The 72,089-nt window shown below is 46.9% G+C and overlaps 1 protein-coding gene and 1 pseudogene across 1 annotated transcript; one reads left to right on the top strand and one right to left on the bottom strand.

Moving 5' to 3' along the window:
- The first annotated feature begins 4,939 nt into the window (after positions 1-4,939).
- LOC146012746 (U2 spliceosomal RNA) lies at positions 4,940-5,075 on the top strand (annotated as a pseudogene).
- Positions 5,076-27,782: 22,707 nt separating this feature from the next.
- Positions 27,783-47,907, bottom strand: STK35 (serine/threonine kinase 35). Its single transcript, XM_083146670.1, has 3 exons — positions 47,251-47,907; positions 41,781-42,517; positions 27,783-29,716 (listed from the first exon to the last, which is right to left on the bottom strand). The coding sequence occupies exons 1-2, from the start codon at positions 47,726-47,728 to the stop codon at positions 41,793-41,795; spliced, it is 1,203 nt and encodes a 400-aa protein (XP_083002796.1). The 5' UTR covers positions 47,729-47,907; the 3' UTR covers positions 27,783-29,716; positions 41,781-41,792.
- Between the last annotated feature and the right edge of the window lie 24,182 nt (positions 47,908-72,089).

The following is a 72,089-nucleotide window of genomic DNA, read 5'->3' as shown; positions in this document are numbered from 1 at the left end:
TTTTATACCAAGCTGAGGTAATCAGTGGATGCAGCTGAGAGCAACATGAAGCACACTCCTAGCTGCTTGCTATTAGCAGACGGCCAGACAGACAGGACAGAGTGTATGGCTGGTTTCACACACTCCGGCTCCTGCCGGACGGTGAAATCCCGCACGGCCAGGGAGCCGTGCCACACACATTAGTTGTGAATGGACACTATTGTGTCCATTCACACGGGACGGCCCGGCCGCACGGCTGCAGCCGGATCCCGCCACTGGAAGGGACGGCTGCCGGGCTGTGGCCATCCCCTCCATGATAAACTACTGTGTGCGGCACGGGTCCCTGGCCGTGCGGGATTTCACCGTCCGGCAGGAGCCGGAGTGTGTGAAACCGGCCTAAGGCCGGTTTCACACACTCCGGCTCCTGCCGGACAGTGAAATCCCGCACGGCCAGGGAGCCGTGCAGCACACATTAGTTGTGAATGGACACAATTGTGTCCATTCACACGGGACAGCCACGGCCCGGCCGCACGGCTGCAGCCGGATCCCGCCATTGGAAGGGACGGCTGCCGAGCTGTGGCCATCCCCTCCATGATAAAGTACTGTGTGCGGCACGGCTCACTGGCCGTGCGGGATTTCACCGTCCGGCAGGAGCCGGAGTGTGTGAAACCGGCCTAACACTGCATAGAGGTCTCTAGCTGTTGTCCGAGTGCTCAGGGTCTATGTGGATAGGAGAAAGTAGCACTGTACAACAATATGTAATTAATATGACATGTTATTTGATATAACATCATCGCTGGCACCACCCCCCCAAAGCCAGCTACAGTGTGCATGCGCGAGTTCCCACTCACTATTATGCTAAGATCTTCTGTGTAGCCTGGAGCTCGTCAACTGCTGTAGCCAGGGGCAAAAGAGTCATACATGGGGAGAAGCATTATCAGCGCTCCCCCATAATGGATGATGCCCTGATAGTGGAGTTGCACTATACATGGGCATCTCAGAGCTTGCCCAGTCTGCACCCACTATTACACATGGGACAGGCTGTAACTAGCAGAGGGCTGGGCAATTGCGGCCCTCCAGATGTTGAGGAACTACACATCCCAGGATGCTTTGCATTAGTTTTGCTATGTGGCCATGCTGAAACTGATGCAAGGCATGCTGGGATGTGTAGTTCCTCAACATCTGGAGGGCCGCAATTGCCCAGCCCTGAACTAGCATCTTCATATCAGTGCAACTGTGACCACAAAATGTTGCATCTGCGCATGCATTGGTGTTCATCTAACAGACCCTCAGACTGAGAAGAACATACAAAATTAGATGACTTTCCTAGTCACCACTAGATGGTGCTCTACTATAAGAAGAAATAGCCATGCAAAGCTATGTAGGATGTATTGGTCTATTGCACAACCAGGGAACTAATGGGCCATATAGACCAGGCGATTTCAGGGCTTTTTCTAAGTGATCTGACTAGATCGCTTAGAAAATTACCCTACAATGCTCTGTGTGTAGGGGCCATAGCGATAGGTACCATATATATATATTTTTATATAGAATGAAGTCTGTAATAAGCTTCCGCAAAGATCGGGTGCCGTGCATCATTGTTTTTGTGAATAACTATGTCAGTGGCTCCCAAACATTCTTGAATCATGGCACCCTTGAGCAGATGTTCTCAAACAGTTTTGCTCTGGGTCCCAGAGCAATACTGTTTGAGAACATCTGCACCCAGAGCAAAACTGTTTGAAAACATCTGCTCAAGGGTGCCATGATTCAAGAATGTTTGGGAGCCACTGAGACAAAACTGTCTGACAATAAAATGATTACAAGACCACAGGATTTAGCACAGAATGGCTGCCAAACATGCATGGTCAGTAGAGGCACAGTGACTGTTCAATTCATTTCTTACACATCACAGGGGCAAGCTCCTTTTGGAGTCCCTGTCCCTGCATGTGTTTTTCTAATATAGTAATGTGAATGTTACATTTTAGTCCAGGGATCAGGGAACTTTTTTACCTTTTACCATACCTCCCAACTTCGGCAGTTCAGCAGTCGGGACGCTGCTGCTGCGCGCCGGAGGCGCGTTGAAATTTTCGGGGACGTGGCCTAATTTGGGGGCGTGGCCTATACTCGCCTCTCCCCCGCGAGGCTACGCCCCCATTTTGCCGCTATGGGGGCATGACCCAGAGGCTCTGTGAGCCTCTAGCCATGCCCCCAGCCCCCTGGCTGCGGGGATAGACGCTGTGCGCATGCGCACAGCGTTTATTCCCCGCTGCTTAGCAGCTGACAGGGGGGACTCCCAACAGCCCCCCCACACCGCGGGACACTGCCACCCGCGGGTGGGACAGCGGGACAGGCCCTGACAATCGGGACTGTCCCGATAAAGCTGCCCTTAGAGGCAGTGAAACGCGTTGGAAGCTGCTTGCTCATATAGGCCCCTCACTGCCATTGCCACACTGCGTCATCTGGATCCAACCAGCCGTCTACCATCCTATATTCTTTGGAGAAAAACCATCTTTTTGAGACCCTCCACCTGGCTTCATATATGCCACTATCAAGCGGAGAAGATTTCATCCACAACCCCATACGGAGATCACAGCTTCTTCAGCAGTCCTAAATGGACACAAGACTCCCAATGGACAAACAGTGGTAATTATAACCATCTTCTAAATTCGCTGACTTTAATCAAGTGGAAATTTATATACCATCTCAGTTCAAAAAGAACTTTATTGGGTCTTTATCGAGACTCCCACTCCACGACATACATAGGACGGATCCTATTAACATTCTATAAAAAGTGGCATCCACTGAGGGCCTGAGCTTTTATTCATATATATTTTATTGTGTATTCCTTTATTATATAGTACGATACACAGCCTGGGAGCAATTGATGATGATGATGATTACCATGTATGGCTGTGTGGGGTACAAAATTTGTATAGATTCATATGCATGCCTGGCTGTGTCTCGGCAGCGCGACCGTCCATTACCCCCAGAAATTAAATTTTTACCCATTTGGGGTCATTTACTCCTGTTCCCTGACCACTGAATTAGACCTTCTTTGCAGACTTTGAGGGTACCAGGTAGAGGTGTATGATTGGGTAGACAGTGGTTGACTGTAAGGCAGTGAGTGTCTGGGGAGGCAGATGGTGACATGTGGAGGCAAAGGGTGATAGGGAGGGTGGCTGGGGTAGCAGACTTTGCCCGGGGAAACAGAGGGTGTCAGGTGAGGCAGTGGCTGACAGGTAGATGCAGGGGAAGGTGGGGGTTAGGGAGAGGTAGTGGGATACTTGGGAGAAAGAAGGTGGCATGGAGAAGCAGTGAGTTGCAAAGGGTGATAGGAGAAGACAAACAATAGCAGAGGGAGGCAGAGGGTGTCAGACTGGAGGTAGAGGATAGCGGGGGAGGGTGGCTCTGGGAAAGTGGAGAAAGACTGGGGTGGCAGTGTGTGACAGGAGGAGGCATAAGGTGACTAAGGAGAGGCAGTGGGAAAATAGTGAGAGGCAGTGGGGTACTGGGGAGGCAATGAGTGACGTGGAGTCAGAGGGTGGCAGGGGTATTCAGGGGGTGACTAGGAAGAGGCAGTGTGAAAACTCCCCCCTCCAGCGATCCCCACTAGAGGGAACATCGCATCAGCCTAGTGTGATGCTGATGCATTGTGTCTCTCCACCTGCCCGGCTCACTGGGTATGTGCATGCCCATGCAGCCTGGAGCATGGCAGCACATAGCGTCCCTGTTATTTCAAACACATTTCTCACATTGATACCTGGATGAGAAAAGATATCAGCGCACATAATTTGAACTGATACCACTTCTCCCCCAGACCAACTCCTTATACAGATACCCATCTGCAGGGCCAGACTGGCCATTCTGGCAAATGCCAGACGGGCCAATGGCCAGGTGGACCAATTTTTTCTAGTAAGTGCAGGCTCCGCCTCCCGATCGGTGCACAAAGAGAGCCACTGGAATCGTGGCGGGTCCGGCTGCTCTCTTTGCGCCACTAAGGTTTGGCATCATACGCCACTCTTCCCCTCTCTCCTGCAAGCCGAGAGAGGCAACACACACATGTGCAAAGGTTGCGTGTGTGCACAAATGCCAGGCCCAGTCCATTGCTGCCCATCAGAGAGTCCTGCTCGCTGGCAGTGAGCTCCACTGAGTCTGACTGTGGTCTGCTGCTGGTGCTAGCTGCCTGTTTGTCAATTTCAGGTTTTGGTGCTGAGCATGACTGAAGAAGTTGAGCACTGGGGTGGGGGCCGGGTTGCCTAATTGACCCCAAAGATCTTTCAGCCAGTGATTTTGATCATTTAGCCCTAGCCCTTGCATATGGAGCTGCAAATCCTGAGTATAATTCTAGTATCCTGCCTGCTTCACTGGCCACTCTTCCTTGGATGTGGGGTACTGCCCAAAAAATCTTGTGAACCCACAACCTGCGGGAGAATATACAAGTACAGTTCAACTTATTTCAGAATCCTGGCTCAGAGATCTGAGTAGTCATCAGCCTGACCACATGAGAGTTGCATACCTCCCAACACTCACAATTTCAGCGGGACAGTCCCGATTACCGGGTCCTGTCCCGCTATCCCACCCGCGGCCGGAGGTGTCCCGCTGCGGGGGGGCAGTTGGGAGCCCCCCGTTTTAACAGAATAGATGCTGTGCGCATGCGCACAGCGTCTATTCCTGCCCGAAAACGGGGACGCGGCTCATTTGCATAAGCCGCACCCCCTCATTTACATAAGCCACGCCCCTGCCGCTACAAAGTTGGGAGGTATGCAGTTGTGACCATTATCTAAGAGTTGCAACCCAAAGCTTGAGAACCTTTGCCCTAGAGCACCAATTTTATGGCCCTAGAACATAAGGTTCAGTTATGTAGTGGTAGTGGTAAACATGGCGGTGCTACTTTTGGTACACATATTTATGATTGGCAGCCACCAGCACTGGCTTTGCCTATCACATTGACCATATGTAAATTGCTTCTCGGCCTTTTGGCTAAGATCAAGTGTAGTATCTGTTCTTATCAGTGGGTATGGACTGGCCTCTGGCAGAGAATAGAGAAAGGTTGGACTGAGTAGCTGCTCTGATGGGCGGAGGGTGTGGGACCCCTCTGTTTTTTCCCGGGAGCAGTGAAAAGTCTCACTGAGTATCTTCACCTCTGCCTTTGGTAGGAGGTGTTGTTTCCGTAAATCCACTGGTAAGAGGGGGGGAGAAACACTGGGCCTAGTAGATTGACTCTCCTGACGGGGTTCGTAGCCCCCGAAGGATGAGTCAGCGAAAGGCTCAGTCTAGTATCCATTCCCAGGGAGCGGAGAAAAGCTGAGACCGAGTAGATTGGTCCAGGTTGGCTAACCACCAGCCTGGGCACAGCGAAAAGCTCAGCCTAGTATCCTAACCCTGGGAGCGGAGAAACACTGGGACTGAGTAGATTGCTCTTCCGAGGGGGGTGCAGTCCCTAAGGGAGTCTTTCGAAAAGCCCAGTGGAGTACCCATTCCCATGCCGGGGGCTGGAAAATGCCTGCTGGTGAGACAGAGAAAAGCTTGGTCGGACGCTGAAGGGTCGGCTGCCTGGAGCCCGAGGCTGCACTGTGCCCCCGGGGAAACTCGGGGGTGCCTGATTTGCACTGGTGATGTCCAGCACCATGCACTGAATGGCACACACACTGCGCACTTCCCTCTAGGTTAGGCTACACGTCCTTACCTCGTCCTTTTGGATGGGGTAGGACAATTTTTTACACCCCCACCCCGGCCTTCTGGCTAGGGCTTCTTTTATTTATTTCTTTGATTTGCACTTTTGAGCACTTCACGTTTTTCGTTAGTTTGTCACGTTTTTTTGATTTGGGTAGTGCGGCTGTCCCTAACGGGCCTTCCGTTCCCCAAACGTGGCTGGGACTCTTCACCTTTTGGGGAGAGTCCCGGTCCCCTCGAGGGCAACCCCGAGCCGCAAGGCGGAGGGAAGCCTAAGCGGGTCTCTCCAAACCTTCGGGTGCGGAGGACCCACCGTCCAAAACCCTTCCGGGGGTGGAGGAAAAGCGGGTCTCTCTGAGCTTCGGCGAAGAGGACCCACCGATCCCTTTTTCCCTTCCTCGGCCTTATGGTTGAGGGGGGTTAGGGGAACCATGGGGCCTTTCTCCTTTGGGAGAGGGTCCAAACGTTCGTACGGCTGCCCCCTTTGCACGTGTTTAGGCACAGCACTGGTGGTGGTGGGAGCACACCTCGGGTTCCCTGAGTTTCTTCAAACTCATCTGTTCTTATCAGTGGGTATGGACTGGCCTCTGGCAGAGAATAGAGAAAGGCTGGACTGAGTAGCTGCTCTGATGGGCGGAGGGTGTGGGACCCCTCTTTTTTGCCTGGGAGTAGTGAAAAGTCTGGCTGAGTACCTTCACCTCTGCCAGTGGTAGGAGGTGTTGTTTTCGTAAACACACTGGTGAGAGGGGGGGAGAAACACTGGGCCTAGTAGTTTGGCTCTCTTGACGGGGTTCGTAGCCCCCGAAGGATGAGACAGCGAAAGGCTCAGTCTAGTATCCATTCCCAGGGAGCGGAGAAAAGCTGAGACCGAGTAGATTGGTCCAGGTTGGGCAAGCCACCAGCCTGGGCACAGCGAAAAGCTCAGCCTAGTATCTTAACCCTGGGAGCGGAGAAACACTGGGACTGAGTAGATTGCTCTTCCGAGGGTGTTGCAGCCCCTAAGGGAGTCTTTCGAAAAGCCCAGTGGAGTACCCATTCCCATGCCGGGGGCTGGAAAGTGCCTGCTGGTGAGACGGAGAAACACTTGGTCGGACGCCGACTGGCTGGCTGGCTGCCTGGAATCCGAGGCTGCACTGTGCCCCAGGGGAAACTCGGGGGTGCCGAACATGCACGGGTGATCCTCAAAATCACCATGCACTAGTATGGCACTTGCACTGCGCACTTCCCTTTAGGTTAGCGCTTCACGTCCTTACCCCGTCCTTTTGGATGGGGTAGGACAATTTTTGCACGCCCCACCCCGGCCTTCTGGTTGGGGTCCTTTATTTATTTATTTCTTTTCCCTCTCACGTTTGTCACTTTTCACGTTCTTTGTTTTTTGTAGTTTGTCACGTTTTTTTTGGGCTGATGCGGTCGACCCTAACGGGCCTTCCATTCCCCAAATGTGCTGAGGCTCTCGTCCTTTTGGGGAGAGCCTCGGTCCCCTCGAGGGCGACCCCGAGCCGCAAGGCGGAGGGAAGCTCAAATGCGGGTCTCTCCAAACCCTCAGGTGCGGAGGACCCACCGTCCAAAACCCTTCCGAGGGTGGAGGAAATGAGGGTCCCTCTAAGCTTCGGCAAAGAGGACCCACCGATCCCTATTTTCCCCTCCTCGGCCTTATGGTTGAGAGGGGTTAGGGGAACCCCGGGGCCCTTCTCCTTTGGGAGAGGGTCCAAACGTTCGTACGCACGCCCCCTATGCACGTGTTAGTCACTGCACTGGTGGTGGTGGGAGCACACCTCGGGCTCCCTGAGTTTCTTCAAACTCATTGACCATATGTAAATTGAGTTGTTCATGGACCAGTGACCTGCGGCACTCAGTTTGATAACCACAAATCTGTAAGTTAAGAGAGTAGGCGAGCATCTTGTTCACTACGAGGACATGCTAGTACACCAAGATCATAAACATTGTCCTGTGCCTAGGGCCGGCAACAGAAATCTTGGGGCCCTGTACACAGATATTTCTGGGGCCCCCCGCGTCCCCCCCCCATGTAATCCCAAGCTGACGTCAGTGCGCACCAACCCGTTGTTACCAGTTACCACAGCGACCACTTACTACATACTAAAAAAACACACAAATAAAAAGACAGTATATACTAGACAATATCTCACTTTAGAAATACAATATAATATGAATCAACATTTCCAATAAACATTATTCAAGCGGCACTCATTTGGATTTAAATCCAAAAGCTTACAGACACATTTACAGGGAAATTACAGAAAGTAATGAAGGCCCGGCGCTTCATTGAGTCCACCTGGAGCAAGTGTGCCCAATCGCCGGATCCACATTGCTTCACATCTAAGCTATTTAGCAGATCTCTCACCACCACGCAACGCCGCTAGCACATGATCAATTATAACGCACTTCATCACAGCTATACTGTGCTTAGCCTGTAAAAAAAGGTGAGTGACCGGTTGGTCGCTGCCACAATTATCAAATGCTGCTTTAATAGAAGATCGGTGGTCCGCTAGACATTCCCGTAGCATTCTTTCTGTTTTCCCCACATAATGTAGGGAACACGGACAGGATAACATATAAACAATGAACTCCCACAGACCTCCCCCCCTGAGCTCACCCTCTGCTGCTCGCCATCGGGGATCCTGGCAGCGGGGTCCCAGAAGCGGATATGCCATCAGCAGCATGGTCCCTGGGGAAGATGGGAACTAGCAGCGATATTAATACCGCTAATAGTTCCCATCCACCGCAGGGACCCCCGCTGCTGGCGGCATATCCGCTGCTTTGACCCCGCTGCCAGGATCCCCGATGGCGAGCAGCAGCGGGTGAGTTCGGGGGGGGGGGGGGGGCAGCGGGTGAGCTCCGGCCGTGGGTGCTCCTCACTATCCATGGGCGTTCGGGCCCCGGAGCACCCACGGTTTCGGCGCCTATGCTATCGGCCATAAACTTTTACTTGCAGAATGTAAAGTTCATCTTCTTCTTCTTAAAAGTCTCTTGTTTAAGCAGTTCAGGCCTCTCCTAATGAACACTAATGCCTGGACCTCTCTGAGATGACTGATGAGCTACAGGCAGCTCGCAGTCCTTCCCTCCTTAGTCCTTACCTATACCATTGAGGATCGGGGGGGGGGGGGCCTTTCACACTTCAGGCTTCCCATACTGTGTAGTTGAGTGGATTCTCCGCAGGACTGATGACCTCAGGCACAGCAGGCAGCAGCAGACTCCAAAACAACATCTACAATGCGGAACGCAGATTAGGTGTGCACATGCGCAGTAAAGCTGCGTACCCACGGTAAGATATAGTGCACAATCTAGCACACTATCTAGCCAGTTTCGAATAGCATGCTAGATAGTGCATTATATCTTACCGTGTGTATGCACTATCCGACGTACGATGCGCGCTCCCGCAGGTCGTATGGGAGGGAGCTGATCGGGTGAACATGCAACCCAATTCTGTCTAGAAAGCATAAGATAGTATAGTGTAGTAAATCGTACCGTGGGTACGCACCTTGAGATCCTTATTGTCTGTGCGCAGTGCAGCCAGGAGACAGCCGACTCAGCCTCTGAGCGCTGAGCGGCTGTCTGTGACGTCACGTGACCTGGACTGCGGAGGACACTGAGTGTCAACCACCACCGGCGCTGCTGCGGCAGCTGAGCCCGGAGCCGACAGCAGGAGACAGACTCGACTGACCCAGGGACGGAGGGCGCAGAGGAGGCAGCGGCGCACAGACACTATGTGAGTGTCAATCACTTCACCACTGCGCAGCCAGGCAGCCGCCGACAGAGAGAGAGACCCGGCGCAGCGGCGCGCACAGTGAGCTCAGCAAGGCCAGTACAGACACCAACGGGGGTAACACAGACGGGCCCCGGCCGGGTTCTGGGGCCCTTCAGATCGCCGGGGCCTGTCACACATGTCCCCCTTGACCCCCCCTGTCGCCGGCCCTGCCTGTGCCCATCCAGTGCCATTCATAAATCAGTCCCACTTTATTCAACAACATAAACAATGTATGTTTTATTTAATGTGAATTAATTTCAGCACAGGTAAAATTAGATAAATATATATTCATTGTATCAATGTTGAGTGGAACAAAGTATAATCTTAGCAGATGATGATGAGACTATACTTAGTATTAGGAAGACAGCACAGCATCATCCTCTGAGACTATAATGTGTGCCACTCAATATTGATACAATCAATATATATTTTCATATTTACAAGCGCTTTTTTACATTTGATCAATATTGTTTTTATTGAGCACATAGAGTGAGCTGATTGGCTGGTGCTTTATCTCTGTCCATTTGATCTATCTACAAAGCTTAGTAAGTAAACTCCTTGGCCCCTATGACAGGAGAGGAAACAATCAGTATTGCCAAACCACCACCAATAGATGAGCCTTATTGTCTATATGAATGCATCACAGAAATGTTTGTTATACCATACATTTCCACTTGCTGAATTATTGTATAGATTACAGAATATGTTTTTGTATCTGCTAACCCCTTGGTTTGTTATACACTGTGTTCCTATGCCTACATTTCTCTGTGCCCTTTATATTTTGTAAAAACTTGATATGGTACTTATGTATTATCTGGGCTGCCGATTTTTTGATTGTATGCCTTAACTTAAGGCATACAATCAGATGCGATGCGATATCTCATCGCATCGCATCGCATACGACCATATCGCATGCGATGCGATGACCCTATTTTTCCATAGGATTCAATGTTAAAATGGACTGAGTCCATTTTAACATGGAATTCAATGGGAAAAAGTGGTCCTTTTCATACCCCTACTATCCAAGTGGGCATGGAGTTGGATATAAACCTGTGGCGAGCGTAGCGAGCCACCGAGCCCGAAGCGTGGCGAGCGAACGGTATTCTGTGTCCCCTCGCGGGGCTCGCCACGCTTCGGGCTCGGTGGCTCGCTACGCTCGCCACAGGTTTATATCCAACTCCATGCCCACTTGGAAAGTAGGGGTATGAAAAGGACCCCTTTTCCCATTGAATTCCATGTTAAAATGGACTCAGTCCATTTTAACATTGAATCCTATGGAAAAATCGGGTCCATCGCATTGCATCGCATGCGATATGGTCGGATGGGATGCGATGGACCCGATTTCAAAATCGGCAGCCCAGTTAGTACATAAGTACCCTTGATATGATTTTATTCAGTAATAGATTCAGTTTCAGTGTAATGGAGGCCACACACGCACCGATGCAGGCGGTGCGATGCTGTACGATGGGGTGCGCGCTCCCGCGGCACCTCATCGTACAGTACAAAAAGTATGTGCTGCACATACTTTTTGTACTAGCCTTTTCTAGCACAGCATCGCTTCGCATGCACATAGTATGCACAAGGCATACGATGCAATGCTATGTGTGCTAGTTAAGCCCACAACGCACGCCAGGATCGGTGCGTGTGTGGGCTGCATAAGATACTGCTGCTGTCTGCAAGGGACATATAATATAGAATATAAAAGAAGCTATACCGTACACACACTGGGTAACAGATCAGGTGTATTATTCTTACATATTAGTTTTATTATTGTTAGAATAGACCAGTAATGGCTAACCTCATACTTGCCTACCCTCCCGGAATGGCCGGGAGTCTCCCGAAAATCTGGTCCCCCTCCCAGCCCCCCAGGAAGGTGGGCAAGTCCCCGCAAGCGCCGCTCCCCTCCCCCCCCCCCCCCCGGAGCTGGGGAAAGAAGTGGGGGAGGGGAGCGGGACTAAAATTATGCGAATCGGGTCATTTTGTGTCATTTTAGCCCCACCCCACCCCCTACTCGCGGACCCACGAATTGCGGCGCTTGCGTGGATTGGGGGCAGGACTTTGATACTTCAGCCTTGTCCCCGCCCCCCGAACTGCACATTTGGTTGTCCTCTCCGGGCTTCTCCCGGAGAGTGACATTAAAAAGTCGGCAAGTATGGCTAACCTTGACACTCCAGCTGTTGTAGAACTACACGTCCCAGCATGCCCTGCTACATTTTTGCTATTTGGCCATACTAAAACTGTTGCAGGGCATGCTGGGATGTGTAGTTCAACAACAGCTGGAGCGTTAGCCATCACTGGAATAGTCAGTAGAGCAAACCAAAAGCTTCCTTCACCTGTGATGATAATTCTTGACACACTTTACCATCTGACCAGCAGAGGTCAGTATTGTAACAACAGCGCTCACTCTAAGTGGGTCAGCATGCCAGCTCAGAGGCTAAAGCTGTAGTGACATCAGAACACAGTTTAAATTTAGGAATGTATGTGGGTCAGTGTGCTATGTGAGGCCAAGGCCGGCTGTTTACACAGCTCTTTCATGGTGGCTGCACATTTGGGTTTATCTCTTCCACAGGCTGTACAGGAGACAAAGTACCTGACTCCACGCCAGGATGTTCTACGTCCAATTAGGAATAATGAGAACATCCCTCTTTCACCGTCCCCACTGTCACTTAACACTAATGGCTAATTCAGCGGTGGACGCAGCTGCGTTGGCTCTTGCTTATGTTGCCAGAGTTACGGCTTCTGCAATAATATGCGAATACTGCTCCTCCCCTGGTGTAGTTACTGTGTATGAATGTGCAAACACTGAGATGCCCACCTACAGCATTTCTGCACCCTGCAGCACTGCCAGTGTTTCCTGACATGCCGCCATTGGTGCAATATCAGCACTCGCACAAGCAATATTGCAGGTGTGGCTTCTCTATTTGCAGGACTGGCCTGAGGATAATTTTTGGTAAGCCAATCTATACTTTGGAGCCCCCCTGACAAAATTAAAGGGTTGTGGTCTTATCGGGAAAGTCTAGTTGTAGTGCACCTTATACATTATATACCCACAATTAGGTAATCATTACCTAATATGCCCCCATGTGTGGAGACTTGCAGAGCGGTAGTGCCAGTGGTGTTGAGGGTGGCACCGCAGCACATTACAGTACTGTGAAGAAATGCAAAATAAACTACCACTCCCAGCAGACAGCAAGGCTCAGATTATACTTCTTATTTTTTTAGCACCTTCAAGAAGATACAGTAGTAGATTTAATCTGTTTGGTTGCTACGGGCAACATCCCATCTTCAATAGAACTCCCATCCTAGTAAATTTACCTCATAGAAGCTTGTTGGCGGCATTGACGTACGGATGGACAAACAGAGCACCATATGGGGGCAAACATCTACAGGAGGGGCATAAACAGTCAGATGAACAGAAGAGAGGGTTTATAGACAGACAATTGGATGAGAGGGGCATAGACAGGCATTGATTGTGCTTGAACAATGTGTCAGCCATGTATCACCATTGCCCCTACTAGATCCAGAGTCTGCACTAGAAGCGGCAATGACTCTCACCTCTGTCAACTCTGCCAGTAAGTAAAATGACAGACACCCAACAAGGCCTGCAGGTTAGGGTACGACGGAGTTAGGGTATGGGAGCTTTAGATTCCACAGGCATAGATTCTATCCTATTGTGGAAAAATTGTGTGTTGGGAGCTGTCGAAGACGGGGCTCTAACGCGGGCGGAGGTGACTTATGTTATAAATGTGTGTACTCCAGCAAAAGTTATCATTGTTCATTCCTGGATGGCCTCCACTGGTCAGGAATTTTCTGCCTGGCAGGCACTGGCCAATTTAACTAATGCAGGTATGTCCAACCTGCGGCCCTCCAGCTATTGTGAAACTACACACCCCAGCATGCCTTGCCATAGTTTTAGCATGCCCTAATATCAAAACTGTGGCAAGGCATTCTGGGATGTGTAGTTTCACAACAGCTGGAGGGCCGCAGGTTGGACATGCCTGAACTAATGTTTTGTAGCACTATAGATATCTGCACATCCACACATTCAGCCAGTTTTCGCATTACAGTTTAAAGGGGTTTGGTTGGGTGGGGGATTGTGTTAAGGTTTAGTAATAAGAGGGTGGGTTAAGATTGAAAAATTGTTGGAAATTTATGTGTATCTGCGTGCGGTCATTGTCGCACTACTGTTATCACATTGAGCTCAACACCCACTTAGGGCTGGAACACACTTCTAAACCATATGTAATAATGGGTTCTACTATCTGTATGATCACAGTGTTGCTATTATATTTGCTCTTGTTATATTTAACTCTATACCATGCTTGTCATATTAGATTGTATGATGTGTGATATGTATGTGAAATGACGACCATGCTGTATGACCTTTTTTTCTCTGTTAATAAAAATCAACTTTATTCAAAAAATAAATAAATACAGAGGGTGCAGTGGGATTGCCTGGGGATGCCTGCGGTCAGAATACTGATACAGACATGCCGACAAGGGTTAGGTAAGTATACTTACCTTCTCCCTGCCCTCCCTACGCACAGCCTATACATAACCCTCACCCCTTGCAGGGGTTGAGGGTTATGCCAGCATGTTCAGATATGAAGCAATCATCAAAATTAGATGTCCGGCAGTGCTATCATCTCAGAACTGGCAGAAGCCAGTGGATCCCAGGTATACCCATCTACTGTTTGGAAGAAATCTGGCCAGAAGTGGTCTTCATTGAAGAATTGCGAAAGCCATACCTTTGACGTGGAAACAAGGCCAAGTGACTCAACTATGCACAAAAACATAGGTATTGGGATGTAGAAAAATGACAGCAGGTGCTCTGGACTAATGAGTCAAAACTGTTTTGGCTGTAACAGAAGGAAGTTTGCACCAAAGGGCTGGAGAATAGTACAATAATAAGTGTATGCAGGCAACAGTGAAGCATTTTGGAGGTTACTTGCAAGTTTGTGGCTGCATTTCCGCAAATGGAGTTGGGGATTTGGTCAGGATTAATGGTGTTCCCACTGCTGAGAATTAAAGGCAGATACTTATCCATAATGTAATACCATCAGGAAGACATTCTCATAGGAGCAGAAGTTGAGCGGAGGGAAGCATTCTTAGTAACTTACAGAGTAGGTAAACTGGTTAGTGTACTTTTGTGGGGCAATGTAGTAACAATCATTATAAATGGTGATTTTGTAATCTTCCAATAACAGGAGAAACATTTACCTCATAATTACAGTGTTCATCCCAAACCAAATGATGCATACAAGTCTAGAAAGTGCATACACATCTCAGTTTGTGTGGTAAGCCAACTTTGAGCGCAACATTGACTGAAAGTAAAATAATATGAATTGTGCTCACCCGAGGACACAACCGGCGATCACTTCAGAACTATATGTAAGCTCCTGTTCTATTTCTGTATGGAATTTTGCTAGAAGCGAGATGCAACTCAAAATTGGCATATCACAGATGCAGAGAACCATGAGAGTATGAAGCAATTCACAGTATGCGAAGTGGAAGTGACTTAGCAACGTAGTTTGCAACCTATTTAGTCCCTTAATTGCCTAGGACTTTGATGCAGGACTGTATTTGGCAGCCATTTCCTTACTACCAATGAGAAATGATGAATTCCTTATGCTACAGTAGATATAGATCTAGTATAGACAGAGATACATATTCCTTAGTTGGCTCCACAATCATTCAATTCATGAAAACGGAGGTAAGATGTCCATTGACCAGGTATTCGTTTCACGACCACCTATTTTGGCTAAGCGACAGATACAACCTACATACTTGTATGACAGGACTCCACTGGACCGGGTGTGGTATATTAGGTATATTAGGTTGATAATGTCTTGGTCCACACCAAAAGGTTGACATGCATAAGGTAGACTGTGACAAAAGGTAAATGTTAAAAGTCAACCATTTGCTTGTGTTGTTTGGTGTCATTGACGACACCTGAGCACACGGATCCCCAATTAGTGTACCGATTCACTCGCAATGCTTTGGGTCAGGTGTCTCACACGCTACAGCTGCTTTCGGCACACTTTACTTGTCCCAATTGGAGTCCACATGGATGGTAAAGTATGAAAAATTTTAATACTGCCCCTCCAAATCAATCAAGTCAATCTTTTCAAATATTGACCAGTCATGTTGACCTTCTGATGGTGTCAACCTTTTGACCATACGGTGTCAACTTAGCATCTGGGTCCCCACTGGACCAGGTCTGGATCAGCTGGGAGTTCGAAGTTCAGCTGTGCCAATCAGTCCTAATCCTATGGATCAAATTTGTTCATCTGTGGAGGTTTAAGGAACACCATGTTAATTGCCCACTCAATTCTTCAGTTGGATACCACGCCCAGGACATACCTGTGGATAGCATCATGACTAGGACTTTCTGGCCAAATGTTTATGTTTATCTAGATGGCTAGATTTGTGCAGCATGCCCTATTTCTCAGAGGACAGTTAAAGAGAACCCAGATGTGGCTTCTCTAGCTCGCCTGGTGTTCTCGAAAGTGTAAAAGCTTATGTTGGGCATAGTAGCCCTGATATCCAAAAGCGTTCCCACTGTAGCTCTCCAAGGCTAGTAAGTTAGCAGTAGTATTTTCCTGTGTGGATTTACCAAAAGTGATCCTTAAGTATCGCGATACCAGCTTTATGTCCTGATTTATACAAGCTCATGAAGACGGCCATCAGCAGACAGGGTGTTTTAGTCAAAAAGTTCAACTGCACTCTAAATTCAATATATCAGAGAATAATTTTATTGAAACTGAGGAATTTTGGTAGGAGACTTTGGGGAAGGTATACGAAGCCTTAAAAATCAAATGGAGACTGAAAATCCATAAATGATTTTTCAAACCCAGCCTGTAACATGAAAGTTAGGAGCTGATTGGCTGGTGGTTTATCACTCTCTATTTTATCACTTTTCAAGCATAGTACATCTGGCCCCTTAGCCGTTTGTGGTCAGCAAATCACTGCAGGTTTATCCCAGCTTTCTGCTATTTGAGCATCTTTATGGAAAAACGTTGGGACATCATCAGCTTCCTTTGCAATTCCTGAGAGGAGTAGCAGGTATGTTGCTGAATGTTATCCAAAGATTAAGGGTGACATTCTATGGGTTGAGAATATTAGACTTTTGCGAGTTTTTTCGCAAAAACGGCCGAAATCGCATTTTTTTCCATTTTCGCATATTTAATGAGCTGCGAAAATGTGAAAAAAAGTGCGATTTTGGCCAACAAGTTGGACACACTGGAAATGCGATGGCTGCTTTTCGCAGCACATCGCATCCAGATGTTTTCACATGAAAAAGTATACAAATCGCATATTTAATGGTATGCGATTTGTATAAAGTGTGTCTATAATTCGCCCAAAAATCAGACCAGGTTCTGATGGGCGAATTAGCCAGAACCCTGCACAGATCGCAATGATCTGTGCAGGGTTCTGGTGTAAAAATAAGTTTAAACAGTTAAAATAAAAAAAAATAAAAACAGCGCGGGGTCCCCCGCCAGAGCATAACCAGCCCCGGGCTCATTGAGCCGGTGCTGGTGACATAAAATCAGGGTCCCCGACAAATAGGGGTCCCCTTGATTTAATGAAACCAGCACCAGGCTCAAGGTCCGGCGCTGGTTCCCGAAATACAGGGGACAAAATGACTAGGGGTCCCCCGTATTTTAAGAACCAGCACCAGACCCAACCAGCCAGCAGGGTAATGCCACAGCCGGGGGACACTTATTATATAAGGTCCCGCGGCCAAAGCATTATCCCCCTGGCTGGTCAGCATGGGCAGGGGTCCTGGGGAAGTGGGGACCCCCCCCCAATGAAGGGGTCCCCCCCCCTCCAGGACTTACCAGCCCATGCTGAAAGTCCGGGGCTGTCCCCGATGCCCCTGGGTGGTGGGCATCGGGCTGATGGATAGTGTAAAAATTAGAAGAAAAACTATTGTTTTCTACTGTAGAACTATGAGTCCCAGCAAGCCTACCCCGCATGCTGGGACTTGGAGAACCACAAGTCCCAGCATGCGGGGCATTAAAGGGCCCGCTGGCACTTGTAGTTCTACAGTACAAAAAATAGTTAAATAAAACACACTGACACCCTGAAAAATAAAAGTTTAATACACACATAACACACACACTGATACTTACCTACCTTGAGCCCGTAGGTCGGTCCCTGGATCCTGGGGCTCCTGGACAGAAGAGTCCGGTTCCGGGGCTGGTCCGGGGTCCTGGGCTCCAGGGCTGATGTCTCCGGGGTCCAGGATCCGAAGAAGTCCAAAAGGGGTTTCTAAGGAAGGAAATCCTACTCACCTGGTCCCCGGCGACGACATCGGCATCCTCTCCGGCAGACGCGCTGCTCCCGGCTGGTACCCGCTCTCGGACTACCGAGCCGAGAAAGTCGGCTCCTGATTGGCCGCTAGGTGGCCAATAGAATCATCCGGAGGAAAGGCCTGGAAGATGAAAATCTCTGCGTCTCTCCAGTCCGTGAGCGGGTACCAGCCGGGAGCAGCGCGTCTGCCGGAGAGGATGCCGATGTCGTCGCCAGGGACCAGGTGAGTAGGATTTCCTTCCTTAGGAACCCCTTTTGGACTTCTTCGGATCCTGGACCCCGGAGACATCAGCCCTGGAGCCCAGGACCCTGGACCAGGACCAAGGCCCCGGAACTGGACTCTTCTGTCCAGGAGCCCCGGACCCAGGGACCGACCTACGGGCTCAAGGTAGGTAAGTATCAGTGTGTGTGTTATGTGTGTATTAAACTTTTATTTTTCAGGGTGTCAGTATGTTTTATTTAACTATTTTTTGTACTGTAGAACTACAAGTGCCAGCGGGCCCTTTAATGCCCCGCATGCTGGGACTTGTGGTTCTCCAAATCCCAGCATGCGGGGTAGGCTTGCTGGGACTCATAGTTCTACAGTAGAAAACAATAGTTTTTCTTCTATTTTTTACACTATCCATCAGCCCGATGCCCACCGCCCAGGGGCATCGGGGACAGCCCCGGACTTTCAGCATGGGCTGGTAAGTCCTGGAGGGGGGGGGGGACCCCTTCATTGGGGGGGTCCCCACTTCCCCAGGACCCCTGCCCATGCTGTCCAGCCAGGGGGATAATGCTTTGGCCGCGGGACCTTATATAATATGTGTCCCCCGGCTGTGGCATTACCCTGCTGGCTGGTTGGGTCTGGTGCTGGTTCTTAAAATATGGGGGACCCCTAGTCATTTTGTCCCCCGTATTTCGGGAACCAGCGCCGGACCTTGAGCCTGGTGCTGGTTTTATTAAATCAAGGGGACCCCTATTTGTCGGGGACCCTGATTTTATGTCACCAGCACCGGCTCAATGAGCCCAGGGCTGGTTATGCTCTGGCGGGGGACCCCGCGCTGGTTTTTTTTTTTATTTTAATTTGCGATTTCCTGCAAACGTGCGATTTTCAGACATGAAAATCGCACATTTTCAGGACTAAACACATCGCACCAACTCGCACCTATTCGCAGTATTTGGCCCGTTTTTCGCATCTCATTAAATATGCGAAAAACGGGCCAATCTTGCGATTTTCAAAAGTGCGAAGTGGTGCGATAAAAAAAATGCGGATTTATGTCAATCCATAGAATGTCACCCAATGTGTGGAATACACAGGCACAAGAGTGGACACATAGGGGGTAAATTTACTAAGACTGGAGTTCTATTGAAGATGGGATGTTGCTCAGATCAACCAATCAGATTTTATCTATTATCTTCTAAAAGGTGCTAAATAAATGAGATGTAGAATCTAATTAGTTGCTATGGGCAACATCCCATCTTCAATAGAACTCCCATCATAGTAAATTTGGTACTTATATGTTAGTTGGGCGCCCAATAAGCATACGTACGGTTACTTAGGGAAATCGCATCGCATGGGCCATTTTAAGGGTCATGCGATGCAATGCGATTTTCCTATGTAATTTATTCACTGCTCTCTTAGCCCTGGGGGATCGCATCGCACCTCCCGCAAAATCGCATGCCCCCACTATCCACGTCGGCGTGGAGTTGATTTTATATCGTGTGGCGAGCGCCGCGAGGGGACGCGGATTACTTTACATGTATTCCGCGTGTGCTCGCCACGCTTCGGCCTCGCCACACGATATAAAATCAACTCCACGCCGACGTGGATATTGGGGGAATGAAAAGGTCGGAAAACACATTCCTCTGCGCTTGCCACGCTTCGTGGTGGCATGTATAGTGGGGGGGGGGGTGCCTAAAACATCATTGTATGTCATACAATGCTATTATTGTATACCTAATGTCATGGCATTGTACACCCTATAAAATCGCATTGCATCGCATGCGATTTTGCGGGAGGTGCGATCCCCCCCGGGGCTAATGGTGTGTACACACGATAGCTTTGTGAGTCCCGATGCAATCAGATCGCATCAGGACTTGCATCGCACGGCATGCAGTCAGTGGCACAATTTAGACTATATAGTGCAGATCTGCAATATATAGTCTTGCCTGCCCTCTCTATCTGAATGCCAACTTGCAATCACACGGGAGAGCGCAACTTGCAAGCCCTAAAAAAGCATGCGATATGGCTTCCGATGTTCACTATAATGGCACTGTACACACTGTAAGAGAGCAGTGAATAAATTACATAGGAAAATCCTTAAAATGCACCATGCGATGCGATGTGATTTCCCTACGCAGAATAGCCCACTAAGCAAATAGCTTAGTGGGCGCCCAACTAACATATAAGTACCGTAAATTTGCCCCACATACTATTCATAATTCCAGCACTAATGTACACCATGTAGCCAAGTGATTGGACACTGACAGCAAATAGATCAATGAGAATTTATTGACATCAATACTTTGTAGGTCCACCATGTACACCGATTACTGCACACACTCTTCTTGGCAAACTGTCCAAAATTTCCTGCACAAGAGTAATGCTGGGTACACACCAGGACGACTAGGGCCCGATCCCATCAATCTAGATCCAATTCCGACCAATTGGATGTAGATTGTGTGCTGATCGGGCCCTTTTCTGACCTGGTGTGGACCGATACCGATCCGATGCGCGGTCCCGCGGGTCGGTCGTTATTGAGATCCTACCTGCTGCAGGTAGGATCTCAATGACGACCATACAGCCGGGTGCGGGTCGGCATCGGATCGGACCCGCTCACGGTGCACATCGTGAGCGGGTCGTGCCCCCCGCGTCATCGTGAGCGGGTCGGACGAGCCACTGACGACCCGCTCACGATGTGCATCGTGAGCGGGTCGTCCTGGTGTGTACCCCACATAAGTGGTTTGCTTTGCCATTCTGCCTTAAGGCCCCCATACACTAGCCGATTTTGGTCAGATTTCAGCCAGATCAGTCGGATCTGGCCGAAATCGGACCAAAATCAGCTAGTTTTGATGTCCCCTCAGATCCGATGCGCGGTCCCGTGCGCATCGGATCTGCGTCGGGTGGTCGGACCTGCTGCACGTCCGACCACCCGACTTGGGACCTAGTGGGGCGGCGAGGCGGTAGAGGGAGCAGGGGGGGCTGGGGACGCTGCGGGGGACACAGGCGGCATAGAGCCGCGCAGGGGGAGCTGTCAGTATTGAATAAAAAAAAAAAGCCCATACAATGCATGGGCGGCCTGTGATTGGCTGAGCGCTCTCTCAGCCAGTCAGCAATTGGCTGAGAGAGCGCTCAGCCAATCACAGGCTGCCCATTCATTGTATAGGCTTTTTTTTTCTAGCACTGACAGCTCCCGCCGGCTCCCCCTGCCCGGCTCTATGCCGCCTGTGTCCCCCGCAGCGTCCCCAGCAGCGGGGAACACAGACGCTGTCCCCGCAGCGGTGGACACAGACGCTGTCCCCGCAGCGTCACCAGCAGCGGGGGACACAGACGCTGTCCCCGCAGCGTTACCAGCAGCGGGGGACACAGACGCTGTCCCCACAGCGTTACCAGCAGCGGGGGACACAGACGCTGTCCCCGCAGCGTCCCCAGCAGTGGGGGACACAGACGCTGTCCCCGCAGCGTCCCCAGCCCCCCTGCTCCCACCTCTGTAGCCCCCCCCCCCCCCTGCTCCCTGGGTTTTTTACATGTGATAAATCGAGACGGTTTATCACATGTAAAAAATGGCACATCAAGTGCCAATCTAATCAAGCTCCCCCGGGGAGCAGCCAGGGAAGCTCAGGGGGAAGTCGGGGGCGACTTGTCCTAAGGACAAGTCGCCCTAGTGTATGGGGGCCTTTAAGTACAGTGATCAACTGTGACAATGAAGAAGGAGGAGTCAGCCTAGAATGCATCCATCAGTCCACTTGTTCCAGAGGTTCTCAGTGGGGGTAAGATCTGGACTCTGAGCTGGCTAGTTCACCCCAGTTACGGAATTTTTGGGTGTGGATCGTATTGGGTCGACAGGTGGCAAGGTCCACAGGTGTCTAGGTCAACACGGGACAAGGTTGACATGGGACAAGGTCTACACAGCGTTAGGTCGACATGTTTTTTTTATTTTTTGACTGTTTTGACCCGAATGTCGACATGGACACAGTTGGAAGTAAACCGCAGCCGTTCGCTATGCTTCGGGCACGGGCATTTAATTCTCCCACCACGCCCTAGGGGATGGTAGGGCATGAAATATCGCCTGTCGGCACATGTCGGCTCAAAAACAGTAAAAACCCATGTCGACATTCCAACCTAACCCATGTCGGCCTAACGCTATGTCGACCTTGACACCTGTCAACCCAATGGTGTCAACCTAATGACTGTCAACCTAAGTGGGGTAGACAATATGACCGTCCGTATCCCAGAGAATTCATTAGCTCTGGCATAACAATGTGGCATAAAGCGCAACGGAATATGCTGCGCTATATAAGAAACTGTAAATAAATAAATATCCTTGAGTTGTAGTTACTCAAAGTCATGTAGACTGCCTGGGTTACATGTATCAGCCAGTCAGGACATGGCATTGATCTGCTTCTAAATGTAAAGCATTTTGCCTTTAAAAAAATTATAATAATAAACGAAATCAATTTAAATCTATCAGGTAAGTCATGTACAACTCCCAAGTTATTATACATATTGCCCTCTGGGGAAACAAGAGCAGGTGAGAAAAAAAATAAACTAGTACAAGGAATGTAATTTATCTACTCATGCTACAAGTAGCGCAGCTTCTGAATCGGTTGGTGTCTGACAGATACATTTCAACTGTGCACAGAGGCGTGATCTAGAATAGACAATTTGGTACTGCTGACAGTTTATCACGTCAACACACATATACAAGCCCCATGTGTGTTGCTTGGAAGTACTAAACGATCTCCAGAGAGCCACCCCTGTTTCTTTGGAACCCCCAGTGGCACAAGCAGTGCATATAGACTCACCAGGAACATGTAAACCAGAATGTACACTACATAATATGCAGTTGACAGAGGGGAGGGGAGGGAGGGTTCCCATCTGTACTCCACAGCTTAAGGTTTTTAATAATTTGTAAAGGGTGTCGAAAAACATAGATTACCATTGCAATATGGGAGCTTTGAGTCTTTATGGAATGTGGAAGTGTTATTTATGTAATCTAGGGGTCAATGAGGACTAGTAATATTTTGCACAGGCATTCCTAACCTCAGTCCTCAAAGCCACACTAGAGGACATAGCAGTGGTTCCCAAACTTTTTTTGCATAACGACAGCCTAGATCAGTGGTTCCTAACCCTGGTCCTCAAGTACCCCCAACAGTGCAGGTCTCCACACAGAATCACAAGTGATATAATTAGCTGCACCTGTGGATCTTTTAAAATGTGCCTGAATAATGAGTGCACCTGCTGGGTGACCTGGAAAACGTGCACTGTTGGGGGTACTTGAGGACCAGGGTTGGGAACCACTAGCCTAGATTATGAGAACATTTGTCACGGCGCCCCTAGATGCAAAGTTTGCCACTGAGAATTTCAGAAAACAATATTAAATAAGTTGCGTTTATATGTCATCCTTAGGTCCAGTTATGTGGTGAGGGGCAGGATTCACTTCTGTGCATCCACAGATTTTAAAATTGGAAGCCACAAGCGCCGATTTTGCCTATAATAATAATAATTTGAATCCGTTCTAGACCACCAATCCGAGGCACCCCTCCAAGTGCTCTGAGGCACAGTTTGGAACCACTGGGATATAGTAGAGAGATATTGCCCAGAAGTAGCTCTCTGAGCAATGTATTTTACTATATCCTCGTGTGTACACTCAATCCTCTGATGTTGGCTGTAAATGCAGATCAACTTGGCTAAAAGTGAGATGCTGAAACACTACACTTGCATGCAGGACCACTAAAATCTCAAAACAAATTTTAGAAACTTTAATAATTATCTACTGTTGCGAACCATTCCTGAAACACTTTACAAATAAGAGTAAACCTTCATTTACGCTCAGTTTTCTTTAGCGGTTAGCGCATTGATCCAGCTAATACCGTCAAAGGCCTGTAACAAAGTTGATTTGTCTGGTCAGCAGCCATTCCCTGCTGACTCTGCACAATCCTATCTGGGTGAGAACCAACCCTGGATGTCTCCTAGCCGTGACTGCAGGGAAATACCATAGATTGGATGTGCAGCGCCTACAGTAGAATGAGCAGGGATGACACAATACATGCTATTTGTTCATCAGGTGTGAAACATGGGCGTTCTCACATGCCAAAGCTTTTTTAGATATCACAGGTGTTTTGTGGAAATGTTACATAGAGTGTTAATTCAGAAGCAGACAGGTCTCATTCAGGAGCAGCCAGCTTGAAATAATTGGGTTTAGTTTGGTGTCAGAACCAATCAGCCAAGCTCCAGTACACTGCTCACGCATTGCAGCCTTACAGATGGGTTGTTTAGCTGCAGATAGTGGACTCAAGGAGCCAGATTCAGACCTAGGCTGTGTATATTCTGTCTAGAGAGCAGGTATACCACCCTCCCCCACTAGCATGCGAGCAGATGCATTCGCATACACATCCGCTCACATGGAAGAAAAATCATTAGATGGTGGCTTACCATCGAGAACATCATCTCTCCCCCCCCCCCCCCCCCCTTCACTAATAAAAATCAGTCTAGACTTTATTCTGTACGGAGATGCCTGAATTTGGGGCAAGCACTGACATCCGGCCACTTCCGGTTCCATCGGGATAGACGGAGCATCAGCGTAGCGGCTGCCGCACACCAGTGTGGTTCAGCCGGTCTTTGCGCTGGGAAGCCCTCTAACAAACATCATCCCAAAGGAAGCCAGGAACATTCAGAGAAGGCAACACCAACGAAAGTAGGGTAAGCTAGGGTCAGACGCACCGGCACGATCGCCACTCCATAACAAAAACCAACCTTTTCAAAAAAGGGTGTAAACATTCACAACTAATCCTTTTTAATCCCTACAGGTACCTTTTAAATTTTTAATTTACTTTTTTTTTTTTTTTAAATCCACACTGCCACTATTTAAATTTATCTCCATTTCCAATTCATTTTGTCATTATTAGCGCTCCTTCAAAAAAACCTATCGTGTGAGGTCAGCCACCCACCTCAAGCAGGCATTAAAACGGGGTACGCCCAGTGTTTCTATTGATGCACCCACCTTTGTGGCCACACCCCTGAAATGTTGTGCAACCCCCTTTCATCCGTCCATCTTGGAGCGAACGCCCCAGAAAGCGTATAACTTGCTGAAGGCATGTGCAATCAGACGGGGTAGCAAATTAGGCACACACCAAGTGGGTTTGATCCGCCCCCAAAGTCTCCTCATATTACTTCCCCCATCATTTCAGATCAGATCACATTATGTGCACTGGTCGATAACAAACTAGATTAAGTCAAGGAATCCAACATATATGGAATCTAAAAAACAAATCTGAGGAAAAGATCACATTTAGTTATGTAGGGTACACACCAAAACGATTTGGCCTTAATTCCCCCAATTTCAATCCAACTCTAACCGATTGTAGTTAAATTGGGCAGGTTTTGTGGGTTTTGCATCCCCGCTGGTGGTTTTGCAGATCCTGTCTACTGCAGGGAGGATCTGTATAGGATCCATTCAACTGGATACAGATCAGAATTGTTAGCAGATCATGTGCTCCAACAGATTGTGCGACCATCGCCTTCTCCTTTACACCACTATTTAAGAGCAGTCACCCCCCCTCCCCAAGTTCATAAATAAATCCATTAAGCAGTGTGTATATTAGATGTGACTGGCCAGATAACAAGGTGTCTGCCATCACCCTTCCTGGACATGTAAAGGGTAAGCATTCACTTTGGTGTTCTGCACTTGTACTGTACATCTGCAAAGGATTATCACAATGGCTCAGATAAAATCTGATTGAATTGCTTTGTCTTGAGTCAACTTTGTATCAGGCCCTAGGGGGGGAAAAAAAAAAGTAAGTTTCTTGGGAGTACTTACAGTACCATTTTTTGTTCTCACCATATCAATGATATCCAGGGTAGATCCACTTACCTGTACAAATAGGTAGCATGTAATCTCACCTAGGTTTTGAGATACTTACATTTATCTGTTTATGTAATAAATAAGGGGCCAATTGAGGCTTGAAGTAATGAGACATTTATACCCCCTCCACTTAATCACATCCAAAACTCATCTTTCTGCAGAGGAAGATTTTTAGAAGTGTGAGATTCTGGGCCGCCTTCTCCTGCGTCGGGGCCAAGCTCAGAAACTGGTGTCTTCTACAGCGACCACATTCTCCCTGATGTTGCATCTTCTCTGGCCGCAGATGAAGGTGATCACCTCAGTGGCAGGTTGTCCCCCTCCTCTCCCTGCATCCTCTGCTGCAGATAGTGTGGACACAAGATGAGCTGCAGTCGCCACAGAGCAGGAAAAGGATCCCATCACTGCACAAACTGGTGTAACCAGCAGCTTGTGAACACATTTGGGGCCGTACATCTTAGGATAGTGTACAGTAACACTGCAAAGTTCACATTTGAGTATTAATAGCTTCATTTCACATCTCATAAAGGATAGGGAACATCTGTTTAACTAAACTTACTTTTACACAGAAGCATATTCTGCAATATTCCCCATGTTAGTTTTAGGGCTGATGGCATGTGTGACTATTTCCTGTGGGAATTTACCACAGCCAATTCAAGAGTTAGCCATACACTTATGAGATTTTGCCTGATTCAGACGCATTAGGCAGATAATGCAGTAAAATCTGAGACACATGGATCATTCCATGGTTACATTTTGACTAAACAGACCATGTGAAATATATATAATTTTTCTTCTTTGAGCATGTGTTTTGATTTTGTGCAAAGTAAATGTTTGTGTGGTACATGATATGCTTTAATCATGATGCAAAGCTTGCCATGAAAGACATTTTTAATTGAATGACCCATGTTTCAGATCTGAGCTGCAGTCCCCTGTGCATCTTATCGGAGCTCCTAGATCCTAAGTCAGTGGTAGCCAACTCCAGTCCTCGAGAGCTACCAACAGGTCACATTTTCCAGACAACCTAGCTGCTGCACTTACTAACACATTTTAAATGATCCAGGTGGAGCTAATTACTTAACTTGTGATTCTGTGAGGAGATCTGGAAAACATGTACAGTTGGTAGCTCTAGAGGACTGGAGTTTGCTACCCCAGTCCTAAGTGCTGCATGTAGGATCTGTCAGATCAGACCACCTCTGGCAGCACTTGCATGCGATCTATAGCATGCAAAAAAAGATCACATGTGATCTTAACACCTGGGAAGCTCCTGGGTGTATCAAGGGAATGCTTATGCAACTTCCCACTGAAAAGTCACATCAGTGTAGAGGACCTTTAGTGCTTAATATCTGATCTTGTGCCATTAATGCTGCATTCAATCAAATTAGTGGCTAGCTTAGTTGTCTGAAGCCCCATACACATTACAGCGGGCAATTATAATTATCCATATCAGCTGATCTTGTTTGTACACACTGATTGGTATTTGGCATTGGCTGCCGATACTGTTCGGTGACATCACCAGGTCCTTTTGGACATGCAGTCATTTGGCTAGCTTGCCCTGCATGCTTAGTATTTAATCATTAATGACACACAAATGTGCATCATTAATGATATGGACTGTCCACATTAGACAAGGTCACCTAGTGTTACCTTAAATTAGCTTTAGATAAGTGGCCATTGCTACTCCCAATAATTTAATGTGTGATCTTGTTTTGCAAGATTAGAAGTCAGTCGAAGTATCCAGAGGACAACTATCAAATAAAGTTTAAATTTGACTGCACAAAAGGAAAAATTAAGTTTCCTAGTATAAGAATTACTTGCCGTAACAGTAACAATCTGTGCGTTACAGGTCCACGTTATTTTGCAGTCAGGTCAGTATAGCAGACTACTCTTCACATTAGCCTGTACAGCGCCACAATCTAGCTAGTATTTTACGTGTCTCCAGAGGAAGGTCATTCCCAAGTTGGTAGAAACCAGCCACACAGTACTATTTGTACTCCCTTTATTAATATTCACAAAGAAAATATATCTTACATCATCTCAACTGCCATTCACACATCAGGGAGAGTTACAGTGTACAAGTAACATAAATACAACATTGTAAACTCACAACCAAGTCAAAAAATTCTCTAAGAATAAAAATAAAAAAATAAAGGTCCTGTCACCAGCATATGTGCAAAACAATGAATAGGAAGAAAAGTCTGCTGAACAGGGAGGGTGCACTGCCAGGGAAGGGGGCAGGAAGCTGGTAGAGTTTGGAGCTTTGTGTTCTAGCACAAGACAGCAGCAACAAGGAATGATCACATCACCAAACCTGAAGGTGCAGGGTGAAGATGTGGCCTTTACTTTAGGCCTACAGGAAGGAGAAAAGTGTTAACATGCTGTTTAACCCCCGCCACTCAATGGTTGACTTCAGCTGTGGGGGGTAGATTAAATCTAAGGTGTACGCACTCCATTCCACATAGGGAGCCAACAGCACTTATATGGCTACACCCTACTATTTATAGTTCTGTAGAACGTTTAGACCCCAGCCAAGTATAAGAGCAGAAGCCCTTGATCAGGCAATAAAAGCCCTCACCTACTAGGTCCAGAACATTGGCCAATCAGTGCTTAAATGCCTCCAGGTATCCATGGCATTTGACCCGTTCCAATAATTAATGGAACGGAGAGAACACATTTTAATAAGGGGGGGTATGTATTGGCCTAAATTTGTACACCCCATGTTCAATAGGGCTTCTACCCAAGACATCCCACACATTAGCAATTCTGCAGTGTCCAACCCACAGGGCCTGTAATAAACAGAATCACAACCAACCAAGTTAGTCTGGGTTCAAATTATTTAAGTATTAGCCCTCCCCCATTGGTACTCTACACCACATACGTACTACTAGAAGGTGAGCAGTCTGCAGCCCATGCAGTGACAAGGAGCGAGAGAAGGCTGGTGGTATTGGAGGATTGCAGGTAAGTAGCGAGTGCCAGAAGCACAGAAGCAAAGGATTAATTAAGGCACAGCGCTCCAAACACAAGTGACAGCTAAAGGGTGCAAGCCCCCCTCCCAATGCCCCTTATACTAGTTATATCTCCCACAGTGTGTATGCTAGGCCAGCTCCAGACAAGTAGGCACTTCGGTATTAAAAAAACAAAACCCATCTCTGCATGCAGATGTCAGGAAGGTGCAGCCAGGAGAGAGAGTGAGGCACAGGAAAGGGACAGAATTGCAGCCACTACCCACAAGTCAGATATCCCTGAGACAGTAAGTGCAGGATTCGGAGCTGTGCCAGGGATGAGACTGAGTGAAAACTTTCTGTAGTTCACCACAGAGGTGCCTGTATAGAAGCAGGGTGAGGGTGGTTAGGGACAGGAAAAGTAGTGAGAAACTGTGACAGACACTGATGGGCCTGCAGACCCCATTTAAGAGCACTCCTCCATATTGCAAGCTTTAAATTGGCGGTGGAGGTTTGAGCTCAACCCTTAAAATGGGACCAGACATGCAGGCACAGAACAGCTCACCTGATGTAAATATTAAATTGCAAGCACTAAGGTGCTACCTCAGAAGAAACCAACTAACTCGAATATCATGAGCAAATAAACTGGAGTCGTGCTACTAGCAGCAGCCGTTGAATGAGGGTGTTAACAACTCTGCATCAAGGGTAAACAGATTTAGCATTGATTTGTGTAGTAATTACCCCACAATGCCAATCTTAATCCAGCCGTCTGGTAAAAGGTGCCCATATGATACCAAAAGGGTAATGCCAAGGAAATAATCCCATGGTAATATTGGATAATTAGCACCAATGATGGCCAAGGATCTAGTAACCAAGCTCTAGTTTTATTCTAGAACACATTACAGATGATCCAGTCAGGAACTTCCAAGAGCAGGTTCAGGTCTCCAGAGACAGCAAACCTCGATTCCATATTACACCTGAGGGGGAGAAGAGAAAAACAGATGAGAACAAGGAAAGAGCAGTACGATGACAAAAGTATTTAAGGTTTAAGACTTCAAAATTCACACACACTTAACACGCCGATATTTCTCCTGATAACTACTGAATAGTGTGCGCAGGAACACCAATTGCTTGTAACCTTGCACATCTGTGCCCAGAGCTATGTAGTTCTAGAACACCTACCTCATGCAGCCAATGCACATTAACCCATAGATTACAGTATAGGGGCTCAGCATTAGGAGTTAACCCATTCACAGCCAATGAGAGCAGAAAGCCCTATTTCAGTGTAGCATGAAGTGTTATTGCAGAATGTCACAATTGAACAGCCCCAACGTCTGCTTCTAGAGCTGGTTTCAAATGGCCCTTAGGGGAAATTCTATGCAGAGCAATGCACAGTTCAGCAGAATTGCAATAGCACACCCTAACTGCTTTGCCAGCGCCCCTTTAGGAGAATGTAAATATCCAGAAATTCTGACCATCACTTCAGAAGTAGCCCCTTTGTGGTGACTAATTTCTGCATTCACTTTGTTCTTATATTTGATTAGGTTACCTGCACAATTAGTTTATTTTGAGACAAGTCATGGGTGACACAACAGCTCAAAAACAAAAACAGAGGGTTCAGAGAACAGGTTAAACATATTTAAGAGTACAGAACACAAGGCGTTCCTTACGCAAGGACAGATGTCCTGCACGACAAGCTATTCTAGATAACAGAATATTTCGGCAATGGAAAGATTTGGGAATTCGGTTATCCAGGAAATTGTTTCAAGAAAGCGATAAAAAGAGACAAAATATCTGGTGATTGAGGCCAATAGAGAACCTGCTTGTGTCTAAATACAGGGTAGGAGCCCTTGTGCTAGCCATTCTGCAGGTCTGGGAATAATATCTACACTTTCCTGCAGGACCACATGACTTGCCCCAGGCTGATATTGTTCTCCAGATTTTAGAGGGGGCCAAGGCAGAATAGGATGTAAGTGGCAGACTATAAACCCTCTCCAATCTAGTCAGATGTCCCTGGAATTGTTATATTATACTGCACTGCAACGTACACATGGGAGTTTCTCCTAAATTATTCACCTATGCAAGTTTACAGCATTGGTCTGAGCTGCAACGCCGAACTGCTCATCATCCTACATGGCTGATCAGAGGAAGCATCAGCTCTGCCTTAATGACTGGGTGACCCATTTCTGAGCTGGCACAGGTCACGTGATCAAGGTTTTCAGCACATGTAGAGGGGGGCAACATGTCAGGGAGACACGTGAGGATTTAGGACAGGCAGTTCTGGGGACAAAGTGGGGAGGGGGTCAGTGTGAAGGAATGTGCAGAGATGGCAGCTCTCAGGAAGCATCTGTACACCAACTATGATCCATCCCACATCCCCAAGGCAAGTTATATAAGCTGCATTAGTAGAGCATGAATGGTCACAGATGAACTCATAACTGAGCTGCTGCAGACGCTCACTGTTTCAGCAAGTGACTAGTGTACTGGTACTGCCAACCTTACCCAACGGATGCCATGCCTTAATACAAGGGCAGAAAGGACCCAGGGTGACAGGACACCCTTTAAGTCGCTACGAAATTATATCTATGTAGCAAATAGATTGGTATGGCATTCAGTGTTTACTGCCCATGCAAGCACATACACAATAGAAGGGATTAGATACTTCCTTCTTACAGAGGTAATGATCTGTGAATTATATGAAGTTATTAAAGATTGGAATAGCTTAAGAAATGCATAACCATGTTCTCTTCCTCTATACAGCCTGCCTACATCTGTCCCACTACTAGAAGCTCACTAGATTTGATCAGCATGAAGACACCACACCGAATGCCCCATTGCAATACACATTTTTCATCTACATTTCAGGGATCTGCAGACTTTTGCATGTTTGTAGCATGCCACTTATCCTTATAGAGTAAGTTAGGAAATGATGTTACCACAGAATCATGCATTCCGTATTCTGCAGTCATTATGTGGGTTTGCAATAAAGAGACATCTGAATATAGCCCTTTCTATAGTCAAAGGCTTCCAATAAGGAGGGGAAAAAAAAAAAAATCCCCTTTCCTATTCATTCATATGGTGTGCTCATGTCTGGTAACCACTTTAACATTATGTCAGGGAGTGAGATTTAATTAGACCATTGGCTTCCGAAACTGTTCAAGGATCCCCAGCAGGGCATGTTTTCCAGGTCTTCTCAGAACTTCAAATAAATTGTAACGCCACCTGTATCTTTTAATAAAATATGTGTCATGCTGGGTACACAGAGAATTTTTTATTTGGAGATTTTGACTAGTCAAAATCTAGAAGGTTAGCCAAAATATCCCTATTTTTCTCCTGCTAAGTCAATATTGTCTAGCATAGATTGCATAAGGGGTGATTTTGATTAATGGACAATTTTGACTAAGCAATTTTGGGTACTTGTTTCCTAGCACAGGGCCCAGATTTTCTACGTACACTAACGTAGTGAAAATCACATCGCATACGCTTTTTGCATGACATGCGATGCTCCATATTTCCACATGTATGATAAAGGGATTTTTGTAAGAACTTACCGTTCGAATCCCTTTCTCTGATATGGTCCTGGTGACACAGCTCAACACTGGGATGTAGGAGGGTCCGAAGGAGCCAGGCACCTATCCTAAAGTTTTAGAGGGTAGGCTCCTCCCCTACTGCATCCCTGGACTCTTCAGTTCATCTTTCAAAGCCACTGGAATACATTAACTCAGTACAAACGCCTGCACATATTATATGCACATTTTATAACAGAAAACTGTTAACTTGTAACCATTTTAACATGAACATCATGAAACTTCTGGCATACTTACTGAGCGTAAGGGAGGGATCGCTGTGTCACCAGGACCATATCAGAGAAAGGGATTCGAACGGTAAGTTCTTACAAAAATCCCTTTTTCTCTTTCAATGGTCCTGGTGACACAGCTCAACACTGGGACGTTCCAGAGCCGGTCCTTTGGGAGGGTACGCTCAGGTCTGCAGCTCTCAGCACTGCTCGCCCGAATGATGCGTCCTCCGACGCGAACTCATGGAATCTATAGAATTTGGCAAATGTGTGAACAGATGACCAAGTGGCAGCTCTGCAAACCTGCTCAGCTGTGGCCCCATGTCGAACCGCCCAAGAGGTGGCAACTGACCTGGTGGTATGCGCATTTATTTTGGCCGGTACTGGTCTACCCACTTTGGTGTATGCAAAGGCTATCACAGACCGCAACCACCTAGCAATAGTCTGCTTAGATGCAGGCCAACCAATCTTGTGTACGTCATACAATACCAACAATGTGTCAGTCTTCCTGACACTCTTCACTCTGTCCACATATATGCGTAAGGCACGCACAACATCCAAAGTTCTCAACTTGTCCCTTTTCTTAGAACCCTCTGGGGGTTGAAACACAGGTAGAACTATCTCCTGATTTAAATGGAAGGTAGATACCACCTTCGGTAAAAACTGAGGCACTGTTCTTAAAACAGCCCTGTCATCATGAAAAATTAAGAAAGGAGATTTACATGACAAAGCTCCCAATTCTGAAACTCTTTTAGCAGATGCTACTGCTAACAAAAACACTAGCTTCCACGTAAGAAACTTAAAGTCAGCCGACCTTAAAGGTTCAAAAGGTGCCTTTTGAAGGCATTCCAAAACCAGTGATAGATCCCAAGGTGCTACTGGTTGCTTGTATGGAGGTTTCAACCTGGATACTCCTTGTAAAAAGGTCTGAATTTCCGGCAAAATGGCTATCTTTTTCTGGAAATAGATGGACAAGGCCGAAATCTGCACCTTCAGTGACTGAAGGCTTAGGCCCGATGAAAAACCATCTTGTAAGAATTCCATCATTCTTGATAGCTTAAAATGAGATGTATGAGCCTTTCTTCTCTCACACCATCGAATGTAAGTCTTCCAGACTCTATAATAATTTGCCGAAGATACAGCTTTTCTGGCTTTTATCATAGTCTGTACTACTGCCTCAGAAAACCCTTTTCTTTTCAAAATGGTGGTTTCAATAGCCAGGCCGTCAAAATCAATCGATCTGAATCCAGGTGATTGAAAGGGCCTTGTCTTAGAAGGTCTGGTCTCAGAGGTAGACGCCATGAGTCCACAGACAACCTCTGAAGCCTCGAGTACCAGGATCTCCTTGGCCAATCTGGGGCCACTAAGATCACTGGAACCTTCTGCCCCTGTATTTTCTTCAGAAGTCTCGGTAACATTGGTACTGGTGGGAATGCATAAAGGAGATCTCCCTGCCAGTGAACAGTCATGGCATCCACTGCCTCCGCTAGTGGATCCCTTGTTCTGGCATAGAACCTGGGCACTTGACGGTTGATCCTGGATGCCATCAGGTCCACATCCGGAGTTCCCCACATCGAAGTGATTTGGTGAAACACCTGAGGGTGTAAGCTCCATTCCCCTTCCTTGAGCTCCTCCCTGCTCAGGAAGTCGGCTTCTATATTCTCTATTCCTGGGATGAATATAGCCGATACAGCTGGAACATTCTGTTCCGCCCATAGGAAGATTCTGGATACCTCCCACATGGCCAATCTGCTGCGTGTACCTCCCTGGTGATTCAGATACGCCACAGCCGTGGCATTGTCGGTCTGAATCCTCAAAGGGAGGTTCTGTAACCTGTCTCCCGCCAAGGAAATGACTTTCCAGACAGCTCTCAGCTCCAAGATGTTGATTGGTAACGCTGATTCCTCTGCCGTCCACAGGCCCTGAAGCCTGAGATCCAGGACTATTGCCCCCCAGCCCCTGAGACTGGCGTCGGTAGTTACTATCAACCAGTCCCAGGTCTGTAATGACCGACCCCACTGAAGGGAATCTACTTCTGTCCACCATTTCAAAGATTCTCGGGTGTCCGAAGACAGCACTATCATCTCGGATTTCATGGTCAAAGTGTTTCCTGACCAAGCTGACAAAATGTTCCATTGGAACCTCCGAGAGTGGAACCTGGCAAATTGAAGCGTCTCGAATGACGCCACCATCTTCCCCAGGAGCTTGAGGCACCTCCATACTGAAATGCTCTGAGCCCTGAGAATCTCCTGGACTAGGGTGACCAGATCCCTGGCCTTTACCTCCGGGAGGAATACCCGATGAAGATGGGTGTCCAGTATGACTCCCAAGAATTGGAGCCTTTGTGACGGTATCAACTGAGATTTTTGTAAATTTAAAATCCAGCCGTGAGCCTGCAAAAAACTGATGGCCTCTGCCAAGTGACTCTGCAGCATGGCTGCTGACTCTGCTTTGAACAGGAGATCGTCCAAATAGGGTATTACTGTGATTCCCCTGAGCCTCAGCACCGCCGCCATTACTGACATTATCTTTGTGAATACCCTTGGCGCGGTTGCTAGCCCAAAGGGTAACGCCCGGAATTGTAAATGCAGGTCTCCTATGGCAAACCTCAACAAGGTCTGATGTTCCGGGTGTATAGGAACGTGCAAATATGCGTCCTGGACATCCATGGACGCCAAAAATTCTCCCTGGTCCAGACTCAGGAGTACTGACCGTAGAGACTCCATTTTGAAATGGTCTACCCATAAATGAACATTTAGAGACTTCAAATTTAGTATTGGTCTGAAAGACCCGTCTGGTTTGGGCACCAGGAACAGCGTGGAGTAAAAGCCTTTCTTCCACTCTGTCTTGGGGACTAGTGCCACCACCCCTTTTTCCAAAAGGGAGTGCGCTGCTCTCACAAGAGCTGTACGCAGCCGTGCCTCCTTTGGTAAGGATGTGGGAATGAACCTCTTCGGAGGTGGCCCTCTGAAAGGGATTTTGTAACCCTGTGTTATGATGTCTAGCACCCAGGCATCCTGGTCTAGAGAAGCCCAAGCGTCCCTGAAGAGCGTGAGACGCCCGCCCACTTTTGTCACTGTCGGGCAAAGCCCCTGACAGTCATGCAGAGGGTTTATCCTCTCCTTTATTGGCAGGCTTCTTGTGAAAAGAGCCAAATTTTGACTTGTGTCTTGCCTCTAGAGGGCTGAAACCTTCCCCTGAAAGACTGTCCTCGAAAGGACGCACCACCTCTAGGGGAGGGCCGAAAGGACGGCTTAAAAGCAGAAAATCTGGACGTCTGCTTTGCTGAGGAGGCCGGCAGGAATGTACTTTTGCCGCCTGTGGCCTGTTTTATAATCTCCTCTAATTCGGTACCAAAGAGTACCTTTCCTTTGAAGGCTAATGTTTCCAGAGCCTTCTTGGACTCATTGTCTGCTTCCCAGGCTTTTAGCCAAAGCACTCTCCTGGCATTAATGGAGACTGTGGACACTCTGGTTGCCATTTTAATAGCTTCCTCCTCTGCTTCAACTGCATATTCTGCTGCTGCCTTAATCTTTTCTGCCAGCAGTAATGCACCCGGGTCAGCCTGCAGCATGGTGCATAATTCACCAGCCCACTCTATCATGGCCTTAGAAACCCAGGCTGAAGCAATAAGGGGTCGTAAGGTAAACCCCACCCCTTCAAAGATAGCCTTGAGGTTTCCCTCCAGCTTTTTATCCACAGAATCTTTAAAAGCTGCACCGCCCTGTACTGGTAATACAGTAGCCTTGGACAAACGTGCCACTGAAGCGTCCACAACTGGGACCTTTTCCCAGAGCTCCGCATGAGACTCTGGCATGGGGTACAGACTAAGGAATCGCTTAGGCATCTGAAGCCTCTTATCAGGAGTTTTCCAAGCCCCTTCTAACAATTCCTGTAACCCCTCATCTGAAGGAAAAGTAACAGCCTCCTTCCGCTGTCGCTTAAAAACACCTTTAACAGGAGTCTTATCCTCCACAGTCAGCTTTAAAGCCTGCTTCACAGCTATAATGAGATCCTCTATACCAGCAGCAGAGTTCTCTTCCAAATCATCACCCTGATCCCAGGGGATGTCAGTATACTCTCCTTCCTCTTCATCTACCACAGTAGTTAAGGCATAAGACCTTCTAGGGGTCCCTGCCACATCATCCATTTTGTCCAGCATTTCACTGAACCTGTTAATCCCTTTTGCAGTATCCTGCATCACCTGGATAAGTGCAGGATCTGCCTGGGTAAGAGGCAAGGAGCCAGACGACTGCTGAGATGATGGCATAGGTCTCTGTGATTCTACCAGCCCATCACTCTGCCTGTCCAAAAGCTGCACCAAAGCGTTTACTGACCTGCCTAGGGCCCTGGCCCACGCAGGTTCCATATGCTCTGCCCTATGGGGATCACTGCCCATGGGTCTCACATCAGCGCAAGTAATACATAAGCCCCCCTTGGCCATCTGCTCAGGGACAAATTTTTGTGTGCAAACATTGCACGCGCTCAGTGCATTAAGGGCTCCCTCCCCCAAAACCACAGCCTGATGCTCAGACATGACGCAAGTGATAAAAGTATATCTATTAGTATACACAGTGCAAACAATGTACAAGCGTTTATACAGAGGCAATGCACCCAATCACTTATCTGTCTGTTGGTTTCAACTGCGGGGAAGCGATGCCCAGGAAATCCAAGTCACTCTGCCAGGATCAGTAAGCCAGCTCAGCTCCGCTGCAAGCGTTCTGAAAGGCGCCAAAGTCAGAGTGAAGGAAGAGACCACAGGTCCCTGCTGCTGCGGGGTCCGTGACCTTTTGGCGCCAACCACCCCCAGCAAGCCGCTCCTTAGGTAGGATTTCCTAGTTCCAGTGTCTCCCCCTCAAATGGGGATCACTTGGAACATGCCTGTCACAACGCTGCTGTCCTCTCATCTAGGAGCTCAGCGTGTAAGCTCCGCATAAAATGGCCGCCGCCATCACGGAGCGCCTGTCCCCCATGATCCCCACCTAAGCGTGGAGCCGGTTTCAGGGTACTCCGGAGCCCAGGCAGCCTTTTAGAAAAGGCTATAAGCGCTGCACAGGGAGACCAGACAGCGTCTCCCCTGTGCACAGTGAGCTGACAGGACGCGCTTCTGTCAGCTCCTGCTGCGCAAGCAGTGTGAGGATTCACTATGAGAATCCTCACACTGTGCCTACCTAGCTAGGGTAAAAGTTAATAAAATAATAAAAATCCCCTAACTACTCTAATTCTTCGGCTGCTCCTGCAGCCCTTTAGAATAGCACCCACTCCAGTGGGCACCTAACACGAACTGGAGAGTCCAGGGATGCAGTAGGGGAGGAGCCTACCCTCTAAAACTTTAGGATAGGTGCCTGGCTCCTTCGGACCCTCCTACATCCCAGTGTTGAGCTGTGTCACCAGGACCATTGAAAGAGAAATGACTGGTGTGAATGTGTTCCTAAAACACCCCCACTATCCACGCCACCCCGAAGCGTGGCAAGCGGGGTGTTGGAACGCGTCCTCCAACCTTTTCATACCACCACAATCCACGTTGGTGTGGAGTTGATCTTATATAGTGCGGCGAGCACAGCAAGCCCCGTGCATTACTTTACATGTATTCCGCTTGCCACACTATATAAAATCAACTCCACACCGACGTGGATAGTGGGGGTATGTAGAGGTCGGAGGACGCGTTCCGACGCTGCTCGCCACACTTTGGGGTGGCATGAATACTGGGGGTGACGCAATGGCATAGTAAGCATCCATCACATGGGTGCTTGTACAATGAAATATCGCATTTGGTGCCATGCGATATTTCATTGTATAAGCACTCCTGTGCACTTAATATGGACATTGCATCGCACAGCACTATACATGGTACGCAGAATAGCCCACTAAGCTATTTGTTTAGTGGGCGCCGTGCTAGGAAACAAGTACCCAATTTTGTCTAAGCAATGATAGTCTATGATCTAGTCAATTTTCTTGCATGCACAGTCAATCTATAGCTGTGTACACATGCTTAGATTTTTCCCTGTTTGATTCGATTTTGCTTATAGAAGCAAAATCTAATCCACATCAAATGGCATTCGATTCACGCTGCAGTTCTCAAAATCGAATAGAAAATCTACTGTGCAGCCAAGGAAATCACGAATTAGATCTGGTAAATCGAATGAGTACATTGTGCCCTTTGGGGGGGGGGTGTCGCATACGATTTGGCACTTGATGTGCCAGGTTTTGCATGTGATAAATCGCAGTCCCCCGGGGAGCTGCTGTCAGCGGGAGAGCGGAGCTGAGCAGGGCATGGGGGCTGCAAGCAGGCAGCGGACGCAGCCTGTAGTACCTGCGGTGGAGGGAGCCAGATGCCGAGCGGGGGACTGCAAGCAGGGAGCCAGGCAGGGGAGGCAGTGGGCGCACTGGTCCAGGCGGTGAACTCCGCAAGGGGACCAGAGACAGGGTAGCGTAGGGGGAAGCCGGGCAGCAGCGGGCGGACATAGAAATTAATTAACAGTCAGTGATTGGCTGTGAGCTCTCTGTCAGAGAGCTCTCAGCCAATTACTGGCTGTCCATTCATTTCAATGTGCCCGGCTTCCCCTACGCTACCCGGTCTCTGTCTGATCCCCTTGCGGCATTCACCGCCTGGAAGTATCCATTTGCGGCATTCGCCCCCCCCCCACCCAGGATAGTGCGCCCACTGCCTCTCTAGCCCGGCTCCCTGCTTACAGTCCCCCGCTCGGCTCCCGCCACCACACGTACTATACGCTGCGTCCCCTGCCCGCCTTGGGCTGCACATAAGATTTAACAAATCTTATGTGCAGCCCGTCCGACCTCCCGAATCCGACCCAATGCGCACGGGACCGCGCATCGGGTCGGATGGGATGTCTGCACATGCCATTTGGCCCGATTCCTCCGAATCGGGTCAAATCGCATAGTGTATGGCGGCCTTTAGACTAGTCAAAATCTCCAGTGCATCCAGCCAAAACCTCTCATTTTCTAAAGGTGCCCATACACGCTCCGATCCCGGCATGCGTTCTGGGCTAAAATAGCATTTATCACAGTCGCCCCTCCAGGACAGGAGCGTGTATGGGCTCCTTTAGTCAAAATCTCCCAGTTTGTTGAAAGGTCACTGTCTGGTTTGGAAGCCAGCTGTTTATTTGCTCCCTTTCATTACCAGATCTTTGTGCCCACCAGACAGATATTTTAGGCGTTTACCCAGCAATTGACAAATATATCCCTTTCCTATTCTGCAAGTGCCTCATGTTTTGCCATGGCAATTTGATCATGCATCCAGCAACATTAAAGGTAGGGATTGCATTCTTCATCTATTTACACTCCACAGAGATAGCCCTCTTGGTTCTCATCCTACCTACCTGCTCCTTTAGTGTTAGTTTCTCTGATTCTACCTCTTTCAGATGGAGTACCTCAGGGTTCAGTCTTAGGTACTCTGCTTTTCTCAATCCATACCTCCTCTTGGCAAACTAATCAGCTCTTTTGGATTTCAGTATCATCCCCTGACCTGTCCCCATCTATATTGAGCCGTGTCTCTAAATGCCTTTCTGCGGTTTCATCTCGCCACCTCAAACTTAATATTTTAACAGAATTTAATTATATTTCCACCATTAAATAATAGTTACCACCCTGATATCTCTATTGCTGTTGAGAATGACAATCCCTCCTATCTTTAAAGCTCACTGCCTAGGTGTTATCCTTGACTCAGAACTTTCCTTTGTACCCCACATTCAATCTCTCAAAATCATGCAAAAAAAAAAAAAAAGTCGCCCTTACCTTACACAAGACACTGCAAAAACTCTAATCCATGCTCTCATCATCTCACTACAGTCCATCATGAATGCAGCTGCGAGGCTAATCTTCCTAGCCAGACGTTCATCATCTGCAATGCTACTCGTCAGTCACTTCATTGGTTACCCGTACAAAATTTTACTTACACACAAAGCCATAAACCAAACTACACCAACATACAAATCTTCTCTTATCTCAAAGTATCTTCCAACCCAAACTCTGCGTCTCTCATCCACTCATTACTCGCTCCCATTCTCGACTGAAGGACTTTGTTCGGGCCGGACCCACTCTGTGGAATGCCCTCCCAAGCACAATAAGACTCTCCTCCAGTTTCTAAACCTATAAGTGTTCCCTGAAAACTCATCTCTTCAGGCAAGCTTATCAAATTCCAAAACCAGCCACGGAACCTTGCAATCTTCTGGAATCGATGCAATAAAGAATACAGTATCTATCACTGCCTATTTCCCTATAGATTGTAAGCTTGCGAGCAGGGCCCTCCTACCTTTTGACTGTCTGTAAATACCCTGTTTGTTGTATCACGGTCTCATATTCCGTTGCACTTTACATTCTTTTGTAAAGTGCAACGGAATATGCTGCGCAATATAAGAAACTGTTAATAAATAAATATTTAGTTTCTATAGATGCGGAATCTCCTTACCTGCATGACATTTCTTCCCAATTGTCATTAACAAACAAGCCTGCCAAGCAGTCCCTAGAACCTGGACATCATTTAGGTTTTCCCAAACACCAAGATCTGCAGATACTGCCTTCAAAAGCTGGAACCCCATTATCAAAGTCTAGCACACTTCTTAACGCCAATAAATGCCTCAACCTTGAGTAGTAATTTGCGATACCATAGTAAAGAGACTACAGTATCCAGGTGCTGTGTGATTTGGCATGATTCACTGTGTAATTAAGGCTCATCCTGCTGTATAAACCTAAAGGACCTGCAACTAGAGGTTACAGGACTCACATGGGCAGACTGCTGAATGTATAAACTAGACTCCAACTTGGCTGCCAGAAGCTCAGAACTTCCACGAAGCCCTCAATGAACAGCAAGTCCATCCATTTTAACCATGGCCAACAGTTCAGGCGTTGCAGTTATTAACCTGCCTTACATTCCATCACAATCCTGCACATGCCCATTAGCCAAACATAATTGTCAGTGTTTGATGCAGAAGCATCTTGTATATCAGTGCTTCACCACCTGCATGTAAAGTCCATTGGGAGTACTGGAGAATGTCCACCCCCTTGTAATAGTGCAGTGTTCCAATATTGTGAGGGTTAAATACCAAGACCTGTAACCTGCACTTTACCCAGTAGTTCAACAAGGAGTAATAACTAATGAATGCCAAAAACATTTTAATTTCTCCATCTGGCATCCACTGGTTAACCCAATAAAATCACCCCCCACCCCAGGCAGTGGTCATATCTGAACATACGGTGTAAATGGGCCAGCCAGCACACCCACTTACCAGGATAGTGCCTCAAGCAGCACATGTAACTTGGTCCATCCTCGTCTCCAGCTCAAAAGCATCTGGCCGATCCTGTGGATTAGCAGCCAACATGTCTTTAAGCAGCTGACGGATGCCTTCAGACATTGAAGTTCTGCGTTTCTGTGGGATGTGAAGTTCCATCTTTGGGTTCTCTAGCAGCGCTTCCCCTACAGGCACAATCTCACTACCCTGCTTGATGTAGGTCCCCAGAATTTCCTTCTTAGTCTCAGCATCTACAAAGGTGATCCGTTCTATCATGGCCCAGATAATTATTCCCAGAGCAAATATGTCAGCTTTTGCTGTGTAGTGTCCTTCCCACACCTCAGGAGCCATGTAAAAGTCTGAGCCACAAGCAGATGACAGCCAATACTTGTTGACATTCACAGTCCTGTTCTCATTGCTTCCACCTCCAGTGCTCTCCTTCCCCCGGGGAGCTAGTCCAGCGCATACTTTACTGAGACCAAAGTCAGCCACTTTTAGTACTGGGGACCCTGAGCGCTCTGTGATCAGAATATTATCAGGTTTTAGGTCCCGGTGAACGATCTGGTTTTTGTGCAGGAAAGCAATGGCACTTGTCAGCTGTAGCATGAAGCTTTTGTTTGTAGCTGGGTCAGGACTCCTGGACAAAACATACTGATTAAGGTCACCGCCTTCACAGAACTCCATGACAAACCATAGGTAGCAAGCTTCTTCTGTGTAGCCCAAAATCCGCTCTCCTACAATGAAAGAGTCCATTAGTAAACAGACATAAGTTTCCTGTTAAGCATATGAAAACCTAGTTCAAACTGGTTGTTTGTATTACTTTATACACAAAATGTCAAATTTTCAAGACCCGATAATCACACCAAGCAGCAACATGATTATCTTTATCTATAAACCCTCACCTGTTTGACAAACTGGTGAGGGTGTGTAGTTCCTGGGAAGATACTGCAACAAGAGACATCATTTGTTGTAATAGGCACAGATAACAGCAGTGCTCTAGTGTTTATATATAGTGCCACCAATTCCCATGGCACTGTATAGAGCAGGGATGGAGAACCTTTGGCCCTCCAGCTGTTGAACTACACATTCCAGCATGCCCTGCAACAGTTTTCGTATGGCCAAATATCAAAAATGTAGCAGGGCATGCTGGAATGTGTAGTTCAACAGCTGGAAGGCCAAAGGTTCCCCATCCCTGGTATAGAGTAAAGGTGCCTATAAAATTACTGTACATTAGCACATTGGATACCCAACCCACTGGCAACCAGGTTTCCATGTGGCAGGCTTGCATGCTATACATAGTATGCATCCTTTAGAATACAACATGCTATGCTAGCAAGTAATGTAGGCTATGACAAATCCTATCTGCAGCCCTTGCAATCTGTCACCAATGTGCATCGGACCTGAATCAAGATTAGCACATACGACTTGCGCACTTTGTAACCAATTTCTCGGCCAGATCCGTCAGAATCTGGTAAAACATACAAATTGTTTAAGTGTATGGGGGCTTTAAGTAATTCCCATCGGCCCATGCCCCATTCAAGCTTTGTCTAAATTCCCAAATAGGCCATTAATGTCTAATTAACCAACCAGTGTTTGATAAGCTGAGGAAGCTAGAGCACCAATACAAACACAAGGCACACATACGCCACAAATATACACCTACTTTTTGCCAGAATGCTGGTAGGCAGCGACTTACATTTACTGATTTTGTACAGCCATACAGAGACCTGATTGAATGCAAAATGTTGCCTTTGGCTTACAAATTACAAGATAATTGTTGGCATGGGCAGATGCACCTGTGATTAGGGACTCATAACCAATGTACTAAGCTGGCAGCCAATTTATATTTGTGTACTGTACCTAGAAGGGGGGGGGGGGGGGGGGGCGCGTCGATTCAATTCACAGTGCTGGGGTAAGGAGATCCCAAAGCTATTCTAATAGCACACCCACCTATGGTAGCAGAAATACACCAATACTAAGTCAGCGATGCTTCTTTGTGCCATAGACTCTGGAAAACCACATTGCTGCACTAGCCATGAGAACCAGCATTCTCTGATTTAACGGCCACTGTTACAGCATGCCAATTTGAATAGCTCCAGAAGCTCCTGCCAGGCACACTGAACTGAATCCACCTCACAGGTTCTGTATTGATCATAAGATAGATTGCAATAAATCCACCTGAAAGCATTTGTGTTGTACAGCCACACAGATATTCTAGCTGTTATAACTGCTTAGCTCACCCATAAAAATTAACCGAGGGACACAAATTCCCTGGGGTCTAAAGCAACAACCCTCTAATAAAGGCCAATTATAGCTCAGACTCAGCTGTTTCCTAGATATGACAGACTAGACCCAAGTCATGAATGCACCTTAAAACCCAACACATGAAGCCGTTGAACAGATGAGGCTTGATTTTTGTTGGTGACAGATGTAGAAGCCGTACCTTCTGCTCCTCAAAGTAACGAGACTATGCTTGTAATAAAAAGCCTGTAGGGACATACATAATATAGGTGTTTACATGTTTGACAGCCTCTGTAGAAAGTGCAGAAATGCTTTTGCCTCTGAATTCCACAGTAATCTATTCACACTACAGTTTACCAATCTCACGAAGCTAAACAGCAGGGTCACCTCCTGCGCTGATCAGAGATCAGACTGGGGATTACACTTTGTCACAGACCTTAATCTGACCAGCATTTATAAACTCTATAGGATAACCTACAAGGGGATGACTGAGCACGTACCAAGAGAACAGATTATCTGCCGCTTCCTTTCACCTAGAAAAGGTTTTCTAGCCTAGTGGGCTGAAATTATCAAACTGATCCAAACGGTTAAACCTAGGGGTGTAATAGTTAACCCTTTGGGTGGTATGTCCCGAAATGTTGCCGCAGCAGGCTGTCCCAGAAAATTTCCGGGCATATCGCTAATGTGGAATAGGTGCACGCCAGTGGTGGCCAGGTGTGCACCACCTCTAAAGCGTCCCCCCCACCATCACCTTTGCTCTGGCGATCATATGCCGGAGCTCCCCTGACCCCTCTTGCCCAGCCGCCATGCAGTTTACAGCAATGACATAGGCGGCAGGCTCGGGGATGTTCGGGGCGGCTCAGGTTGACTCGGGAGGCTCAGGTTGACTCGGGAGAGTTCAGGCGCCCGAGCCGCAGCAAAACACCCGAGCCTGCCGACTGATGACTGACAGGCGGCTGGGGCAGCACCGGCATACTAACGCCAGAGTGGAGGTGGGGGGCTGCTATGATCTGTGGTGGGTTTTGCTGGGGCAGGACAAACCTGCCCTGGTAGGTTTGTCCTGCTCCAGCAAAACCCACCACTCAAGGGGTTAATTGGAAACACTGTCTAGTCCAGTGGTAGCCAACCCTAGCCCTCGAGAGCTACCAACAGTTCACATTTTCCAGACAACCTAGCTGCTGCAAAGCTGCACTCATTAATACCTGACACATTTTAAAAGATACACAGATGGAGCTAATTAGCTCACTTGTGATTCTGTGAGGAGACCTGCAAAACATGCACTGTTGGTAGCTCTCAAGGACTAGGGTTGGCTACCCCAGGTCTAGTCCAAATAGCAACACTTTAGAATGGGGATACAGGGCCAGATGCACTAAGCTTCAAAAGTGATAAACTACTAACAAATCAGCTCCTGCTTGACATTTTTTCAAACACAGGGGTAGATTATAGCGGCGCCTCATTAGCGAAGCAGGAGGGGACACTGACAAGATGTACTAACATCTTGCCAGCCAAAGCAGGGGACCGCTAACTCCCCCCTTCGGCGATGCCCCCTCCTGGAGACCGTGCATCAGTATTAACCCTTTTAGCCGTCTCCTTCCCCCCCGGCCGGCTGCGCATAATCTTGCTACTTGCAGCTCACAGCCAACAGCAGGGACAGCGCTGTCCCTGTTGCGGGCGTCGATAGCTGCAGGTGCCGGACCGTTCATAAATTAGGCAGGCACACAGTACAAGATATCGTATCTGCGCTATGCCTCCTGCTCCACGATAGACACCCGCTCCCCTGCTTTAGCACATGGGGATAGCACATATGCCCCTGATCACCACTTCATAAATCTACCCCACAGTCTGGGACACGGCAGGTAGGAGCTGATGTTATCACTCCATTTTATAACTTTTGAAGCTTAGGGCATCTGCCCCCCAGTCACTAGTTCGACATGCATTGGGTGAGCAAAGCGACGGTGTCCATGACGACATTCGGGACATAAGAGTGAAAAAATAAAAAAGCATGTTGACCTTTTAACTGTTGCCACTGTCAACTTTAGCCATGTCTATCTATTTCAGGTGTCTACCTAAACCCGGTCAACCAGTGACCCATACACTTATGTAGGGTACACACCCGGACGACCCGCTCACGAGGGGGGGGGCACGACTCGCTCACAATGTGCACTGTGAGCGGGTCCGATCCAATAGCGACCCGCACCCGGCTGTATGGTCGTCATTGAGATCCTACCTGCAGCAGGTAGGATCTCAATAACGACCGACCCGCGGGACCGCGCATCGGTCCACACCAGGACAGAAAAGGGCCCAATCACCACACAATTGGTCAGAATTGAGGGGATCGGGCCCTAGTCGTCCTGGTGTGTACCCAGCATTAGAATACATTTAATGATTTTACAGCTGAAATTCCCATGAGACAAGAATACAGTATTTCCCATCCAGTGCTAACCTCCACAACTCAAACACTTTGGTGTTGCAGACAAAAAGGTTAACCCATGCAGGCCAGCCCTCCATTGTGCACAAACAGCAGATAAAAGGTTACGGTAAAAGCATTAGGTTTTATGCTTGACACCAGGAACAGCGTGCATACACAGCACTGTAACTTTAGTCAGGAGTCAGTGTTTACTAGGCCACACAAGACTCCTGCCAACCATCACCTACGCTCTCCAGGACTAGGAGCATAGGTGCCAAGATTTAGAGAGATAAAGCACCAACCAGCTACTGATTTTTTCAAACCCAGACTAAACTGGGAGTGAATAGCTGATTAGCCTGTACTTTATCTTCCTGTCTCTCCAAGGCTTAATAGGCTCCTGACTGCTGTTACAGGCTTGGTTTGAAAAAATGAGTTAGTAGCTGGTTGGTGCTTTATCTGTCGCCAAATCTTAATACATCTACCCAAAAGTATGCTGTGGTGCCAGCTACTATAGTGACAGCTACACAGGAACTAGCCTTGGGTCTCCTGCACGGACAATGCCATAGGCTCCATTCCCAAACCGGTCTGAAACACGCAGGAGCACAGTGTCAGCACTACATACAGCCCTACCGGCTTTTGGAAGAGTCTATGCACCGTGCCAGGCTGCGCTCCTGCGGCCGCCCCGAGATGCCCGACTCACCCCGCTGGAAGGCCTGCACAGTATAACCCTCCCCAGGCCTCTCATTGACAGGAACCCCCCTCCATGCCCGGATCCCTGACACACCCCCCTCGGGCCTGCACCTTCCCGTCCCCCGTTACCTTTCAATGAGGTCTCCACCAGGCGCAGGTACAGCTGGCTACTTTTGTTGCCATGGCTCATCTTCTGGGCCAGGCCGTTCCGCTGTAGCACGCACTCCTCGAAGCGGACAATATTGGGGTGTCGGCGTCGAAGGCTTGTCAGGGCCCAGAACTCGGACAGGGCCAGCTCCACGTTCTCCGGGGCGTCGCAGCGGATCTTCTTGACCGCCACCCGGGCTCCAGTTTTCCGTGCCACCGCCTCGTACACCACTCCATAACTGCCGCGTCCGATCTCCGACAGCAAGCTATAGCGGGGCCGGGAGCTGCCGCAGGGGACCCGAGGCCTGCTCACCTGCCCCTCCTCCTTCACCTCCGGGAAATCGGCTCGGCGGCTGCCGTTGATGGGCTGCACGTTGAGGGGGGCGGGGAGCCGCTCTCTCAGCGGCAGCACTCCGGGGCTGCGCCGGCGCTTCCTCTTCGGACTTTTAGCGGTGTCCATGACAGTTCCGCAGGCCCGAAGCCCTCATCCCTCCTCCGCCGCTCTGACGGGCTGCTGTGAACACGACGGAGCTAAACTCGGCGAGTAGCAGCGGGGGTTAGGCCTCATCTCCTCCCCAGGGCCGCGCTCACAGCCGACTCCACTCTCTCACTGAGCAACAATTGCCTGTGTGTGAGTTACTACACGGCGGGGCGTACCAACTCAGCATTCAAGAGGTGTGAAGACGCTGCAGTAGGGGCTAATCCGCGAAAGCCACCAAGTGACCCGGCCTTTCGCCATCTCTGCTCCGCATAATACAGATCACGCACCGAACCGATCCCATCAGCAACGCATTAGCGGCAGAATATAGCCTGTATTTGGTAAACAGAACACCAGCCTACCCTACAGGATGGTACATGCCAGAGCTGGCCGAGCGTAAACTCTGCCTGTTGGGATAAACCAAACGCTCCAAGAGGGGTGGACAAGAGTCACATGTGCTGACAAACAGCGCGTCGTTATTACGGTGTATTCGCCGTTGTAAAAAAGAGAACGAGACCTGTAGGTGACACCCGCGGGTGACACACACAGCTGCGTGTAAGCGTGTGCCGGAGAACCCGGCTTCCCCCTTTCGTGATATTGACCCGGCTGAGAATCACGTGACCGGAGAGCGCGCCCAATTAGACAGCGGGCTGAGCGTGCCATTGTCTGCTGCTCTGCTGCGACGGGGATCGGATGTGGAAGTGTCAGGGGCACATGCTGCCAGTGAGGAAGGGACTGGGAAGTCACTTAACAATTAATAACATCCTTAATCTGGTTTTATGCCCCCTGTCCTCAACTGTTGTGGAACAGGAATAATTGCTGGGGGTGGGGGGGTGGGGGGGGGGGGGGGTGTAGTTCTGCCCAGTGGCGTAACTTCGTCCCAGTTGCCCGGAGGCAAGATAAATATTGGTGACCCCCCAACACACACATCATCTTATATAAATATATGTATGCATGTATTTATGTTATGGATATTATGTTTAGAATAAAGAGAGTGTGGTATCTATGGTCCTGCTAGTCAGAGGCGTAACTAGAACTTTGTGGGCCCCATAGCAAAATTTATAATGGGGCCCCCCTAACTCAGGTCTCTACTAAAGCACACCGTTTGTGACCATCATTAGTGGGAACAGTACCAATGTGCCCCTCCAATAGATACTTTAAAAATAAAGAATGCACACATTATATAAGAAGGTGTGTGGCCTCGCCTCCAAGGGTAATGCCCCTCACACATTATGTGACACACCGCGATGCCATTAAACATTACGCGACCCACCGCAAAGCCCATTACACATTGCACGACCCACCCCAAAGCCCAATACACATTACGCGTCACACCGCAAATCCCAATACACATTACGCAACACACCGCAAAGCCCAATACACATTACACAACACACCGCAAGGCCCATTACACATTACACGATGCACCGCAAAGCCCATTACACATTAAGCGATACAACGCAAAGCCCAATACACATTACGCCACACACCGCAAAGCCCTTTACGCGACATACCACAAAGCCCAATACACATTACGCCACACACCGCAAAGCCCATTACGCGACATACCACAAAGCCCAATACACATTATGCGACACACCGCAAGGCCCATTACACATAAAGCGATACAACGCAAAGCCCAATACACATTAAGCCACACACCGCAAAGCCCATTACGCGACATACCACAAAGCCCAATACACATTATGCGACACACCGCAAGGCCCATTACACATTAAGCGATACAACGCAAAGCCCAATACACATTACGCCACACCGCAAAGCCCATTACACATTACGCGACACACCGCAAGGCCCATTACACATTACATGATGCACCGCAAAGCCCAATACACATTACGCGACAATTACAAACTTACCAATATGCTTTCTTATTCTGTTCCACACGGCTCCTCTCTGCATCACAGGTGCGGGAGTATGAGAGATCTGCGCACCGTCAACTTACTGCTGGGCATGGGGGGTGGGGGAGGCAAGTGTGCATGCTGCTGCAGGGCCACCAAAAGGTGGCCCACATGGGACTGGTGTCTCAGGCAGTATTGTGGACCCAGATACAACAGGAGACTGCTGCTACTCCCCCCTAGTACTGTCTGCTCTAGCCTCAAGCAGCGCTGCAGCATTTTGAATTTGCCGCTCTCCTGAAGTAAATCACAGCTCACGGATCAGCAGCCAATCAGCCTTCTGATCCGTGAGCAGTGATTAGTTAATGGACAGCGGCAGATTTAAAATGCTGCTGCGCTGCTGCCCTGCTGCGCTATCAGTCACTATAAGTTTGTTTCACTAGTGGGGGGGCACGGTGAGTTTTGCCGGGGACCGCAGAGGGTGTAAGCGGTGGGGAGATCAGCGGCAGCGTGAGGCTGGGGGAGGTGGTGGCCGTGGTGAGCGGCTGTGTGTCTCTAAACACAGCCACTGACCACCATACTGCACTGCCATACTGCACTGCCAGGCAGGATTCCTCCCTCTGCCGCCCCGCGCTGTCAGTCCCCACTGCCTGCGTCAGCGTGTCACTGTCAGAGCTAGGCAGAAGGCAGCAGCGCTACTACAATCTCTCCCACACAGTGCTGCTTCCGGACTTGTGTCCCGCCCCCCCCGCTCAGCTTCTTTCCCTCCAGCAGCTAGCAGCTTCACACACACACATGCAGTTGCGGCGGCCGCGGCTCCCTAAAAAAAAAAAAAAAATATCTTAGCACAGTGCAGGGGAGTGCTAGCTGTCCATCGGGCCCCCCCAGCCGCCGGGCCCCATAGCAGCTGCACCCCCTGCACCCACGGTAGTTCAGCCACTGCTGCTAGTAGTAAGAGACAGCCACAGAAGTGATATAAACGGCTTTCAATTAACTGATTTAAACTCACAGTGGAGGAGAGGTGCCCCCTTGGGAGCAGGAGCCCAGCGGCAGATGACTCCATTGCCTCCCATAGTTCTGCCTCTGATTCTGCCACACCACAGTGTGCACACCTCAAACTTATGCAACAAGTTTCAGGAATGCATTATCCTAAAAATTATGTAATGCTACTTTTTTTTTTTTAAATCATTTTTATTGAAGAACTGTACAGTACAAAACATTGCATGTCTGTAGTATAGATTTGTGCATGAAACACTGTCACAGTCATTATGTACGTAATGTAAAATCAATGAATAAACAGAAATTAAAATACAATAACTTGTCAATTGGTTCATTTTTCAATACAGTCAATTCCTGTTACAGTGGGTCATTTCATACAATCCCTTAGCTAAACACGGTATAGGCACACCGGAGTACATTTCAATAGGCAGTTGAGGGTTCTGTTAAAAGGGAGGTATATTATGTTGTAGTAGCATTAGATTATACCAAGACGTTAATTGGACAGCTTTTCTAAGATTAGCTTTTGTGGGTTCTGGCAGGGATTTCACATGTGGTAGCCAAATAGCAAAAAACCTTTTAGCCTTAGCATCTTTGTTGAGTGACATCTCAAGCCAGTCCATCTGGAATAGATGTGACACCCGGGGTATCAGTAAAGATATGGATAATGTATTGGAGTTTTTCCATTGGGATAAAATAGTTTTTCGTGTTGCGGCAGCTATTTTTGATAAAAATATTCTTTGCCCTGCTGATTGGCGGATCATGTTGGGTATTGGATATATATCCCACAGTGCCCATTCCGGGGTGGCTGTGAATGTGATGTTGTACTGTGAGTTAACATGTTCACACACCTTATCCCAAAAGGTTTTCACTTCTGGACAACTCCACATGCAGTGCAGTATATCTGCATTAGGTGCTTTACATTTAAAACAACATGAATTGTCCGCAGTCCCCATTAGCAACATTCGTTTCGGGGTATAGTATGCTCTATGTAGCAGTTTGTATTGCATTTCCATGTACGAGGCGGACACCATTGTTTTGTTAAGTTTTACAAATGCAGATAAAAGAGAAGATAATAATACATTTGGTAGGTCTACAGCCCACTTCGCCATCCCCGAATCTAGAGTGTCTACATCAATACGTCTCTTTATATGTAAGTACAATAGGGAGGTGGTACATGGTCTGTTCTGAGCGTGTTTGATCATAATGTCTATTCCTGCAGACTTGTCAGTTATCGGAATCTGTTTGGCTTGGCTGGATACATAGCTTTTCATTTGGTAGTACACATATATGGGTATGTTCACATCTGGGAATTTGTCACTGATTTGTTGGTAAGACAAAATTGGATCGTCCCCATCACCCATAAAATGACATATCAATCTAAGACCCCCTGCCTCACAGTGCCTGATTAATCTATTATTTTGGATTATCTGTCTATTAGTGTTAGTATTGTAATAAATGTTATTGAATATCGTATTATGTGTAGATAGTTTAAGTCTAGAGCGTGTCATTCGCCATGCTTTACATGTGGTAGTTAGTAATAAATTCCCTGCGACTTCAGAAGGAAAGTCCGTTGGTCGCATGTGAAGAAGACTCGGCAATGGCACATTCGGGCTCATGTTTTGCTCAAGCACCGTGTTGGCATAATAGTTGGTGGAGTGTATCCAGTCAATTGCATACCTGAAGTTGGCCGCTAACATGTAGCTCTTAACGCAAGGTAGATTAATACCTCCCAATGTCGTGTGTTGTGATAATTTAAACATGGAAATCCTGGGTTTCTTCCCGTCCCAAATAAATTTACTAAGTGCTGTGTTTATTATACGTAGATCAGGTTCAGATATTAAAAGAGGGAGCATCTGAATGGTGTACAACAATCGTGGGAAGGAGATCATTTTAATCATGTGGCATCTTCCCAAATAGGACAAAGGTAGAGACCGCCAAGATCGAAGATCTGCCAGGAGTTTTGCTATCAGCGGTGGGTAATTCACTGCATACAACTGGGTCGGGTTCATCGGTATCTCTAGGCCTAGATATGTTAAAGAGCCATCAGCCCATAGGAATGGGAACCCATCGTGCCAACCAGTTGTAGCCCCCCTATGTAATGCTAGAGCCTTAGTTTTTGTTTTGTTTATCAAAAAGCCAGAGATGTCCTCAAATTCTTTTAACGTTTTTAAGAAACCAGGAAACGCTTCCTGTGGATTGGTAAAATAAAGTAACAGGTCATCTGCGTATGCCGATACCTTCAGCTCTGCCCCCCCATGCTGTATTCCATGCCAGTCCTCCTGTAGATGAAACAATCTAATTAGTGGATCAATGGCGAGGTCAAATAGCAGCGGGGAAAGTGGGCACCCCTGTCTGGTGCCGCGAGCTAGCGTGAAGCTGGCAGTGTTTAGACCATTTATAGTAAGGACTGCTTTGGGGCTGTCATAAAGTCTGCGGAAAAAGGAGATAAAGCCTACCCCAAATTGTTGAGTGTGTAACACCCGTAGAAGATGAGACCAGGACACCCTATCAAAAGCTTTATCAGCGTCACAACTTACTAGCAATGAACTTCCATGTTTCATCATCTGGGATTTGGTTATGGCTGCTACCACTTGTCTAATGTTGTGCACTGACGACCTACCTTTCACAAAGCCGGTCTGGGATGTATGGAGCAGCTTTGGTAATATCACCTGTAACCTAAGGGCTATTATGGTGGTTAGTATTTTTAGGTCCTGGTTCAACAGGGAGATTGGACGGTAAGAGCTGACTAGATTTGGGTCTTTGCCTGGTTTTGGCAATATTATGATCCGAGCCTGGTTGAAATCAGGAGGTGAAGCATTACCGGCTAATATAGAGTTATATAGGGATAATAAGTGTGTTTTAAGGTGCGGTAATACTATTTTGTAATAGTCTGCTCCCAGTCCGTCTGGTCCCGGTGATTTCCCTTTTGGGAGGCCTTTTATGACCTGCTCTAGTTCTTGTTCCGTTATGGGCATTGTTAAAGCATCTCTTTCTGGTTGGGTTAAGGTTGGGAGTGCTGCTTTCCTCAGGAATTCCATCCCTAATGCTGGGTGATCAGCCGGGGAGGAATAAAGATCTGTGTAATAGTTTAGGAAGGAATCAGCAATTTCTGCCGTGGTGGTGTGTTGTCTCTGGTCTACAATGATTCTATTTACATGTGGTTGTGGGCGTTGTCCTCGGGCTATGGAGGCCAGTAATTTGCCTGATTTATTTCCCCACCTGAAATAACGTTGTTTTTGGAAGTCTATTGAACACTGTGCTTTTTCGGTGCATAAAGTGTCATACAATGCTTTAGCGTCTGTGTAACTTTCCCTATTGGCTGGGGTATCATTTCTCAGCATGGCTGCATAGGAGTCTGAGACAGTTGCACTTAATTCTAGGAGTCGGGAGTTCAATCTTTTCTTTTTGGTTGCAGTATATGCTATGACGTGCCCACGTACTACGGGTTTGGATGCGGCCCAGAACAGGTTAATATTATCTATGTGTTGAAAGTTGTCATCAACATAATTCAAGAAGTGCTGTTTTAGTTGAAGCTGAAAATCTGGGGAGTCTGCTAGGTAAGATGGAAACCTCCAGTTGTATGAGTGTTGTAAAGGGGTGGGCAATGTTAACTCGAACCATGTAGGAGCATGATCCGAGACCAGTATGGATTCAATTTTTGATCTTGTGACCCTATTGAGTAGTGCCGTGGAAAGTAGCCAAAAATCTATCCTCGAAGAGGTATGATGGGGGTGTGAATAAAAGGTATAGTCTCTCTCAACCGGGTGTAAGAAACGCCATGGGTCTGAGAGGCCTAGAGAGCGTATCAGTAGGTCTAGGGCAGGGGGTGGCGTGTCTCTATGTGCATTATTACTTCTATCCAACGATTGTTTTTGGGTGGTATTAAAATCTCCCCCCAAGACTATGTGACCTTCCGCCCAGCTTTGAAGCTGTACAAACAGATCTGTAAAGAACTTCGCATTAGGGCCATTAGGTGCATACAGTGTAGCGAGTGTGAATAGTTCCCCCTCCAATTTGAGTTTTAAAAATAGATAACGGCCCTCAGGATCCTTTAAGGTGTCTATCACTTCATATCGTAAGGACTTATTAATGATAATAAGGACTCCCCGTTGTTTGTTTGTGTAGGAGGCTGCATAAAATTCTGTGAACCAATTATCTCTCAGAGTATTGGGATCACTCTCTCTCCAATGTGTTTCTTGTAACACAGCTACATCTGGTTTTAACCGTTTCAGGTGTTGCAAGATCTTTCTCCTTTTAAGCGGAGTATTCAAACCCTCAATATTCCATGACAAAAATCTTATATGTGTGCGTGTAATAAGTGCTTCAGTATCTCTTGTGCTCATTTCAACCTATACCAGCTTGAGGAAACACTTCGAGTAAAACGAGCAACTGATTTGTGGAAGCCCCAGTCCCAGCAAGCCGGGGCCTAACCACTTTATGTGTGGCGTGCCTATTTCCTGTATGTGACCCACTAAATACCTTTATAAAGATCTTAACAGTTCTATCATTTTTAATGTATTTTGGAACCCAATTGTCAGGCCAACTGGGCCTGTTGTAACTTGTGCTATAATAAGTGGCTAGAGTAAAGTTTAGGAGGGGGGAAACTTTGTGCCTTTTTGGCACCAACTGGACAATGCCCCTTAGGAGGGCAGCATTATTAAACAGAGTATACTGGATCAAACAATAAACCAACCATGTCAACATTATAACATCGCTATTATGGCTAAATACTTGCAAATTTCTGGTAGAGGTAATCAGTCAGCGTCTGACATAGGTGAAGGACCATTCGTAACAGAGTCCAGAAAGTTCTGTGCCGAGTTGACCGTGTCAAAGAAATGTTGTCTTCCATCCCGGTGGATGCGCAGTTTCGCAGGATAAAGTAGGGCAAACCGGATTCCTGCCTCAAATAATGACTTGCAGATGGGGGCAAATTCTCTTCTCTTCATCGCTACTTGGTATGAAAAGTCTTGAAATAGTAACAAACGTTCACCCTGATATTGTAGATCACCCATTTTGCGATAAGCCTCCAGCACTGTTGTCTTATCCAGATAGTTAAGGAATCTAAAGATGACCGGCCTTGGTCGACGCCTCTTATCTTGGTTATCCGGGCCTATTCGGTGTGCCCTTTCTATTTGCATTACGCCAGTAGGTGGTAAACACTTGAGTTCTTCCGGTAGCCATTTAGAGACCAGCTGCATCAGTTCCCGATTCCGGCAGGCCAATGAGTCGTAAATTATTCCTACGATTCCTGTTTTCCATGTCTTCTAATTTGTCATGGATGGCTAGGATGGTGGCTTCTTGCGATGCTATTGTGTTTTTGGCAGCCAAGAGGTCATCTTCAACATTGGATATGCGTTGCTCTGCTTCTTCAAATCGTGAGCCGTATTCGCCCAGTTGTGAGACCACGGACTCTATGGCCTCTTTTATTCCAGATAATTTTTCATCTAGCAAGGGCGAAAGTATTGCAGCTATTTCTTTGGCTCGTGCTGCGGAGGAGGAATCTTCAGTTGAAGGACTCATCACTTGAGATGTTTGTTTTTCAGCTGGTGATGCTGAGGGGCTGGCTGCAAGTGTGGATGAGATTTTTGTATCCCTGTTTTTAGTAGCAGTTCCGCTCCGTCCTCCCCTGGGCGGTTTTCCTACATATTTGTCCATCGCTGGACTGAGCATTCAGCGGCGACCTATGAGCTTGGTTGTTCTGTGTTGGGTCACAGTGTTAAATTGGCGCGGTGTTAGCGTCCCACCCGGTTTCTCGAAAGTATCTTATTCACTGCAGCCGTGCAGTATCTCAGTGTCAGTCCAGGTAATGCAGCTAGCAAACAATATTTTATGCTGTCAGGGTGGAGTTGTGTCACCATCCAGCAGGGGGCAACGTGAGCATAGCTCCCAGATTAGGTAGCCTTGTTCTAGATAAGCCTTGCTGCTGCCGTGTCCCTGCGTCGGGAGGTATTGGTATGTGAAGCAGTGGGGTCCCCCAGAGGCCTCTCTCAGGGTTAGCAGTCTCAGAGTCTTGCTAGCTGTTACCCTGTCTTCTCAGGGCCTGCCTCCTCAAATATGGTGGCTGGGGGTGTGTGGTAATTGTCTATCAGTGTAGCAGGTCTTGTCTGCAATGAGAGCAGGTATAGTGAGACCCCACTCTCTCATGCAGGGATTTGTTGAGCACTTGTGACAGGGGCTGTTCGCATATACCTCAGGCACCAAGATGGCGCCCGCTTGTGCCTAATTTAGGCTCGCTGACCTTAGGAGGCTGTGTGTACTGGGCAGTGAGCCGCAGGGCATATCGAGAACTCCTGCCCGCGTTCTTGCCCCTTCACTCCTCTGCCTGTTACCTGACTTCTGTCTGCCGCCGGGTTCTCCGTCGCCGCCTGCCACCTCCAAGATGGCGTCCGGGACCTGACGATTCTCCTGTCTCCGGCTCCCGCCGCCGCTGGGATCTCTTGCGGTCCGGCGCCAGGTACCTGGGGCTGCTGCTGATGTCTGTCTGGGGGTTAGGCTCTGCGTCTGAGCGGGTGTCGCTGATTCTTTCAGTCAGGGGAACGAGCGGTGCGCTTCCAAGATGGCGCCCGCTCCTGTGTAGCGCGCGATCTCTGGCGCTGATTCCGGGGTATTTGGTTCGGTGGGGAGCCGGAGCTGAGTCTCTTGCCCACCTCTGTCTCCTCTGTGTGTGCCCACAGGGTCCTGGGTCTTCCTGGGTTGGTATTTTTCGCCCTTTTTTTAGTATTTAGGGCCCGGGGCTGGAGAGCTCTCTAAAATGCGGCCACTAGCTGGGTCCGCCCACCGGAAGTCCTAATGCTACTTTTAAACATAATCCATTTTATGGGCCTGAGATGCACATCAATTTAATCTTAATGCATATCTACAATGTTTTAAGATTTGCACACATGCACATCAGGGTATGCAATATCTCTCGCAGTGTCCCAAAAGCTGCAGCATGATTGACATACTGCTGCAGATTGGGGTGGCGATGAACAGCGCTCCAGAAAGTCTTGGCCGTGTCAGCAGTTTTCCCATGAGTGCTGGCTGGTGTCTGTGTCCTCAGATGCAGCTTCCCCAGGTCTGGCAGCGTGATTTCAGCAGACTACCCTCAACCAGGGCATTTGCACAAATTTTCAGCTATTCTAAATATATTTGCGTGATATTCCTATTTTGAGGATACATGACAATGCTACACTGACATTTCGGTCTACGTGGCTGGTGCTAACACTTGTTAGCTATGAAGGATAAATAGATCATATATGCGGTTAGGAATTTTGTAATCCTTGATTATTCCTGCTGCAATATTTATCACATTGCAGTGTACGCATTGGTCCAACTTAGTTATTTGCATAACAGAATCACAGAAATATATTTTACCGGCTTCTATACCACAACCAGAACTATTATCCTATTGATTGGGCGCCGGTGTAGCAATATTTAAGATTCTGCACACTGGTTTTCTGGTTTTTGTGTGTGTATATAAAAGATCTACACATTAACATCTTACATTTATCATTTACTCACAATTGCAAGAGGTTGAGAGCTGCAAATTCTGTTCATTTGTTTCGGTCATGTGTGCACACTCCAGACTTTAAATTTTTTATTGGGAATATCCTCCGTGCTTCCTAGGTACAGAACCTGGCTCCTTTGACTGATCAAAAGGGTAACAGTTATAAAGTGGAAATGTTCATTATGCTCTATTCACTCATCATAATAATCTTCCCCAAGAAGGGCCTTCAGGTCACACACAAATGTTCTGTAGTTGTGAACAGGCTTGGAAGCCAGATATACCTAATGCTAATGCAATATTATGTTCCATTGTGATGCCTATTGCTTTTAGCCTCACCAAAATCATCATCAGTATTCGTATCTGCACCTGCATCAGCTCCATGATAAGTGCAAGAAATCCATCTCAAACAGGTTTCCCTTCCCTGCACATATGACTCAAAATCACGGAGAGCTTTTAATATGCGTCCATGGCACTTTTATAACACTCTCATGATACAGGGTGCTTCTGTGTGCACTCACAGCTGCCCAGTTGCCCTCCAAATGCTCAGCTGAACCACCATACTCAGAATTAGGGCTCTAGTGTAGTGCCTCTTTCCCACAGTTATGAAGTGTGATGGGGAAAGGAGTGTGGCCAACATGTCTCAGGTCAAGTTCAAGTGAAGTATATTAATGTACTCTGTTAGACTGGATAATGAAGGGCTCACTGGGTTACTGCAGTGGTTGGAGGCAGTGACATCACTTAGGGGACTGCACTAGATGACACCAAAATAGCAGAGATGCTCTGTTATTATGGTGTTACTCCCTCAGATTGTGTCACCGTGCTGCTAGAAGATCAAGAAGAGGCTGGGGGCTGCTGTGGTGCTTGGAAAGCTTCAGCGTGTAAGTAAGGGACAGTCATGGCCCTTAAAATGGCACATGATGCCACAACTAGTGATGCCACTGATTGGAGATCCATGAAATAGCGCAGATGATGGGAACCTACCAGTGGAGATCTAGCCACACAGTTGCACAATCTTATTTACATTACACTGCACATATAGCCCTAAATTCATATTACACCACGTAGCGGTGCCCCTTATTCACAGTAGGCTATACAGTAGTGCCCCTTAAACATAATGCCCACAGTAGTAGTGCCCCTTATACACATAATAATGCCCACATTAGTAGCACCCTTTATACACATAATGCCTACAGCAGTGCTGCTTATACACATAATGCCCCCAGTAGTAGCACCGCTTACACCTTATGCATGAAGTAACACCTAATACCTGCAGTAGCAGTGGGGCTTATACACAAAATGCCTGTAGTAGTAGCGCCACTCACATATAGGGCCTTATTCTAGTTCACTCTTTCTGACAAAATCCTTCTTAGATGGACAAAACCATGTGCACTGCAGGTGGGGCAGATGTAACTTGTGCAGAGAGAGTTAGATTTGGGTGGGGTTTTACTTCAACGTGAGATCTATATTTCAGTGTAAAAATAAAGCAGTCAGTATTTACCCTGCACAGAAACAAAATAACTCACCCAAATCTAATTCTCTCTGCACATTTTACATCTGCCCCCCTGCAGTGCACATGGTTTTGTTCATCTAAGAAGGATTTTGTCAGAAAGAGTGAACTAGAATAAGGCCCATAATGCCAGAAATAGTAGTGTCTCTTATACACACACTGCCTCCAATAGTACTGGTGCTTATACATAATGCCCGAATTAACAGTGCCTCTTAAACACATAATGCCCCCAGCAGTAGTGCAACTTACACATAAAGAGTTTGCCATCTGTGCAAATGTAATTAGGTCTGAGGCGTCCACTAATCTATGACATTACTGATGTCAGAGACCCTCCCCAAACACACCTAGGCATGCCTGCATTTGTCAGACACACCCAGAAAATGGTGTGTTACCTCCCCCAAATGCCAGCTTCCTGTCAATCAAACTGAGATTACGACCCATACGCATTTTCAGTCGCTATTTCCCCTCGCAAATGTGCAATACGAACTGTACCCATGCGTAATGTTCAATAATTGATCGATGTGCAATTTCTCTAATTAGCGGTCCATGATGAATTAGACCTGGCTTCAGCTGCCATTGACGCTTAGCACAGGAGACCCGGCTCCCCCTGCCGCTGTGCAGGAGACGCGGCTGCCAGCGCCAGTGAGTGCAGGGAGGGGGGGTGGAGAGGCAGAGTTTTTAAGGACAAACGTTTTATAAATGTATACATTTTGGAACCCCACATCCCTCACCTCATCATCTCTCTCTACCCTCACTTCCTCCCCCTTCCACTCACCTCCTCTTTCTCCCCTCACTCCCTCACCGCATCTCTATCTCCCCTCACCTCATCATCTCTCTATACTCTCACTACCTCCCCATCTCTCTCCCCTTCCCCTGACCCCATCTCTCTCCCAATTCTCTTTTTCTTGACACCTGGTTTGTCTCTCACTCTCTTCATTCTATCTTCTGCCCCCCTGAGGGGCATTGTAGGGACAATGGGGTCCGCAAAGTTCTAGTTACGCATCCTCCTTTGCACTCACACCCACCTGCCAATGTCTGCCTACTCCAGTTCCCTGCCTGGCGCCTGTGCACTCACATTTCCACACAGACCGGCGTCTGTGGCCCCAATACCCTCTTGTCCTCCCACCCAACCACCGATGTCTGACCAGCCTGGCATCTGTTCCTCACCGCATTGCTCGGCCCAGGATCAGCAACCTCTTGGCACACGGCTCTGTTTTGCATCCCATCCTGCCTGCCATTTTCTGTGTTGCCCCCCATCCATTACAAAGGTAGCTGTATACAGTATGTGTGTTTGGGGTGGAGGACACGTGTTTGTGTGTTCACCTGTTGTGAATTTAGCCAGTTCCCCTGATCCCAGATTTATTTAAATTAATGTGAAGTGTGCAGCAGCAGCGCTGTGCAGCAGGTGGTGAGGGCAGTGACCAGCCTGTTCCACATCTGCATTGGTATCTCCTTGTTTTCCATCCCTGGTCCCCTCACAGCCTCCGCTGGTGCCTCTGGTCCCCTGACAGCCTCCGCTGGTTTCCCCTGGTACCCTCGAAACCACCACTGGAGCCCACCGAACGCCCCTTGTCTCCTCGAAGCCACCGCTGGAATCCACTGGACGCCTACACCCGGCTCATTCATACATTCACTGGAGCCCCGCACCCATCAAGTCTGGTAGGCCTGCTGTGTCACTGCTGTCAGTCTTTCATCCCCGCTGTTGCTCTCCCTGTGTCCCCTCTGTCACTGTCTCTCTCCCTGTGTCCCCTCTGTCACTCTCGCTTTCCCTGTGTCCCCCCTGTCACTCTCCTTGTCCTTGTGTCAATACTGTCCCTCTCCCTGTTGTCACTATCTCTATATTGCTGCTGTCACTCACTGTCACTTTGTCCCTGCTGTCACTGTCCCTATGTCTCTGAATTGTGTTATAATGTGAATTTTGACTTATTATGTGTGAATTGTGTCTCAATTCCCCCGCTCGAATCCACTGGACTGCCTACACCCGGCTCATTCATACATTCACTGGAGCCCTGCACCCATCAAGTCTGGTAGGCCTGCTGTGTCACTGCTGTCAGTATTTCATCCCCGCTGTTGCTCTCCCTGTGTCCCCTCTGTCACTGTCGCTCTCCCTGTGTCCCCTCGCTTTCCCTGTGTCCCCCCTGTCACTCTCCTTGTCCTTGTGTAAATACTGTCCCTCTCCGTGTTGTCACTCACTCTGTGTTGCTGCTGTCACTCACTGTCACTTTGTCACTGTCCCTATGTCTCTGAATTGTGTTATAATGTGAATTTTGACTTATTGGGGGAAATTTACTAACGGAAATGTGTAAAAAAATAGGTGTATTTGTATCCAGAAATACACTTATTTTTGACATTTACTATCCCGAAAATATGGCAATTCGTATTCGTATTGATAGCACATCAATACGAATACGAATTGTCGCATTTTCGGTAAGGTAAATGTCAAAAATAAGTGTATTTCTGGATACAAATACACCTATTTTTTTACAAATTTTCTTTAGTAAATTTCCCCCATTATGTGTGAATTGTGTCTCAATCCATGTGACTTTTGGCTTATTCCGTGTGGCATAATATGAATTTTGACTTATTATGTGGGAATTTTGGCTCAATCCATGTGAATGTTGGCCTTTTACATGTAACACAATGTGAATTTTGACTTATTCTGTGTGAATTTTGGCTCAATCCATGTGAATTTTGGCTTATTCCATGTGGCATAATGTGAATTTTGACTTATTCTGTGTGAATTTTGGCTCAATATGTGTGAAATTTGGCTCATTCCATGGGTATTATGCATCATTCCGTGTGTACATGGTGTGGTACATTACACTTAAGGACACACCCCTTTTGCATGGCCACTCCCCTTTTATGTGGCCACTTCCCCTTTTCTGGAGCATGGGCAAAAGGAAGTTTGTGTTTTTCAATACCCCCCACTTCAAAATTTCCACTTTGACCAGTGCCCTATGATACAATTTTTAAAGTATGACTGCTAAGAAATGTGAGAATTAAAAGAAAAGATGTAATAAATGTGGAATGAAGAGGATTGGTGTACAAGATCATTAATTTTCTTGGAATGTTCTGAAAATGTATAATATACACACACACACACACACATACATATATGTCTGGACTAATGCTGCACTTCCGGGTAGCGCTGGCCACGGCGCGCTGTCATCCTCTGACAGACACTAGAGGTACAGCAGTACCTCTAGTGTCTGTCTCCTCCTAGGCGGGGGCCATTTTTGGAGGGGCCGTCGCCATGGAGGAGGCCTGTGTGCGGCACTGCAGCGGGACCCGACGATGACGACTGCGGCAGTGTGAGTGCACACAGCCGGCCCAGACCCAGCCACTACATACCGGCCCGGGGGGCATGTGGCATCCTGCCCCCCGGCCCAGCCCACCCCTGGAAATGTTGCTCCTTGCAAGTCTGCAAATGGCTTGCAAATTGATTTCTGTTCAGAAGATGACTAAAGATGACCACATCATCCAGGTAAGAAGCTGCATATTGTCTATGAGTGAACCAGAAAGGGTACTAATAGCTGCAGGGATTTAGAGGTCAGTCTGAAACGAATAAGTATGCAGCTAGTAACATGCAGAGAGAGAGATATTCGGGTGGGGTTTGTACTTCAAACTAACTGATATATATATATATATATATATAGATATATATTTATATATATCTATATATATATATATATATTTATTGCAGTGTAAAAATGAAGCAGCCAGTATTAACCCTGCACAGAAACAAAATTACACCCAAATGTAACTCTCTCAGCATGTTACATCTGCCCCACCTGCAGTGCACTTGGTTTTGTCCATTAAAAAGTGAATTTGCTTTTGCAAGTGAACTAGAATCAGGCCCATGAATTGTTCATTAGACATGATCATTGAATTTTTTTTATTTATGTCAAATACAGAAAAACAATACAATATGAAAAAAAAAAATAGAAACTTACAAATATATACACTACCGTTAAAAAGTTTGGGATCACCAGACAAATTCATGTTTTACATTAAACTGACTTTTATTTATCAAATTAGTTACAAAATTAATAGAACATATTGTCAAGAAATTGGCAAGGTTAGAAATAGTGATTTTCATTTGAAATAATAATTTTGTCCTTCAAACTTTTCTTTTGTCAAAGAATGCTACTTTTGCAGCAATTACAGCATTGAAGACCTTTGGTATTCTAGCTGTTAATTTGATAAGGTGATCTGAATAAATTTCAACCCACACTTCCTGAAGCACCTCCCACAATTTGGATTGGCTTGATGGGCACTTCTTGTGTCAAGCTACTCCCACAACTGCTCAATGGGGTTCAGATCTGGTGACTGCGCTAGCTACTCCATTACAGACAGAGGGCCAGATGCACTAAGCTTGAAAAGTGATAAAATGGAGAGTGATAAACAACCAGCCAATCAGCTCCTACCTGCCATGTCACAGACTGTGTTCGAAAAATGTCAGGTACGAACTGATTGGCTGGCTGTTTATCACTCTCCATTTTATTACTTTTCAAGCTTAGTAAATCTGGTCCAGAATACCAGCTGCCTTCTTCTTCACTAAATATTTCTTGCATAATTTGGAGTTGTGCTTTGGGTCATTGTTCTGTTGTAGGAGGAAATTGGCTCCAATCAAGTGCTGTCCACAGAGTATGGCATAGCTTGCAAAATGGAGTGATAGTCTTCCTTATTCAAAAAACCTTTTACCTTGTACAAATCTCCCACTTTACCAGCACCAAAACAGCCCCAGGCCATCACATTAACTCCACCATGCTTGACAGATGGTGTCAGACACTCTTCCAGCATCTTTTCACTTGTTCATGCAAATGTTCTTCTGTGTGATCCTAACACCCCAAACTTCGATTTGTCTGTCCATAACACTTTTTTCCAATCTTCCTGTGTCCAATGTCTGTGTTCTTTTGTCCATATTAATCTTTTCATTTTATTTCCTTGTCTCAGGTATGGCTTTTTCTTTGCCACTCTGCCTAGATTGCCAACATCCCAGAGTCCCCTCTTCACTGTAGATCTTGACATTGGCATTTTGCAGGTTCCTTTTAATGAAGCTGACAGTTGAGGACCTGTGACCTTTCTCAAACTAGAGACTCTAATGTACTTGTCTTCTTTCTCAGTTGGGCACTGGGGCCTCCCTCTTCTCTTTCTACTCTGGTTAGAGCCTGTTTGTACTGTTCTCTGAAGGGAGTAGTATACACTGTTCAGTTTCTTGGCAATTTCTCAAATGGAATAGCCTTCATTTTGAAGAACAAGAATAGACTGTGTAGTTTTACATGAGAGTTCTCTTTTTCTGGCCATTTTGAGAGTAAACCCACAAATGTGATGCTCCAGATAATTAACTAACTCAAAGGGAGGCCAGTTTTATAGCTTCTCTAATGAGCAAACCCATTTTCAACTGTGCCAACATAAATCCACAATGGTTTTCAAGGGATTTCTAATCATCTATTAGTCTTCTAATGCGATTAGCAAACACAATGTACCATTAGAACACTATAGTGATGATTGCTTGATATACACCTAAAAAAACAGATGTTTGCAGCTAGTATAGTTATTTACCACATTAACAATGTACAGAGTGTAATTCTGATTCATTTTATTTTATCTTCATTGAAACACTGCTTTTCTTTCAAAGATAAGCAAATTGACCCCAAACTTTTGAACAGTATTGTATATTACAATTAAATAGAGGTCCAAATGGAGAAAAGTCCTTAATTTATTATAGTATAATTCTTGGATACCCACATCTCTTGTCGATAAAGGTGGTACTCCCAAGTTTGACTTAACTTTATGCCACAAAACCGTACTTCCAAACTGAAAGGGATGCCTTGCCAGCTGTCACAAATAAGGTATTTAATGGGTTCAAGTGTGTAACAGGGAAAATTGCAGAATTAGAGGACTTAGTTAATAACCAAGCTGATTTAATGGACCCTTTGTTCATAGAAAACAAATGACATGCCAATATAAAATATTAAAAACAAAAGTAACAGTCCCAATACTTCTTGAACAAGGTAATCAAAATAATGCTAAAAGTCCAATGATAAGAGAACTGTGGAAGACTGAAAAATATAAAGTAGAAATTCCTGGTGAAAATCTGGAAGACATGGATAATGACTGAGGAGGAGCTAAAAACAAGGAGGGTGTCAGGTAAATTAGAGTAAAGGCACCTCTGGTCAGAATAAAGAAGTCAGTGGACTGAATTAATCCATCAAGAGTCCTAGGAAGGCTTCTGAGGCAGGCTGAGCAGAGTAACCAGCAGAGGTCAAAAACACCTGAGACTCTAGGAAGTGCACATCTTTGGAGACACTTTGTTCTGACAGCACATAGGCCCAGACGGACTGGCTAAATACCCAGAGAACATTTCCTATTGGATGACAGAGAAGGAAGCAGGAAATAGAGCATAGTTTGAGCAATGGCACATTTGCCCATATACAAGTTGGTGGTGCTGCCCGGGAACCAAACCTCACCTCTGCCTCAGAACTTCCTACTATCTGACGACCCTCTGCCCAACAACCTCAATGAACGTGCACCAGATGCCAGACACTGGCCGCCAGCCACACGGAGAGATGGCACCATGCACGAACGAGTGTGTAATGGGCAACAGAGAACCGTGTCACCGTCAAATACTGTAAAAAAGCTAAATCTCTAGCAGTCCCTAGCTCCTCTGCATGTGTATCTGTGCATTCTGGTTTTGCCTGCAAGACACCCTTTTCTGTTTGGAAGTAAAACTCACACCCTACTATTCTGTTTATTGAGCTTTTTAATTTTATCCATCATCCTTTGAAAAGTGGCGCATGCCCCATATAACCCATATGACAACACCTTGTATTAAAAAAACTGTTCCGGTGGCATTATCTGTTAATGGCACAACCTTTGGTTAAGTATAGAATGGTTAAATACCTTGCTGTTCCTAATTTTTCAATAAGTTCATCCACGCTAAAGGCCCCCATGCATTAGGCCGACTTGTCCGAAGGACAAGTCGGACTTAATCTACTGACAACTCCCTGGGGAGGGTCACACAAAATTTGGCATTTGATGTGCCAAGTTTTCCCCTGGGAGCTGCTGTCAGAGGGAGCCGGGAGCTAAGCAGAGCGGGGCAGCGGGGGGCTGAAAGCACAGAGCCAGGACACAAAGAGGCAGTGAGGATACTTACTGGGCGGCGAGGGGACCAGATTGCCGGGTAGCGTAGGGGACGCTGGGCAGCAGCGGGCGCACATAGTAAAAAAAAAACACACAGAAATTAATGGACAGACAGTGATTGGCTGAGAGCTCTCTGACTGAGAGACCTCTCAGCCAATCACTGACTGTCCATTCATTTCTATGTGTGCCCGCTGCTGTCCGGCTTCTCCCACGCTACAGGGTCTCTGGTACCCATCACTGCGGACCACCGGCTCCCTGCTTGCGGCGATCACTGCCCAGGTCAGTGTGCCTCCCCTGCCCAGCTCCTTGAATCAGCCCGCCCCGCTCAGCTCCCCATACCCCGCGCCCTCTGCCCGCCTCCAGACTGCACATAAGATTTACCAAATCTTATGTGCAGCACGTCTGACCTCCCGACCCGATGCGCACAGGACCGCACGTCGGATGGCATGTCTGCACATATGATTTGGGTCGATTTCACTGCCCGATCCATCCGAATCAGGTGAAATCGTGCCCAAATCACACAGTGTATGGGGGCCTTAAGGCATTAAGTAGACACATTATTCAATTGACGTGAATCATTGTAATAAACCCCCCCCCAGGTTTCAGAACGAGCATAATGGGAGCTGACCACTCACTATGTGGCTCTTCAATTACATCTGACATCAACATTATTTAATAATTTCTGTAGACACTGGTTCCATTGGAACAATGGAAGATGATATATTCAAAGAGCGCTGTCTTATTCTAATATCAACGTAAGAGAATCCTTCACATCCGTGTCTGTCTTCCCCAAAAGTTTGTACCCAAAGGGATATGTATATAAACATAGAAGTGACAAAGCCATGATAACCAGCTCTATGGCTTTGTCAATTCCTCCCTTTGATCAGGGACATCAGGCATGTACCCTATCATATCCAAAGAAGTTCGAGGAGCATATAGTTCCACTGAATCTCTGGAGTTATGTGGAACATACATTTCACACATCACCATTTCTTTTATGTTTTGAATGGCTCTTCTTCGTGATGTGACCTTGTGAATACAACATAGGCCACAACGGTAAGTAGTGTAAATGATCAGAATCACTATCACAACTACCAGGAAGAACTTTGCAATGGCATACAATATATTTGATATCCATTTTCCCATACCAGCAAACCATGTACCCGGATTTAACCATGCCCACCAGTCATCATTTACAACGGTTTAATCATAATGAGAAGCTCTAAACATATCACGTATCTCATTCATGTTATTAGTAATGATGGCATCTGGATTAGTATTATTATCAGTCAAATAAGTGCAACAATGTACGCCGAGATTAGTTTCAAGGGTTAAACAATATCCTCCGGTCTGGGCCGTTAGATAGTCAATCACGAGGCGGTGTTGTAACAGTTCATTCTGAAAAGCTTTGAGCTCTTGTCCAACGTATTTAAAGGTTGCATCATAAATGTCGGTAATATTGTCCATGAACTGAGCAAGATCAATAATCTCTTGTTGATTTTCCAAGTACCCCCAATTTCCATAGGTAAAGACGTTAGACAAGGTGGTACTCAAACGATGCTGTATGGATGAGTCAATAAGGGGAATATATTTGCGGATAATAGGGGTAATGTCTCTTTTGGAACGATGAACCTGTGAAAATACTTTCTTCAATTCATTATGGGTTATTGTATAAAATTGTGGTATAACTCTCCCCAAATAGCAGAGACCTTCAGAGTTTACTGGTAACCATTTATAAGCATACAGTACCTCCCACAAATATAATACAGATCCCTGGGAAGTATAAAAGGAACATCAAACCCTGTTACCATAGTGAGAATCATCATACCTAATTGACAAGTTTGCACGACAGGTGTGTCTAATAGTGGCTCTCCATCATCTAGGTCAGTTTTTATTGGTAATGTGAAATCAAGCATTTCATTATAATAGTCTATGCTGCACTTGAAACAATCTGGATTATTACTGTTAGGCACACATTGTTCAGCACACTGCGGAACATATGGCTTTACTATTGTGACAACTTTGTCGCAATATCCTACATCCACTCTTCCTACTTGTATGGGTTTTGTTGGCCTTGGTACATTATACATCCCTCCATAAACCCAAACTATTTAGTGAACCTGTAGGTTTAATGTGTGCTATAGTTTTATTGAAACAAAATGGAACCCTTTCTCCTAAGTGAGGAGCTAATATTACTACAGGTGGTTTGGTAATATTGTAAGGCTCAATAACTGCTTGACCACAAGTGTTTACACAATCATCCTCACAGTCGTCTATTGTTATTATCTTAGTCATCTCTTTGTGTGACACAGGTATAGGTGTCATAGGCATATTTTTACTCAGTAATGGTGTTTTTGTGCATACCCAGCAATCAGTTGTGTTTAATACCTTTCCCAACAATGTATGATACTGTTGGATTGGATAATCTTTTGAATAGTATACCACATTATCCATACACCAGATAATACATCTCTCCTCTGGTGGTTTGGTGCAATAATCACAAACACATCTCTCGACAGGTGGTAAACCTTCTTCATCACATTGATCATCGATAATTGCTCGAGGAGGCCTGCTTAGAACAGAGGAAGGAAGGGTCTTAGTTAAATAATCCTCATCCACTCTAGTGAATGAGTACTCAGACCATGAACCCCTACTCGCTCTCTCTCCAAAATATATTATCCCGCTTATGGCAACAACTAAAAATGCCCCGATTAGGCAGCAAAACCACTTAAAACTTTTCTTTGACATTATTCTGTAAGCATGAAGTCTATTGTAGGCCTAACTCTCCATCTTGATTGAAGAGCTCTACCAAATTCAGATCAACCTCTGCGTCTGCGTACGAATCAATGTATTTTTGAGTATCAATGTCTTTTTGAGTAACAAAGTCTTTTTGAGTAACAATGTATTTTTGAGTAACAAAGTCTTTTTGAGTGTCAATGTCTTTTTGCAAAACAAAGTCTTTTTGAGTGTCAATGTCTTTTTGTGTGACAATGCCTTGTTGTGTAGCAAAGTATTTTTGTGAAACAAAGTCTTTTTGAGTGTCAATGCCTTGTTGTGTAGCAAAGTCTTTTGGTGAAACAAAGTCTTTTGGTGAAACAAAGTCTTTTGGTGAAACAAAGTCTTTTGGTGAAACCACGTCCTTTGATGTTTTGGGTCTCTCACCAGCTTACAATGCGATCCTTCTCAGCGACCTTCACGGCTGTATCAGTTGTCAGCAGCACTTGCCAAGGACCGTCCCACCGATCTGTAAGGGAACCTGAACGCAAGAAACTTCTAACCATAACATAGTCTCCAGGCTGAATGTCGTGTGCCGGACCGAAAGGCGAAATTGGCTGGGTCTTTTGTTGAGCTCGACGGAGATCTTGTAACTGCTTAGACAATTGGATGACATATTGAACAGTCAAATCATGTTGCATTTTTAAATCAGACGTTGGGTTAGTAACGTATCGAGGCTGTACTCCGAACAACAATTCATATGGAGAGAGATTGAGTGGAGGCCTTGGTGTGGTACGAATACTATGAAGCACTGAAGGTAGTGCTTCCGGCCATGCCATTCCCGTCTCTTTTGTAAGCTTAGCCAACCTGTTCTTAATTACACCATTAAACCTTTCCACAACACCTGAGGAATGTGGATTGTAAGGCACATGCAATTTTGATTCTATTCCCATCATTTCACACATTCTTTGAAATACCTTCCCTGTAAAGTGTGTTCCCCGATCACTCTCAATGACCGTGGGTAAACCATACCGACATACAAATTCTTGCAAAATCTTTTTCGCAGTAAACTGCGCCGTGCATGATGCAGTAGGTCAAGCCTCTGCCCATTTTGAAAACATGTCTACACATACTAGCACATACGTTAGCCCTCTTACTTTTGGTAACTGAATAAAATCAATTTGCAACCTTTGAAATGGCCCTTTGGCATTTGGCATATGTCTTAGCTTAGTGGGTACTGACTTCCCCACATTGTTTCTCAAGCAGATGAGACAACTCTCGCATTTGGCCTTGGCCAATTTTTCAAACCCTGGAGCATACCAATAAGATTTTACAATACGAGTCATGCTATCTTTTCCCAAATGTACCAACCCATGGGCACTGTCTACCAGAGCTGGCAGCATTGATTTGGGTGCCACGGGTTTATCTTCTGGATTTACCCAGATGTCATCCTCCCTTTGGTGACATTGTTTTAACTTCCAAGAGTTAAGCTCATTAAGGGATACACTTTGTTGATACTGTCTTAGTTTAACAAATGTAATGTCATTGAAAACCATCAAGTGAGTGTCAGTGTGTTCTGACGGGCAGGGGAGCGCGGCTGCCTCCTTTGCTGCTTCGTCAGCCAACCGATTACCTAGAGAAACAAGATCAGTGTGTTTTGTATGTGCTTGGCATTTAATCACAGCGACCTCACTTGGTAATTGTATGGCATCTATCAGTTCCTTTACAGTTTGAGCATTTGCAATGGGTGTTCCTGCGGCTGTAAGATACCCTCTGTGTTTCCATACAGCACCAAAATCTTGCACTACCCCAAATCCATATCTTGAATCTGTGTAAATGTTAACCCTTTGTCCCTCAGCAATGTGACATGCTCTAGTCAGTGCTGTTAATTCAGCCACCTGTGCTGAATGTGGTGGACCCAAGGGTCTGGCTTCGATTACCTCATCATATGTAGTGACTGCTTAGCCTGATGCTATTGACCCATCATGTGTTTGCCTGTGACAGCTACCATCAGTGAACAAAATTAAATCTGCATTGTCTAGGGGTGTCTCAGAAATGTCAGGTCTGACTGAAAAATTTTGGCTCATGTATGATGTGCAATCATGCTCGCTGTCTGCCCCCTCTTCTGTGTCCTCTGTGTCATTCCTCCCTGAAGATGTGGGTAACAGTGTTGCAGGATTTAAAGACAAACACCTATGTATAGTGATGTTGATGGGTGTCAGCAGTGCGATTTCCCATCGGGAAAATCGAGCGATGGATACATGTCGGGTTTGTGCATTGTTCAGTATCCCGGAAGAGCCCCCACTTGTCTAAGTCCGTTTTTAACCCACACAGTGCCATTACTTTGCTCATGGAAGAAGGACATTTACCAGAAGTATTATAAAAGATATAATTATTTATTCTTCATCATACACAAGAATGTAATTCAATACAATACCACATAACAAGACATCTTCACGTCTTGGCTTCCCCATCACAGCTTAACTCCTCTCCTTATGTGACACCCACGACCACCATACGACAAGCTCACCCTTGGGTGGAGTTGTGGCTAGTTTTATAACTTGATGATTTGGGTGGACACTCCTAGTAATACGTCATAGCCATCATTTCCTAAGTCCAAGTATGGTATTC

Source organism: Crinia signifera, chromosome 6 (genome assembly GCF_055691185.1).
Source record: "Crinia signifera chromosome 6, ASM5569118v1, whole genome shotgun sequence".
Lineage (NCBI taxonomy): Eukaryota > Metazoa > Chordata > Amphibia > Anura > Myobatrachidae > Crinia > Crinia signifera.
The sequence above is the reverse complement of the archived record's forward strand: the minus strand, read 5'-3'. Positions and strand labels throughout refer to the sequence as shown.

What these genes read in the sequence shown, in the direction of transcription:
- STK35 (XM_083146670.1), bottom strand. Translation starts at nt 47,728, where the DNA reads ATGGACACCGCTAAAAGTCCGAAGAGGAAGCGCCGGCGCAGCCCCGGA. An exon ending in GGTGGAGACCTCATTGAAAG is followed by an intron (nt 42,518 to 47,250) that starts GTAACGGGGGAC and finishes CTTTCATTGTAG; the next exon opens with GAGAGCGGATTTTGGGCTAC.